This window comes from Thrips palmi, unplaced genomic scaffold, assembly GCF_012932325.1.
Source record: "Thrips palmi isolate BJ-2018 unplaced genomic scaffold, TpBJ-2018v1 HiC_scaffold_5, whole genome shotgun sequence".
Classification (NCBI taxonomy): domain Eukaryota; kingdom Metazoa; phylum Arthropoda; class Insecta; order Thysanoptera; family Thripidae; genus Thrips; species Thrips palmi.
The window spans coordinates 2491159-2562943 of NW_023144632.1; the positions used below are offsets into that span (position 1 = coordinate 2491159).

At 43.6% G+C, this 71785-nt stretch overlaps 2 protein-coding genes and 1 long non-coding RNA gene across 3 annotated transcripts; 2 read left to right on the forward strand and 1 right to left on the reverse strand.

Annotated features, from left to right (window-relative positions):
• Positions 1-605: 605 nt before the first annotated feature.
• Positions 606-3674, forward strand: LOC117650687. Its single transcript, XR_004588059.1, has 6 exons — positions 606-913; positions 1502-1627; positions 2308-2443; positions 2540-2651; positions 3316-3439; positions 3557-3674. It is a non-coding gene; the product is annotated as an uncharacterized LOC117650687 (long non-coding RNA).
• A 472-nt stretch (positions 3675-4146) lies between these two features.
• LOC117650953 lies at positions 4147-17750 on the reverse strand. Its single transcript, XM_034394616.1, has 26 exons — positions 16891-17750; positions 16177-16302; positions 15997-16082; positions 15372-15496; positions 15164-15275; positions 14376-14499; positions 12749-12905; positions 11819-11875; positions 11639-11719; positions 11455-11556; positions 11244-11342; positions 11026-11160; positions 10808-10939; positions 10332-10526; positions 10128-10244; positions 9919-10023; positions 9724-9828; positions 9464-9643; positions 9231-9395; positions 8832-9089; positions 8549-8755; positions 8270-8473; positions 7989-8195; positions 7786-7908; positions 6631-7696; positions 4147-5303 (listed from the first exon to the last, which is right to left on the reverse strand). Exons 7-26 carry the CDS (start codon positions 12774-12776, stop codon positions 4517-4519), a joined length of 4353 nt encoding a protein of 1450 aa, XP_034250507.1. The 5' UTR covers positions 12777-12905; positions 14376-14499; positions 15164-15275; positions 15372-15496; positions 15997-16082; positions 16177-16302; positions 16891-17750; the 3' UTR covers positions 4147-4516.
• Positions 13061-14075, forward strand: LOC117650954. Its single transcript, XM_034394617.1, has 5 exons — positions 13061-13263; positions 13426-13524; positions 13607-13694; positions 13774-13858; positions 13932-14075. Exons 1-5 carry the CDS (start codon positions 13187-13189, stop codon positions 14039-14041), a joined length of 459 nt encoding a protein of 152 aa, XP_034250508.1. The 5' UTR covers positions 13061-13186; the 3' UTR covers positions 14042-14075.
• Positions 17751-71785: the final 54035 nt, after the last annotated feature.

Consider the following 71785-nt stretch of genomic DNA (forward strand, 5'->3'; position numbering starts at 1 on the left):
AGTCCATTGAGCATTCTGACAAAGAGGCGTAAGTCCATTGAGCATTCTGACAAAGAGGCGTAAGTCCATAGGGCATTCTGACAAACAGGCGTAAGTCCATAGAGCATTCTGACAAACAGGCGTAAGTCCATAGAGCATTCTGACAAACAGGCGTAAGTCCATAGACCATCCCGATAAACCAGTGATAATTAACCGGAGACGAATGTCCACAGGTAATGTGGTGAAAATGGTGAACGTCCACTCATGAGATCACTGAGTGGTTTACTCAATACTGTTCCAATCAAATAATGACTTATGAATCCTACAAAAGTTTTTCTTAATCTCATCTCAATTGCATGAGGCGTACAATTCGTGTCTCAGAATGGACTCTTAAATCTTTATGAGGGGGATCAGACCTGAAAGATCAGCATTCTTCCTCACCAGAGTCCGATGAAGATGGTGAATGGTGCATTCATCTTCTTAGGCAGCACCTGGCCTAAAAGTCATGAGGTGCAGTGGAGAGGACTCATCCAAGCTGATAACCTCCTCTTGACACCTTGATGACACAGACATCACTGTTTTTGTGTTGGGCTGGACCCTCAAGCGCTGGGGGGTGACGAGACAGCCGGCATTTCGCACACGTTTGCTTTCCTGTTGTTTATTTGATTTCACTGACAGCAAGTGAATGGTGTGCGAAAGTTGAAAAGTTTACATTGTCTCTGGAAAACCGAAACGAACAACGAGACGAGCTTGCATCAACTAAACAGCAGACTACAAAACTACAAACAGTGCAGTTGCATTACATTTAAATTGCAATTGCAATCCTGCGGTCGGGGGCACTTCGTCGTCGTCGTCTCGTCGTCTGCTGCTATGAGAAAATAAAGTGTGGTGTAAACCCGTGAATAAATCTTCTGGAGAGAAAAAGCTCGGAAGGGTAAAAAAAATTCCACTATCTTGATTTTTGCATCGCATGCTTTCGTTTTCACATAGCTCCGGCTGGGGCATGCTTTTTAAGCGGTCTTGTTTTTCTTTCTGGCAGTTCTGCTGAATTTTTCGTTGTTATTTTTTTGCCCCCACCCCACCCCACCCCACCCCTCAAAGCAGAAGACGGCTTGTTGCTCAGCGTGCTGAATGTAACCAAGTGATCTATCCAGGCAGCCTTTGCACTCTTCTTTGATTAACTGGCACCTCCCTTCTTTGGCTATTATATTAATTTTCTTCTGTTCAAACAAGTCTTGTTATGCCTCGCCTCATCCTAATTTAAGCTGCGGCCGTTTATAGAAGATGTGGTCATGCTTTCATACCTTGTTACACATTGCTTCATAGTTTCTGATTTTCTGCGATTAAAGCTGATCATCTCACGATGAAGATGATGCACCTTTTTCTGTAGCCGAAATAAATACTCTCCCTCTTGCTTGAGATAGCTTTATTACATTGTTAATAACCTGAGCTTGAGCGGTTGGATGACACAGTCCTCTTTGTTGCCACTGTCGTGTAGTATATTTGATTGCTTTTGTTTCAGGTTCATCGGAATATGCCAGAGAGTAGAAAGCAAGTGTACCTGCGAAAGGAAATTCTTCGTACCACCATGCATCACCAGCCTTTCTGCCGTTCCAGCTGCAGTCATCGTACCCAGCATCCAAATTTTGTGAGTACATTTTTTAATCATCGCTTGGGGTTGGCTACTCGTTACTTCCTATGATGGAGGTTTCCTTTCTCTCCCCGTTCTTTGCTTGTTGCTGTTGCCGTTGGTGGCACACCAAATCTAGCTAAGTCGAAATCAATTGCTCTTGTCACCGAGAGATGGACACAACAGCCTAAGCTTGAAGTAAATATGTGATGAGGGATAAGTTTGATGAGTTCATAGCAAGAACATCATTACTATTGCGCCTCATACTCCAACATTCTGTCTACAGTTTTCTCTCCAGTCATATTTTCTTCCAGACTGATTTCATTTTTTTCCCCCTTGTGGTCTCCTTGCCAATGTTCTTGTGTCTTACCTGGGACTGGTAGGTGAGGTGATGAACCCACTGTACTGATCAATGCAAAACCATTTGCTTTTTGGTTCATTGATATATTTTTAAAACAATTTTACTTTCAACTGTTGTTGTTTTTAGTGGGAAATTTATGCAAACAAATAAGTTGACTGTCTTTTAATTATAATTGTTATCAAGGCACAGTAAAGAAAGGATAAAATGGTTTTGATTACCGAATACTAGCTCTAAAGAAAACATTTTCTCTCAGTCTTTCTCTCTGGTTTTGTTCTTTAATCTGCCTTGACCAGAATGGTTTTACACTGTTTCTAAATTTAAACAATTTCTTGTTTAGGTCAGCTTGACCACTGCAGTGTTGCTGTGCTGTGAGTGCGTGCTGTGTTCCCACCCAGTTCTGTTTTGACTTCGCCTGCCGTGTTCCAAGCCTGCTGTAAGCTGTTCAGTTCATTTCAACTTGACTCTTTTTAAAGGTGAGCTCAATGTGGTTCCCCTGCTTGCCCCTTTACCCTTTCCTTTCTGATCCCTGATCCATGGAGCTTTGATTGCTATGATTGCTTTTGTTTCAGTTCCATTAGAATGTGCCAGAGGTAATGAACCTTGTACCTGCGAAAGGAAATTCTTCGTACCACCATGCATCACCAGCCTTTCTGCAGTCATCGTACCCAGCATCCAAATTTTGTGAGTACATTTTTTAGTCATTGCGAGGAGTTGGCTTCTTATTCTTTCCTATGATGGAGGTTTCCTTTCTCATCCCCTTCTTTGCTTGTTTTACTGTTGCCTTGGTGGCAAACCAAATCTAGCAAAGTCAAAATCAAACGCTATTGAGCCAAAATAATTAACATCGTCATGTTTTGGTGGGAAGGTTTCATTAAAATTGGCACATTTTGCTTCTAATCAGAGTTGTGAGTGGCATGTTGAAAGATTGATTCCTTCATTTTCTGTTAAGTGAATGTTTTTAATTTCTGATGAAGGTCAACAATCCCTTTTTGTATCTCGGCTGTGGCTATCACTTTGATTGACAAACAACCTTATCCACAACTCAATGATCGTTGTCTCACTGAAGTCTCTCTGCACTGCTAGCAGTTTGCCTTCATTAGTAAATTGTTTGTTATATTCATGACAGTTTCATCTTGGAAGAAATTGTTGTATTCTGATGAGAGCTTGCACTGTTCTGTTCTGATATAAACTAATTCAGATCAATCGTTTTTGGTTTTTTAATGCTGTATATTGTCAGGTTCACTGTAGATTCTTTGCAAATTATGCACCCACAGACTCACACTGGACTACTTGTCTGGTTCTGTTTTAAATTCAATGTAGCTTATATAAGGTTTATCTGTTTCAGCCCATGCCATTTGTGCCCTGATGGAGTATAGAAGGAATGGAGAGGGAGAGCTCAAAACATTGTCAGTCGAGTCACTCACCTAGTGGCCCAGACTTATGGATCTACTGAAGACACCACTCATTCGGTAAGAAACAATAAATATGCGCATGCCCTTTTAAAACTGAGAAACTTTAATTGCCCAGTGCAGAGCAGTGTGGGCTGCATTTTCTTTTTTAAGAACTAATTTTCTTTGTATGCACAGGTGGTCACATGCGTGTCACAAGAACGAAGGGAAAAGGAGATGGTCTTAGAAGGCAGCAGCAGCATCAAAGGGAACAAATAAATTATGAATTGTTATTATTTTCTTTAAATTGTTATCCCTCTCCCAATGTCATCCTCCTATGTAAGGGGGTGTTTGCATCAAAAGAGATCCACCAACCAACTGGTGATAAGTGGTAGGCAAACAAATGAAAAACACTAAAGACAAAATAGTAAAATAACTTGTTATTTCATCAACAGCACTATGAAATGCTAAATACAGTCGAACATAGAATATAGAAATGCATTAGTTGCATTCATTTACATTTTGTTAAAATAATCTTTGCAAGATAATCAGGAGATCTAGTTTCAATAGTTAATAAAGAGCAGTAACAGCTTAAATACATCTTAAAAAGAAAATGCAAGGGAATGCAAAGAAATTAAACTATTCGACCAATTATAACAATCAATAAATAAAAAATTCATAACATATAGTCATCATTTTACTAGTTAAAACTACCAATTATAGAAATGTAGATAGTGAAATTTATTAACATAATATCATCTTTTGCAAGATAACTATACTAACCCGTATAAGTCAATTTAAATACATCTTAGAAAGTAAATGCAAGGGAATGCAAAAAATTTAACTATTTGGCCTATTAATAAATAACAAGTCAATAAATTATTTCAAAACATCTAGGTTCAATTTCATTACTTTACTGGTTAAAACAAACAGTTACAGAATGCATTGGAAATCCTTTAAGAACAGTAATGCAGGCTGTTATGACTAGTTACAAGTTACATAAAACTTACAGACTAAGTGCAAGGGAAGGTTGAATGTTAAAATATTCAACCAGCCAACGAGTACTATGTTCTGAGCTTTTACTTAATAGGAATTAAAAGCATTTGTAACAAAATTCATTGGAATAGCAGATTTGAACAGCTCCCCAAAATTTGAATCTCAATCTTCTAAGTCGGGATCAACATCCTGTGCTGTTGGAGAAGTAGGAAGGCTGTGGTAAAATTCATGGTACTTCTTGTCAATGAATGGGAGCATGGATATCAAGTCCTTCTTCTTCAACTCTGAAATAGGCTGCGGAGAGGTGTAGAACTTTTTCAGCAGTGGTGCAAGGTGTGCGACAGCTGATGACTTGATTCCACGCCGAAGAAAACTGAGCACATCAAAATGCGCAAGAGGGTTGTAAGATGCCTTCACCTCAACTAATCCCAGCTTTTCTTTGGTGTATCTGAACCAATTTGTATCCAGCCAGTTGAACTTGTTTTGATTCAGTGTGACCTCCCTTTTAATAAGGGGTCCACTTAAAAGATCAGCGAAGTTGTAGAACTTCTTATGCATACGAACAACAAAAAATTTTCCATCTGGAAAATTTTCCAAATCTGTGAGACCCGCTTCATGAATAAGGTCATAATATTCTTCGGGATGACTGACTTTATCCCTGTTGCTCTTGAAGCGTTCCATAACAGAGTGCTTGTTATCCACTTCAAGGTGAGTATGGCCTGGGATTAAAAAGATGTGCTCAATGGTTTGAAGAGTTGGGTGCTCTTGTAGTGCAACATGGTACATAGCGGCCACATGACTGTTTCGATTCTGGGATGTGCAAGCATCAGAGAAGATTACAATTCTTTTGACACCATGAGGAACTTCAGATATGATATGCTTCAGGACTGATGATGCTATTGAATTGGCAGAGCGCCCTCCTTCAACTTCATCCCACATGTAACAGTGGGTGCGCACAGTGGGCTAAAACACCCTTGTAGGCGCTCAAAACCTCTTTCTTAAAAATCGTTCAAACGGGCAACCTCCTTGTCCATCGGATGGGAAATTTTTCGCAGATTTCAAATTTGGTCGTATTTTTGTTGTCAGACCAAAACTATGACTACTACAGGCCGTCAAATTTAAAACCTGTGATAATGTGTTATTTTTAGTAAAAAATGCAACAAAACGCCACTGTGATTTTGACGGCTTTTCATCTAGATTCTGAACCTCTGGTTGTTCCATTTTAAAGAACAAGTATTCCCGTTCAAAATGATACCCGAGTTATTTTCCTGCGATAATTTGAAGGGTGTTGGTGTGCATATAATCGCTTTATTTGCATAATTTTTACTTTATAAACAAAAGTTTGAGATCTACTATAGAATCAAGCACTATCAAGCAGTTTTCAGCGCTGGAAATTATCAACCTATGTGTCAATTGAGAGGATCAACAGAGAAAACCTGCGCATATTTGCGCAAACAGTAATACGCGGCTGTGAAACATTATAAAATTGGCAATTTACCCGTTTTCGGTAGAACGAAGAAAGAATCCAAGCAACCGTCTCTCCATCCCAACCATCCCTTATCTTTTCATGTGCTTTTTGGTTCCTTTTCCCTAGCCCCCCCCCCCCCCGCCTCTTCTCTGCAACTAACCCTTCAGAAAAGACCACCCGGAAAGTGCAACAGAATTGATGGGAAGGCAGCTTCTGACTGCAATGTTGTTTCATCTGATCCTGTGATCAGCTCTTTCAGAAAAAAAAAACCTAAAGCTGAAGTCTTAAAAACTGTGTGCCACAGTTGTTCTTTCACTTTTAGTTGACCCCTTCGATAACCAGGCTATTGAGCCTGCCATGTTATTGTTCCATGAAGAGTTAAATGGTATATCATTGATCTTAGGATATTGAAGTTTGACAGTTGTTATAAAATCTGTAACCATGATTTCTTACAATATTGCTTTTAAGAACGCACATATAATTTAAGTGATGTTTTTGACTCCTTTAAGCGGTATTCAATTGTTTCGTCTGAAATTAACAATTAAAAAAGACCTACAATATGTTTTGCATTGATCTAGTGGAAAGAGAGAGTGCTCCCGCAGACTCAGAAATATACAACATAAAAACGATTATATTAAATCAATTTTCTGTGAACCACGGCTGAGATAAGGTCACACTTGCCGCCGCTTGGTCAAAATCTCATAAAGTAAGACCAAAAGAGGGTCTGTACCAATTTTGGGACATATACGATCAAAAATGGCTAAAATATAGGTTTTGAGCGCCGTAAAGGGTGTTTCAGCCTACTGTGGTGCGCTTAGTGGTGGTGTCTGTTACAGTTACATTAAAGACACTGAGTTGTCGCAGGTAAAATGCATCTTTGCACTTCAGATAGGGGCAGGGTAGTACTTTTTCCATGTCATAGACAAGCACGCGCATGGTAGGATCTGCTTCAGCCTCCTCTTTCATATCCCTTTTCAAAGCATATGCTTGTTCAGCCTTCCTGTGATGTCTCTCAAGCTGAATTCTTAATGACCTCCTCTCATCTTCTGATGTTGCTGCATCAATTTGTAACTTAAATCTGTCACATTTGGAGCAAGTAGCAAAGCTTGCCTTTTTAAATTTTCTTCCTGATGCCTTTACACGTAAATAATATACAGAGTATGATACTTTTGGATAATCTGCCTCGCAGTACAATTGGTACATCTTCTTATAGTTGAGATTTGATGCAAAGTATAGAGCATTTGTTTGTTCCCGTGCATAATGTGATACATAAGATGGAAAAGAATCAATGTGTTTCTTGATTGCTGCTTCTGTTGCAGCTGGTAATTTGTGCTTCGGAGCACAATGTCCTCTCCTATCATTTACTGGCAAGCTGGAGACTGCAGAGGCAACTTGGTCTGTAACAGTGCGAACCATTCTTTCTGAAAGACATAGAGTGCCCAAAAATGTACTTTTGCACACCTGATGCCGCTCTCCATTGATGTCAAGGTAATATTTGTACTGGAAATTCCTGCTACGTTCACTGTCGTCAAATCTTTGTCGTCTTCTCACAGGACGACAGCGGTTGATCCTGGAGGCAATGTACTGTCTCTCTCTGTCAATATCAGCTAAATTCCAAAACTCTTGACACAAAGTATCGGCAATTTCTTCAGTGATAATGTCTTGACATTTCAGTTTAGAACAGACATGAACTTCAGATGGCTTTCTTTCCATAACTGTTTTTCCATTTTGTCTAACATAAGACTTGCCACAGTTACGAAGCTTCTTTCTCTCCCTTTTAAGTTCAACTTTCCTTGGAGGTTTTTGTTTTGTTGTCTGAAGATGGTCATGTAATTCACCAGCTGACAGTGGTTCTGACAAATCATTATCACAACCTGGTAAAAGAACAGACAGAAGTTTAAAATGGAGGAAGGAGACAAATCAATACTATAAAACAGAAACTGCAATATGAATATTCTATTACCAGAAACTGAGACATTATCTATGTCAGTCAATGAATGATCAGAATCCTCTGAACTTGAACTAGAAGTTTGTGAAACAGCCTTGTTTGATGAAGTTGAGTTTGACTTCAGGGATGTTTTGGGACCTGAGAAAGAAAAACCAAAGTAAATGAAAAAGTCAAAGGAAAAAATAGTGAGCAATAATATTGAAAAAAAAAAAACAAACCAATTTTTTGCTGTCTGCTGAGATTATTGGAAGAGGAGCTGAGCCCAATTTTATCCAGATTCGTTGAACCTAGTGATTTTGCTTTCCTTTTATTTTCTGCATTAACATTAGGAGTAGTATTATGCTCAGCATCAATAGCGGACAACGGAGTTCCAGATTTCCTTTTCTGAGGTTGGGGCTTCGATGAGGAAGGAGGCTTTTGGGCACCTAAGAGAAAAGATAATTGTATCTTAATCAAGTAATAAAAAAAAGTTAGTTCAGTAACTAAAAAAATAACATACCAAGGTTTTGCTGTGAGATGAGATTATTGGGAGAGGAACTGACATCAGGTTTATCCAGAGATATGGAACCTAGTGACACTGCTTTTCTCTTTGGAGCATTGACATTAGGAGGAGTAATAAACTCATCATCATCAGTAAACAATAGCGTTCCAGATTTTCTTTTCTGAAGTTGGGGCTTCGATGAGGAAGGAGTCTTTTGGGCACCTAAGAGAAAAAATAATTGTATCTTAATCAAGTAATAAAAAAAAGTTAGTTCAGTAACTAAAAAAAATAACATACCAAGGTTTTGCTGTGAGATGAGATTATTGGAAGAGGAGGTGAGCTCAATTTTATCCAGATTCGTTGAACCTAGTGATTTTGCTCTCCTTTTATTTTCTGCATTAACATTAGGAGTAGTATTATGCTCAGCATCAATAGCGGACAATGGAGTTCCAGATTTCGTATTCTGAAGTTGGGGCTTCGATGAGGAAGGAGGCTCTTGGCCACCTAAGAGAAAAAAATAATTGTATCTTAATATAGAAATAAAAGAAAAGGGAGTTAAGTAACTAAAAAAATAACAAACCAAGGTTTTGCTGTGAGATGAGGTTATTTGGAGAGGAACTGACATCAGGTTTGTCCAGAGGTTTGGAACCTAGTGACACTGCTTTTCTCTTTGTTGCATTGACATTAGGAGGAGTAATAAACTCATCATCACCAGCAAACAATAGCGTTCCATTGACATTAGGAGGAGTAATAAACTCATCATCATCAGCAAACAATAGCGTTCCAGATTTCGTATTCTGAAGTTGGGGCTTCAATGAGGAAGGAGGCTTTTGGGCACCTAAGGAAACAAGGTATTGTATGTTGATCAACCAATGAAAGAGAACAGAAGAAGTTTCATTCATAATTTCTAAAATATCAAAATTTACAGTTATAGTCACATAGTTGACTACAACCAAGTTTTAGAATTTGGTGGTCATACCTCTGGGCTGCTGGTTCTTTGAAGCAGTATTATTGTTAGAATGTAGGGGACGAGTACTTTTGCGAAACTTTTCTGAGACAGCAGAACCCTGACTTGATGCTATAATCTGAGCTGATGTATGTTTAATTGATGTTTTATTTTTCCCAAAAAGAGATTTCTTTGCACCTGTAAAATAATTGTAAAGTAACAACGGTAACAACAGTTAAAGGCGATAAAATATTTTGCATGCATACCATTCACAGATTTCTTTGAGGAAGGACTAGATGAATCTGAATCTTCTTCTTCTGTTCCTGTTAATGGGACAATGCCTCCGTCTGATGAGTCCTCACCCAAATCATCAGATGAGCTGGATATTGTTTCTTTGAGTAGCTGTTTAGCTACCTCACTGCTATTTCTTGTAGGTACTTTCCTGCCTGCAATACACAAGAAAATTCTTCCAAAAACCATACGCTTAGTGTATACATAATGAGAGCAAAGGAGATGGATTTTGTACCTGATGATGTATTGAAGTCATTAGAACAGTTGTTGAAGCCGGTTCGTTTAAACTTTGAAGTCTTGGAAATTAGCGGCAAATTCATTGAAAGAGGAGCCAGCACACCTAACGAGCAAACAATTAATTACAGTTTCAAAATAGAGGTTTGTAAAGGAATTACTAACTTTGATTTGTGAGCAAAGATAATTCATGTACCAGGGTTTCTCTGCTTCACAAGTTCCCAATGATTCTGATTTTCAGCCAGATTATTCAGTCTTAATCTTTGATAGGGAGTTAGCTGCTCTTCAGAGGGAGAAACAACTAGAAGAGAAATACAACAGCTGTAAGCATCTGTCAGCCAGCAAAGACTCTGACCGTAAAATAAAAAGGATTTAAGTCAAAACAAAATGTGACCAAAAATGTACCTTTACGAGAAGCTTTTGTATTGCTCACAGGCTGTTCGTTTTCACTCAGTTCTGGAGATGACTTTAGAGGGGACGATAAACCATGGTCTGCACTTCCATTCAAAGAAAAGCTGCTTCCTGTCAAGCAAGTGTAAGAATAAGTTTAATATTTTCAAGAAATAATTATTTTTAAAGATTAGACTTTTTTGCACTCAAATATGTTACCTTTATGAGTATCTTCATTGCTCTCTTCTTGACCATCTTGCAAAGAAACTTCCTCATTGCCAACAGAATGTGATCCATGTTGCTCCGCACCAAGATCTTGATCATCTTGCTTAGATGATGATGGCAGATGTGTCTCTTGTAAAGCACTTGCAGCAGGAAGAATGGTTTCTCCATTTATTTCAGACACACAGTTTCCTAAAAAGCAAAAGCAAAGTATGTTATTCATGAAGATAGGGTCAGAGCGGGGAAGAACTGGACAGGGGAAAAACTAAACCCCCCATACTTTACTTCAAATACCGTATGCACAGGCATAACAACTATCAAAAGTTGTTCCGTGGCATCAGCGTGTTATTACATGATAGTTGTTGAGCCTGTGCATACAGCCTTTGAAATAAAATATGGGGTGTCCAGTTTTTCCCTGCACTGACCCCAGCAAAAGTTTCATTTAAAAAAAAAATTAATTAAATATATTTTACCTTTAGGAGAAACTTTCATGCTGCCAACAGCAAATGGTTTATGTTGCTTTCCCCTTAAGTTAGGTCCTGGTGATGATGGATGTGTGTCCGGTGCATCATCTGAAATTATGGGCTCTTCAGACACACAATTTCCTGTAAAGCAAAAGCAAATTTATGTTATTTATTTAGATAGCAAAATTTTCAGTTTGAAAAATTGATTGGCAATTAAGTTTAATCACCTTTGAGAGAACCTTCTCCATTGCCAACAACGTGCTGTTCAATTTTACCACATTCTGGTGATGACTGTTTGAGTGTGTCCAGTAAACTTTTGGCAGCAGATGGCGTATTCTTTGTTTGTTTGGACAAGCAGTTAGCTGCAAAGAATAAGAATGAATTAGAGTTGACAAAAAAAATCTCCTGATAGGTAACGAAATTTCGGCAATGAAGACAATATTACTCTGTATCACCAGTCTTCTTGGCACACCAAGATTTCTGCGTTGCACAATTGGTTTGGGTATTTTTGATTTCTTGACATGTTCTGACATTTGACTTGTCCCTGCAGCATAGACAATACAAATATTAATGAAAGAAGGCTTATGGCTATTATTTTAATCATACAGCAAACAATGTGTGTTTTAATTGGCAGTTGCACACAACAAGATTATTACCAGTTTCCTGCTCCTCACCAGCTATAATATTTTCTTTGTTTGGACTAGAGGAGTAAGACACTAAGTTCTGCCCTGTAGGTTGCAATGAAGCTGGAACATGTTCTAAAGAAAATCACAAGATAAGTGAAAGCCTTGGTTTTAAAGGTCTTGCGGAAAAATATCACTAATCAATCATTTCACTCACGTGCTAGCCAAAGTTCGTCTAACAAATTACGTTCAGAGCCGGTGAAGGAGCTTAGTGAGGCATCGGATTCACAACCGTCATCTAATAACAGCCAATGAAAGAGAGAATTTACTATGAATTGGGGAGCAAAGAACCAAAATCATATCTATTTTCGGATCGTTAAGATTATTGCCACTTTACCTTGAGGTACTTGATGTCGTTTCTCTCGAAGGGGTCCTGAATGTCTTGATGGATCAGCTGGAAAGACAAAAAGACACTCAATTTATTTATTATAAAATAAAAACAAGAATAATACGAAGAAGAAGAAGAAGAAACAGACAATGAAAGCAAGATGTAACCATTCCTTGAGAGTTTGGCTAAGTTACTGTTGTGGTTGTACAGGTTAGCTGGTTCATTCACACATGAGCAACAGTAGAGTACCAGTTCAAATTTAAGATGCTGTGGTGGTAAGAGTTCGACTATGAACTACTACTTCTAATCCATGAAAAAGGAACACCAGGAATAACTACAAAACACAATAGATTGTTGGCTGGGTTTCTATACTAACCTGGTGGTTCGACGCCGCAGAGCCCTACCAGGCAAGCAGATCGTTTACTTGATTTTTGAGGCTTCATTTTATCAGACCTTCAAAGCACAAGAATATCAATCATCGTTAAAAACGACATCACAAACGTCTCCACAACAATCAACCAGCATCTCAAATTCAAAGAACGATGCCTCCAGATGTTGCCAACTAGCACAATCAAATATCCTCGCGTCCCCAGATAAAGGCGGTTATAGTAATATATAACTCAAAAGTCCCCATATAAACGGTTGAAAACCGTACTTAAGATATTTTTTAAAAAACTATCTGCCTGTCGGCCTTTTAGGCTATAATATTATGATAGGGAATAAATTACTGGCTGTTGCTAACGCTGCACCAACGAGGTTGGTGACCCTTGCACCGTACTCTCTCTCTCTCTAACTCTCCCCTCCTCATCCAGTCCCCATTCCCGCCCATTTTTGACTTTTCGCTTCGCTCAGCAACAATCTAATTCTATCTTCTCTACTGCAGCCTAAACATGATACTAATTTATGTCGGAAATGTCGGTCATTCGACGCGCGACTTACATTCAATTCCTTTGCACACTGCAGCCATCTCGCAGCCAATGAAGAATGCAGCACCGCGGGGACCAATCCAGTGTCGCGCGCTCAAAGCTGCCAACTCCACAGACTTAAAGCTGCATCTGGTTCCCAGAATTTTTCAGGCTTTTTGATTATGCGTTACCTAAAAACAATAAATAAATTATTTGGAATGGAAAATATTTGAGCTTTGACTGATCACGGAGTCAACATTGCCATGAAATACTCATGAAACGTTTGGCAATGTTGGTAATGAAATTACAGGCCGGCAGTCCCTGCGCCAACCCCACCATCCTGGCTGCTCCTTGGGCTTGGCAACAACGGTCATTGACCTCCAAGCCTCCGCGTCTGATTGAACTTGTGAATTTAACGACAAGTCGAAAGTTTGTGTGTTGTCAGTCATAAGTCGCTCATCAATTTCAAAAAATGTCAACGAAAAATAGCCCCGACTACAAGAAAAGAATTGAAGCTTTGGAAAAAGAGCTGAAAGATCTAAAACAAAGGTAAGTTTGTTTAAAATAGCTATATGACTTTGTGAAGCAGCTCCCTCCCTAGGTTATCAAAGGGACAATAGAAAAATTCATAAGAGGACAATGATCCAGACAAATAATACTCATGTATTAAGAACTTGGCTGACAATGGTTTTTTTATTTTCTTCTTTTCAGTTTAAGTGCTCAGACAACAAAAGGCAATAGTGATTCGCCGCCCAAGACTCCACCAAGAGGTGATCAGCCAAAGCCCAAAACACCAAGCAGCTATGACAGGTACTGTAAACATTGATAGATTGCAAGAAAAAAAAACCAATATTCAGATGTCATATTAACACATGAATCCATTCATACGCAGAGTGCCTAAATCTGAAGAAACAACAAAGAAAGTGCGCGGAAAGCGCAGGAAGAACTTAGAGGGACACACCTGTGAAGAATGTGAGGGTGTAAGTAACTTTAATACTATGCCTTCACACGTCATATCATTGTTGCCCTAAGCTGATAATCTTTTCCTCCTCTTTTCAGTTTGTCAAAGCGGCTAAATTGAGCCCCAAGACTGTTCAAGCATGTACAAGGCACAGAGGACCAAAGAGACCTGTTACGCCGGAAGGTAATTTACCCTATCAAGTAGGCTCCCAGAGTCAATAATATAACCAGAGCTAAAACAACTGGTCTGTTCACAGGGTTCTGGAATCCAGCATGGTTGTCTCCCAAAAAGACTCCCAAAGAGTTCATCCCTGAAGAATTGCCAGTCAGGAAAACCTTTAAAGAGTCAGACTGCCATGTTATGTGAAACTTTCAATATGATTCTAAAAAGACTATTTTTACTGCCATGTTATGTGAAACTTTCTATTTGATTCTTAAAAGACTATTTTTACTGCTATGTTAAGTAAAACTTTCTATTTGATTCTTAAAAGACTATTTTTACTGCTATGTTATGTAAAACTTTAATTTGATTCTTAAAAGACTATTTTTGAAATAAACATCGAGTTCTTAGTTGCTTTCTCGTTAATGTTATAAAAATATTGAATAAGAATCCTAGTCATATCAGAATGGTACTGCAGCTGTCATTTTGCAGCATTCTTAATTCTCACTGCAAGGGCATGCGGATATTTATTGTTTCTTACCGAATGAGTGGTGTCTTCAGTAGATCCATAAGTCTGGGCCACTAGGTGAGTGACTCGACTGACAATGTTTTGAGCTCTCCCTCTCCATTCCTTCTATACTCCATCAGGGCACAAATGGCATGGGCTGAAACAGATAAACCTTATATAAGCTACATTGAATTTAAAACAGAACCAGACAAGTAGTCAAGTGTGAGTCTGTGGGTGCGTAATTTGCAAAGAATCTACAGTGAACCTGACAATATACAGCATTAAAAAACCAAAAACGATTGATCTGAATTAGTTTATATCAGAACAGAACAGTGCAAGCTCTCATCAGAATACAACAATTTCTTCCAAGATGAAACTGTCATGAATATAACAAACAATTTACTAATGAAGGCAAACTGCTAGCAGTGCAGAGAGACTTCAGTGAGACAACGATCATTGAGTTGTGGATAAGGTTGTTTGTCAATCAAAGTGATAGCCACAGCCGAGATACAAAAAGGGATTGTTGACCTTCATCAGAAATTAAAAACATTCACTTAACAGAAAATGAAGGAATCAATCTTTCAACATGCCACTCACAACTCTGATTAGAAGCAAAATGTGCCAATTTTAATGAAACCTTCCCACCAAAACATGACGATGTTAATTATTTTGGCTCAATAGCGTTTGATTTTGACTTTGCTAGATTTGGTTTGCCACCAAGGCAACAGTAAAACAAGCAAAGAAGGGGATGAGAAAGGAAACCTCCATCATAGGAAAGAATAAGAAGCCAACTCCTCGCAATGACTAAAAAATGTACTCACAAAATTTGGATGCTGGGTACGATGACTGCAGAAAGGCTGGTGATGCATGGTGGTACGAAGAATTTCCTTTCGCAGGTACAAGGTTCATTACCTCTGGCACATTCTAATGGAACTGAAACAAAAGCAATCATAGCAATCAAAGCTCCATGGATCAGGGATCAGAAAGGAAAGGGTAAAGGGGCAAGCAGGGGAACCACATTGAACTCACCTTTAAAAAGAGTCAAGTTGAAATGAACTGAACAGCTTACAGCAGGCTTGGAACACGGCAGGCGAAGTCAAAACAGAACTGGGTGGGAACACAGCACGCACTAACACTGCAGTGGTCAAGCTGACCTAAACAAGAAATTGTTTAAATTTAGAAACAGTGTAAAACCATTCTGGTCAAGGCAGATTAAAGAACAAAACCAGAGAGAAAGACTGAGAGAAAATGTTTTCTTTAGAGCTAGTATTCGGTAATCAAAACCATTTTATCCTTTCTTTACTGTGCCTTGATAACAATTATAATTAAAAGACAGTCAACTTATTTGTTTGCATAAATTTCCCACTAAAAACAACAACAGTTGAAAGTAAAATTGTTTTAAAAATATATCAATGAACCAAAAAGCAAATGGTTTTGCATTGATCAGTACAGTGGGTTCATCACCTCACCTACCAGTCCCAGGTAAGACACAAGAACATTGGCAAGGAGACCACAAGGGGAAAAAAAATGAAATCAGTCTGGAAGAAAATATGACTAGAGAGAAAACTGTAGACAGAATGTTGGAGTATGAGGCGCAATAGTAATGATGTTCTTGCTATGAACTCATCAAACTTATCCCTCATCACATATTTACTTCAAGCTTAGGCTGTTGTGTCCATCTCTCGGTGACAAGAGCAATTGATTTCGACTTAGCTAGATTTGGTGTGCCACCAACGGCAACTGCAACAAGCAAAGAACGGGGAGAGAAAGGAAACCTCCATCATAGGAAGTAACGAGTAGCCAACCCCAAGCGATGATTAAAAAATGTACTCACAAAATTTGGATGCTGGGTACGATGACTGCAGCTGGAACGGCAGAAAGGCTGGTGATGCATGGTGGTACGAAGAATTTCCTTTCGCAGGTACACTTGCTTTCTACTCTCTGGCATATTCCGATGAACCTGAAACAAAAGCAATCAAATATACTACACGACAGTGGCAACAAAGAGGACTGTGTCATCCAACCGCTCAAGCTCAGGTTATTAACAATGTAATAAAGCTATCTCAAGCAAGAGGGAGAGTATTTATTTCGGCTACAGAAAAAGGTGCATCATCTTCATCGTGAGATGATCAGCTTTAATCGCAGAAAATCAGAAACTATGAAGCAATGTGTAACAAGGTATGAAAGCATGACCACATCTTCTATAAACGGCCGCAGCTTAAATTAGGATGAGGCGAGGCATAACAAGACTTGTTTGAACAGAAGAAAATTAATATAATAGCCAAAGAAGGGAGGTGCCAGTTAATCAAAGAAGAGTGCAAAGGCTGCCTGGATAGATCACTTGGTTACATTCAGCACGCTGAGCAACAAGCCGTCTTCTGCTTTGAGGGGTGGGGTGGGGTGGGGTGGGGGCAAAAAAATAACAACGAAAAATTCAGCAGAACTGCCAGAAAGAAAAACAAGACCGCTTAAAAAGCATGCCCCAGCCGGAGCTATGTGAAAACGAAAGCATGCGATGCAAAAATCAAGATAGTGGAATATTTTTTACCCTTCCGAGCTTTTTCTCTCCAGAAGATTTATTCACGGGTTTACACCACACTTTATTTTCTCATAGCAGCAGACGACGAGACGACGACGACGAAGTGCCCCCGACCGCAGGATTGCAATTGCAATTTAAATGTAATGCAACTGCACTGTTTGTAGTTTTGTAGTCTGCTGTTTAGTTGATGCAAGCTCGTCTCGTTGTTCGTTTCGGTTTTCCAGAGACAATGTAAACTTTTCAACTTTCGCACACCATTCACTTGCTGTCAGTGAAATCAAATAAACAACAGGAAAGCAAACGTGTGCGAAATGCCGGCTGTCTCGTCACCTCCCAGCGGCTTGAGGGTCCAGCCCAACACAAAAACAGTGATGTCTGTGTCATCAAGGTGTCAAGAGGAGGTTATCAGCTTGGATGAGTCCTCTCCACTGCACCTCATGACTTTTAGGCCAGGTGCTGCCTAAGAAGATGAATGCACCATTCACCATCTTCATCGGACTCTGGTGAGGAAGAATGCTGATCTTTCAGGTCTGATCCCCCTCATAAAGATTTAAGAGTCCATTCTGAGACACGAATTGTACGCCTCATGCAATTGAGATGAGATTAAGAAAAACTTTTGTAGGATTCATAAGTCATTATTTGATTGGAACAGTATTGAGTAAACCACTCAGTGATCTCATGAGTGGACGTTCACCATTTTCACCACATTACCTGTGGACATTCGTCTCCGGTTAATTATCACTGGTTTATCGGGATGGTCTATGGACTTACGCCTGTTTGTCAGAATGCTCTATGGACTTACGCCTGTTTGTCAGAATGCTCTATGGACTTACGCCTGTTTGTCAGAATGCCCTATGGACTTACGCCTCTTTGTCAGAATGCTCAATGGACTTACGCCTCTTTGTCAGAATGCTCAATGGACTTACGCCTCTTTGTCAAAAACCCACCTGGACTTACGCCTCTTTGTCAAAAAATCACCTGGACTTACGCTTCTTTGTCAGAAAATGGATGGACTTACGCCTCTTTGTCAAAATTGGATGGGACTTACGCCCTTTGGACACCTTCTGTATCTTCTACATTTATTGAGATATTTTAATTTTTCAAAAACCAGTATACTTGTTATTCCATTGCAAATTGTTTTATGAAAAAAAGTGGATTTTGCCAATTTGTGGACTTACGCCTCTTTGTCAAAAAACCAGTGAATAGGGTAATTCTTTTTTAAATGAGACACTTTTCGGATTCAGTCTCACCGATTTCGCTCATTTTTGGTGGATCGTCACCAATTAGGGTCTAGTTGATGTGTGCAAAATTTGAGCCGATTCGGTCAAGCCGTTCCCGAGATCTGGGCATGGGTCATTTTGATGGTTTTCGTAGAAATTAGTGACAAGTTTCAGAAAAGTTAAAATATCTCGGCAAATTTTCAAGCTACAGAAAAAATGAGACTACCGCTGGAAAGAGCATAAAATATGGAATCGATCCCGCGCTCGAACACGTTTCTAGCGTTCATAGTTTTTGCAGTGTAGCAGCGCAAAGTTTTCAATTTTCATTTTAACACCACCAAAATACCTCATCTTGGATTTCCTTCAAAATTGGTGAAAATGCTCCTTATTCCTTCTTCTTAAAGGGGCAAAAGAGGTTTTACCGGAATTTGACCTCAGACGGTTTTTTACGGGGTCAAATGTGTGTTTAGGGGCCTAAAAACACCTCAAAAATGCCTCAAACGGGCCTTGTCGCAAGCCCGCCGCGTTCGTATCACGCGCCCGCAGTCCTGCCATGGTGAATTTTTCGTACTCCACACTGTTAAGAGAAGTCGTTATTTTACAACAGTAATCCCAACAATTAGTGTTGTAATTTTACAAATAATAATTCGTAAAATAACTACAAGATTCATGACATGAACAATTGTCATATTTTCGACAAACTTTACTCATAAATTTAGGAATAAATTCGTAATTTTACGATGAAATCTTTATGTTACTGACGAAAGATCGTAGTTTTACTGATAAAATCGTTATCTTACGACTATTCTCGTTTTAAAACGCGTAAACTTGTTTTCTTACAAATGAAGTTTTATTTTTAAGAATAGTTGCCTGTTAAATTTGTACCACGAACTGCACTGTTTTTTTACAAAGTAAATTGTAAATTGACAATCTGTTCATCATTTTACAAACTGCCTCTTAAATTTACAGGTGAAATCGTTAATTTACAAGTATGATTGTAAAAGCAAGTCTGAAAAAGTGCGTTTTCGGCCGTTGTTTCCTTACTATATAGGAAGAAAAAATGCCTGAAACGACCAAAATTTGAGGATGAAGTTTGTAAGTTTAAGAATATTTTTGTAAATTGACGAAAAAAAGATGGATGATCAGATCGTTTTTGAAATTTACGAGCAGTTCGTGGTACAGATTTAACAGACTATTAATCGTAATTTCACAAAATAATCCCGAACAGTGCAGCGTCCCAATGTTTGTTCACGTCGGTTCACGACGGCCTCCAGGTTGTCCGCCATCGGCCCATGTATGTCGTTTGCTCTCCCGGCAAGTACGCTGGGCAACGGAGATGAGCCTTCGACCGACAAGCCGATTGTCTGAACATAAATATTGAGATTTGAGTCCACCAGTTCCTCCAGTGTCTGAATGTCACGAGCAGTACATTTGAAAAACAGTTCTGACAGGAGCTTGCCAGTGTAGGCGGACGACAGGACGACGCAGACAAGCAGCCAGCTGCCCAGCAACGGGCGGCGCGCGTCCCTGCCGACCAGCGACCCAGCCTGCGCCACGAGAGGGGCCAGGGCGTCCAGGAAGGCCGTGGAGCGCCCGCCCAGCAGCAGCAACCCGGTGGCGACTACGAGGAAGGACAAGGCAGTGGCGATCCAGAGTGGGGTAGTGAATTCTTTGGTGACACCGTCACCGAGGCAGCTGCCTTTGCCCATGCCGGAGGGCACCAACACTACCGTCTTGTCCATGCCCTGTGGAAGCGCCTCATAGAAGTTTCCACTTCCTACAGAAAATGGGCGGGTAGTGCCCAACAAGTCAAAGTGGCACGATAAAAAAATCTTTCGCCATCTCTTGTTTTGATGTTTGACAGCAGTGATGTTTCTTAACTTATCGAAGGTGGTTTCTGAAAACATTTTGTACATGGCTTCAGACAAGTTTTTTTCTTGGGTAGAATAAATTGCGGTACCTTTCGTTGACGTGTTTCCTTGGAAGTAACAAGGCGTGAAGAACTTTGGCTCTGCGCGCAACCAAGCGTGACCCGCGACGGGGTAAGTATTCAAACCGTAGCAGTTGCCGCGAACAACGAGCATGACTCGCGTACGCTGTAACCTTGTCGCAGCCGTTGCAAGTTTGTCCAGGTCTTCATCCACCGAGACAGCATTCGCCCGCGTCCAAAGCAGTGTCCTGCATGGAATGACATTGTTCAAGGCTGCCAGCAAGGTGGTCAATTTTTGCACTTCGGGCTCCGCGACCACTAGGACTGAGCTTGGTGCTGAAAGTACATTCTCCAGGGTCGGAGACGGCCACGGCCCAGTCGGCGTGGGCACCAGCAGCACGGGCGCTGCGTCCTGCAGGCCCAGGAACGCGTCCAGCCACGGCGGCGTCCCCATGACGACCAGTTGCGGAGGGAACGGCCCGGTGCGCAGCAGGGCCGGCTGGAGCAGGCTGTGGATGAACTTCGCCGCGAAGGTCTCGATGTCGCTCTTGGGTGAAGCGGAGTCCCAGCGCAGCGAGAGCGCGGCAACTGGGACGAGCAGTGCCACGCCGAGCAGCGCCAAACACGACATTCCTCGCGGGCCGGCCATCGTGGAGTGGACTTCTACGCCACTGCGCGAGAACTTTCCCCCATGAGCGGTGACCACCTTTCTCGTCTGCCGAAGGACTTCATAGTTGATGGGCCATATTTCGGCTCAGACCACCTGACAAGAGTTGTGATGTCCCAATTTATATCTGCGCCACGACTTTCGACAAAAGGTCGCGTTCGTTGAAAAGGTATCGATCGTGGCTGCGCACAGTTATTCTTACGCTTTGCCATGGTGACAGTGAGTTTGGTTACAGAGCAAAGTAGGTTTCAGCTGTTTTTGTTCAAATCCCAATATTTTTACACATTCACCAATGGATTCCATAGGGGATGACGGAAATGCAACATGGTCCCCATTATCAGAGGTTTTAGGGGAAATGGCAATAACGCTTACACTGGTTGCCGCAAAAAATCCAGCTACAACTTAATTTTCACTTAAAACGTCGAAGGCGAACATCCTGGAAGGCCGTTGAAAAGTAAAAAACAGGTGAAATAGGAAAATGAAATGTCTATTTATGAAACCTTCATGGAAGCAGATGATCCACGTCTCCAAGGAAAGCCCCCACGCAGCCTTTTCCTGCTCCGAGCGCAAAAAGGCAACTCTCCAATCATTGATCATCTGACAGAACAACGTACCTTCACTGGAAATCCCACGGTAGATACGCTATTATGTACGAATGCAACACAAATGATCCGCACAAACACTACAGCCAGACTAACATCTCTCAAATGAAATGTGTTTCTCACGTTATCCGACTACATCAGGATGGCAGACGTGGCAAACACACTTTCAGCCGTTGCAATGACAATTTCAAGCAATAAGTTAAGGCTACCAGAAAATATGTCAGAACATCGGAAAGTTATCAGACTGTTAAAGAATTTATCACGCTTTCAAGACACCTATTAGCATTTGGAACATTTTGTCTGACATTCCTGACATTTACACAAGTCTATGGCAGAAACTAGAAAATATGGAATATCGGACCAGAATCGCTTTGAATCGATCTGTTGCGCCTTATATGTGTCATTATGACTTAACCGGAAACACTCGAAGCTAAAGGTAAAGTCAACTAAATTGCATATGCTGGCGAATTTTTTTTGTTAAAAATCAAACTGGCGGCAGTTAGTCCTCTAAACAGCAGATATTGCTTCTCCGATTCTGAAAAAAATTAAGTTTATTCAGGGCTTTGAAATGCACCTTGATCATTGATCTATCGTCAGTACAAACGTATATAGTTAAAGACTTTGTGATAATTTTTGTTAGCACCTGTAAAAATTGCATTTGGAAAATGTTCTTGGTTTATAGTTTACCATAATAATATTATTTCATTCCATAGCCCTTTCCATAGCCACACAATATTTCCTACGGAATATACATTCATTGAGTTGAATATGGAATTTCAAAGCTCATCCCTTTTTTCATTCACCTTTTTCGATTCAACTTTTTTCTTCCTCCTTTCTCCGGACGTCTTCTGTCAGTTGAAGTTTATGAAGTCTCTTCTCACTTGACGTAAATGGGACATTCCACGTGAATCCAACGACGGTTTGGAATCGAGGTCCTCGGATTTCGACCTAAGTGGTATCAATCGATTCGGTATCGGCCCCTGACTCACCATGTAAATTTTTTTGAAAAAATTTTGAACGGTTTAGTTTTTGCACCAGTTTTATGGTTTTAAAAGGTTTAAAATAGTAAAAACAAAAAAAAATTTTCAAAATTTTTTGTAGGTGTTCTTGAGGGTTTAGGAATGTGGGAAAAGCATTAAAAGTTGTTTGAGAACCATCTGGGAGGTTTTAAGGGTAGTGAAAATGGTGAATTTTGGTGAAAATTTGACAAATTTCACCATTCTGAAAATACGTCATCATGGATTTTGGCCAAACTTTTTTTTTCTTTTCCTCTACTATTGGTGCATACTCCCTTAAGAGGGTTTGGATGGCCCGCCACAATTTTTTCTTCTGGAGCCTATAACATGTCTAATTGCGGCATATTTTTCCCTTTAATTGACTGTTTTTTTGTCGTTTCTCTCGTACGCTTACTTGGTCGACCATGCAGTGGACTTTATGTAGTACAGCACATGTTTCAACTTGATTACTCTTTCCATTAAGAATTTCTGAATCTTGCCATCCTTAAATAGTGAGTTGTCACTAAACTTTTGTCCACTTCAAAACTCCATGTCTCAGGTTAGTCGAGATCTATGAGTGAAAATGTGCTCAAAATAAAATAAATTTGTTTAAAGTATCTATGATAATGATTGCATGGGTCCCTAAAAGTCTGCAATTAGAAGAGCTAGCTATCAGGAGTTGTGTTGGGCCCTGATATCCTTACTTTGAGTGATCTGCATGGTCGACCAAGTAAGCGCATGAGTGAGACGACAAAAAAAAAGTCAATTAAAGGGAAAAATATGCCGCAATTAGACATGTTATAGGCTCCAGAAGAAAAAATTGTGGCGGGCCATCCAAACCCTCTTAAGGGAGTATGCACCAATAGTAGAGGAAAAGAAAAAAAAAGTTTGGCCAAAATCCATGATGACGTATTTTCAGAACGGTGAAATTTGTCAAATTTTCACCAAAATTCACCATTTTCACTACCCTTAAAACCTCCCAGATGGTTCTCAAACAACTTTTAATGCTTTTTCCACATTCCTAAACCCTCAAGAACACCTAAAAAAATTTTGAAAATTTTTTTTTGTTTTTACTATTTTAAACCTTTTAAAACCTTAAAACTGGTGCAAAAATTAAACCGTTCAAAATTTTTTCAAAAAAATTTACATGGTGAGTCAGGGGCCGATACCGAATCGATTGATACCACTTAGGTCGAAATCCGAGGACCTCGATTCCAAACCGTCGTTGGATTCACGTGGAATGTCCCAAATCGACGCCTCCCGGCAATAAGGCTCTATCTTTTCCGTACGTCTCTAAAAGGCTCTATCTTTTTCGTACGTCTCTAAAAGGCTCTATCTTTTTCGCACGTCTCTAAAAGGCTCTATCTTTTTCGTACGCCTAAGAGGTTCTATCTTTTCAGGCAGTCTTTTGAGATATTGAGAGTTAAAGATTTGATTAGTTATCAACATGATGGTTTATTTCGGTTCATGACGGTATGTGCTTTCACTCTCAACCATCAAAAGGTAGTAAAAACCCAAAACAGAGTTATAATAACTAATCAAATCCTGAATAAGATAGAACCTTTTAGGCGTATGAAAAAGATAGAGCCTTTTAGAGACGTGCGGAAAAGATAGAGCCTTTTAGAGACGTACGAAAAAGATAGAGCCTTTTAGAGACGTACGGAAAAGATAGAGCCTTATTGCCGGGAGGCGTCGAAATGTCCTGGCTTGGTTTACTGGCTGGTTTTAATGTTTTGGGAGCTACCAAGAGCATTTGCGGTAGGACACGTTCGATGCAATTTTTCTTGTTGCATCTTGTTCCGTCGGTCATGACAATGGCCCACTCTCGAATCACGGGACCGCCGCACAGTGGGGCGAAACCGGAAAAAGTCGCACGTAAGTCCGATTTCGCCGTTTTTGTCCCAGAGGGATGGGACCGACGTTTTTGAACTCAGAAAGGACCATTCTATACAGTTACGAACATTTTTTGCACCTCAAATAACTACTACTTGCCGTTTAGCGACCTCAAAGTAGAGCAATTTCGCGAGAAAATGATACATTTGGCGGGGGTCGCGTAAGAAAGGCCACTCCTATCGCTGTTGCAGAGCAAAATAACATGTTTTATATGTTTTTGGAAAGGCAAAAAATCACGCAGTCTAGTCCATTTATTGAAATTGGTTTCAAACGAAAAGTGTGGAAACTGCGGGTCTTCAAATGTTTGCGAAAATCGTCGTCTGCGACTTTTTTGACGAGGGATAAGTCGAGTTGCGAACATTTGCGAACCGGTCGGGCACCGTGGTGAGATAGTACCGTCGAGTCCCCTAAAGTGGGACGATTTTTACGGAAAATCGTCTGTTATTCACATAATAACGATGACACCGAAAATCGCCGGGGATTTAAGAATCTTCATGTCAAAACACGTCTTTTACCGAAAACAAAAATTTTTTTCAGCCCATGGGGCTCCAGTAGGAGCAGCAAGAACCGTGTCCCAATTTAGGAGCCAAAGTCTCCTAAAGTGGGACAAAGTCCCCTAAAGTGGGACACGTTCATTCGTTTTCGCCCAAAAACTGCAGTAGCAAAAAATTTCTTAAAATGTATTATGTCCTAAATTAAATTTGAAGCAAGATTGGTTCTGAAGTCTTTTTCGATATCTCGACTGGTTAAGCTGATATGAGCCTCTTCAATCAATTAGATTTCCTTAGATATATTTAAATTAGAAACAGCCGTAGCGCCTAAACCAATTGAAATACGGCGAAAACCAATAAAACAAAATGGTCTTAAAATTTAATTTCTGACCAAAACCATTTTATAAAATTTTTTGCTCAGGTCATATTTTATAAGTTTCGAAATGCACGGCAAGAAACACATGTTGAAATTTTGAAAATTAAAAACCGTTCACCCGGCAACTTTTTTTCTAAGAAAATTTTTGTTCAAAATATGATTTTACGCAAGATTTGTCTTATGGTCGATAACGATATCTTTGTAGGTTAAGCCAAGAGGAAGCATTTGCTTTCAAACATTGATTAAATTTTGTGCTGACTTAAAGCGTACCGAATAACCGTATTTGCCCGACTGCCTGGGCCTCCAAACCGACCTGGCAACCTAATATATACAAGGCAGCGTTTGTAGGACGCTGGAGGTGAATGTAACGCCTCTGAATCGGTCAAAACCTAAAAGAAACGAAGGAAATGCATGTGTCCCACTTTACAGCCCCTCAGAAGATTGCTTCCCACCGTAAAACGAAGCGTCGGAAACAAATTTTCTAAAGTGCATCTTGTAGACAAAAGAACGCGCTACAACATGTCTGAAGTCTAGAATGATCCGAGCATCAACGGCTCGAAGCCCCGAATCCGCGCTAGACGTCTGAAAAAACTTCTCTTTTTTTCTGCATCAAATTCCAATTTTCAAGATTTTTTGAGGGAGGGGGTATGAGCGGGAACAAGACACTCTGTGCGGATATGGTCTTGGAGGGGTCCTACCGTCTCAAAAACATTTTTTACCTCGCAAAATATCCACGCGTTGGCCGTTTACGGCCTAAAATAGGGAAAATAGTCAAAATGTCCCACTTTAGGGTTCGTGTTCACATTTAGGGGACTTGACGGTATGGTGACCCCACTTTCATGTCCATTTCGTCCGGCGATGCCGTTCGATGCCGTTTTCCTTCAAATCGACGTCAAACATGCGACTTCGTCTCGCCGCGCCACACCGCCGCTACCGCACCGCGCCCTCGGGAGAGGACGGCAGAGGCGCTACGCGCGCTGGCTACTCCAGCCAGCTCGGCCAGACACTGTGCCACACCAGACATCGTTTTGGACTGCCACCGATAGTGATACTTACAACTTCCGTGGTCATGCTGTTACGCCAAGACGTGCATCGTTACGCAGGCCTCGGGTGCAGCCAGTATCAATAGGCGGCACAAGAGGCGCGTTTGGTCGTCTCCTGGGTATATCTTTTGTCTTCTTATCTCCTCAGAAATGATTTTCACTCCCAATGAAACCCTCAAATCTAAAGTTTTGCGAGAATTCAGCAATAAGGTTCGTTTTACCCCCCTTCACGCACCTGGCTCCGCCTCTTAGGGTGCCTTTCACGATCAAATCTCGTCAGAAATGAATTCAGCGACCCCTAAATACACTATACACAAAATTTGGTGAAGAAAATAATTTCGTGCGACTTTTTCCGTTTTCGCCCCACTGTGCGCCGCTCGAGGGAACTTGCCACCAATATGTCTGTCACGGTAGTCAGTCGCCACACACGTGAATACCGGTTGGGCGGAGTCGGTGAAGCAACAGCGCGCAACTGCTGACTTGGTTGTGCTGCTCCATCATTTGGGGAGATTGTTATCTATGAAAGTCTGGCAGCGTCGATGGGCTAGCAGTGCCGCGCCAGTCAGGGCTGAAGGCGGCGCTTTTGAATTGGTGCCTTTCAATACCGCAAGGTCGTTTTATTGAGCGATGACGGCCGGCACGGTCTCCAACATTCTTATCTTGACGCACCATCTTTAGCCCAGCGGCGACTAGATTCCAGGACCACAAACCACCCAGTCGTGCTTACAGAATTCTCTTCAGGGAATTTGAAGTACAGCCACCATGAGGACGCACCCACTCACAGTGCGAATTGTCAGCGTGTCGAGCAAAGCCTTGCCAGCCAATCAGGCCGATCGCCAGCCAATCACCTTTCAAACGATGGGCTGGAGGGCACGTGCCAGAGCGATGGGGCTTGCTCTTTGGGACAATGACGAGGAACGAGCAGACTCCCTTCGACAATGACTTGAATGTTTACCTCCCCAGCGGAAAGCGGTGTCTTTCCCAAAGTTTCACCGGTTCTCACTATGGTTACTTAAATAGTTGAAGTTATCGAAGGAAGATTGTCAAGGACTGGGCAACGAAGATTGGCGTGCAGAAAACGGAAACACTTGGACCTAAAGAACAAACTTAGTTGTGGATTTTGAAGAGTCCTCGAGGATTCGAGTGCGTGCATAGTTCGTTCCACCCGGCGTCTCTGAGAAGGTCGTTAATCTTAAGGGCTGGCCGGAAGGGTGTGCGGCAGCGTGTTTCTCGGTGGCAGCTAAGAAGCTTTCCGGTGACATACCTGGGCGCCCTTCGACTCGCACCAAACGTGAGCCTCCGACGGATTTCGCTGCTGGCTTCAGAAACCAGGAAGTGAGAAGCTCACCGACAAAGGTGGCAGTGGCCAGAAGGAGGCCGGAGGCAAGCAGCACGAAGCCCATCCGGAGCTTGGCAAGTTCCAGCGGCTCCCACTTGGAATCGCTTTGAAGTGCCATGGTTCGTTCCAGGACGTACTGGTGCGGGTCCCTCGAGTTCTGAAAACGGTTTGCAATAAAGGGAGTGATTCCAACCGCCCTGCATCGACCCACGGTCAAGGCAAAAGACCTTCCGACAGGTGACCCTCTTTTGACAATGAAATTACTAGAAATAAATCGAACCGGTACTGTAAAGTAGTGCAACTCTCTTATCATTTTCAAGAAAGGTACGAAAAAGTAGAAGGAGGATGTAGTTATCAACATTGCAGCACTTTTGTTGGTCACGGCATCAAAGGTTTCTTTTGCAGACCAACGAACTTCGGTCGCCCTCTCGGCAAGTGGGCGAGGCAGTAAAAAAGGGGGTGCTTGCAGCACTAGGCCGGGTTCAAAATAAATAGATAGATTGGTTCGCTCGAGCTCTTCCAATGTTTGGATGTTGCTGGAAGTGCATTTGATGAAAAGCTCGGACAGGAGTTTGCCGGTGTAGGCGGACGACAGGACGACGCAGACAAGCAGCCAGCTGCCCAGCAACGGGCGGCGCGCGTCCCTGCCGACCAGCGACCCAGCCTGCGCCACGAGAGGGGCCAGGGCGTCCAGGAAGGCCGTGGAGCGCCCGCCCAGCAGCAGCAACCCGGTGGCGACTGCGAGGAAAGCTATCCCCACGGCAATCCACAGTGGCGCAGTGAACTCTTTCGTGACGCTGTCGGCGAGGCAGCTGCCATTTCCCATGCCGGAGGGAACCACCACCACAATGCTGTTTATACCCCAAGGGATGGGGTCAAATATGGGTCCATCCACAAACCGTATCGGATGATTAGTGCTCAACACATCAAACTGGCATTCTCTTATGGACTCTCTCCACTTTTCAGAAGTATTTTTAAAGAATCCGACGTTTCTCTGCCTGTGAGCAACAGTTTTCACAAACGGTGTCAAGAAATTATGATATACGCTTGTCGCTGCTACAGTAAAATGAACTATACTGCTTACGTTGCCAAGGAAGTAGCATGGCTGGAAAAACAAGAGAGCTCCCGCTTGCCAAGGCGATGGAGTGTTTAAAACGTCGCTTAAAAAGGATTGGGAGTAAGTAGTCGCTCCATGTTCAGCGTCCCCGACAAGCAGCATGATTGACATTAATTCGAACCATTTCGTAGCTGCTGCTATTTTGTTCAGATCACTCTGTGTCCTGACCGACTTCAACGCTGTCCAAAGTAGTATTCGGCATCGTATTGGTTCACTCAAGGCCGCCAGAGATGCGGTCAGGTCGGAAGCTTTGTCCTCGGCAATCAAAATGATGATAGAGTTTGGCGTCGAGAGAATGTAATTCTTGGTCGAGCGTGGCCACTGCCTGCCTGGCCACGGCCCGCTAGGCCTGGGCAACACCAACACTGGTGCCGTTTGCTGCATGCGAAGGTACGAACCCAGCCATCGCGGCTTGCCTATGATGACCAAGCTGGGCAGCGACGGCCCGGTGGGCAGCAGGGCTGGTTCCAGCAGGCTGTGGACTTGGCGTGCCTCGATCTCCAGGGCCGTGGACTCGTTTGGAAGTGGTGGGATGCTCCGTGTGGCGGGTAGCGCACCGCCACACCCCAACAGCACCACAGCGAGCGCCGCGCAGCAAGTCATGTCGCGAGGGCCGCCCGTCTCGGAATGGTCGGACCGAGGTAAACGGAGGCGTCTGGCTTCGCATTGATGGCCGCTTCGTCCCCTTTCAGGCATGTATTGACTTTTTGATGACAGATGTTTCGACGCTTCAGTGAATTCATGGTGTTTTGAACAAATAGAAAGCGTCTATACAATTTTACTTAATATATAAACTTCACAATTTTATTTAGCTTTTAAACGAAATTCTATTGACACACCTGTGCGTCCAGTTACTATTCAAAACATTTCGACAGAGAATGAGATAGACTTTAAGTATTACTTCAGCAAAGTGACGGAATCAAGTGCATAACTTCACCAATTCCCAAAACAGTTACTTCGGACTGGCAACAAATCTAAATTTGTATTCCCACGGGCACAAATTTTTATGAAGTCCACTACAAACCTAACTGTCGACTAAGTACACACTTACAAATGCATGCTTGCAAGTACACACTTACAAACGCATGCTTGGCCAAGTACACACTTACAAATGCATGTTTGACGCATGGAGTTCTACGGCGTCAAGCATGCGTTTGTAAGTGTGTACTTGCAAGCATGCATTTGTAAGTGTGTACTTAGTAGACAGTAAGGTTTGCAGTGTAACTAATTATGCGGTCAAAAAATATTTTGGAATACTATGTTACGAAAAAATTGGCTCATTCAGTTGTGAACTAGACTAAACTGACTGTGCTGCCAACCTAACAGCTTAACAGCTGTGTTTTTAACTAAAAATTCAGCAAAAAATGTCATTGAGTCAAAAACTAAGTTATAGTTTAATGTTTGCATCCTTGACCACTAGAAATAGCAATTTTTAAAACGTGTGCATAGATATTACCGTAAACTGCGGATGAATTTCGTTTTTACACGTCACAATGTTGGTACCTCAGGCGCACCCGCCAGAAGTGCTTTGTTTTAGAGTACTTTTCCTCGTTGTTTATAAAAGATTCTGAACATCAAACAGTCACTCTTTGGCAACAAATGCAGGCACTTGCTTATTAGATGAAGAATATTTTAGCATTCCATGCAAGAAATAAGAGGTTACCGCAGCCCCGTGACATCAGTTTGAATTCCGCACCGACACGGGCCCCCCGCGACAAGCCCGAGCGACCGTGACTAGCAGCCGACTGGACCCATTTCGGACGACATTAATGTTGCTTATTCTCTTATTTCACAATGAACACGTGATTTCTTCGGTACCCACCGATTATGTGTAATCCGACGAGCGATTTGATACGTTTCTTTTTTCGGTCTTGTTACTTTCAACGGAATTTCAGACGTTTTAGTCCGTCTCGCTGGCAGCCTCCCATAGAGGGATTTAAAATAACCGGTAATTTTCAATCTGGACGGTAAATTACGTTACACTCTCAGACCTTCACTGATTTTTTTTTCTATATTGTAGAAAATTTTACTCTACGGCTTACTGATTTTAGAGCGTTACTATGATATAGTAAATATTTTCAATAACATATCGAATAAATTTTACATGAGATACAGATAAATTAGCGGTAACAAATTTGGTAATTATAGACAATCTTTTACTTACTAACAGAAAATTTACAATGTCAGTAGAAATATGATGACAAATTTGTTTATAATCAAAGAATTTATTTTCTGCAAATGTAGAAGATAAAGTTTGTGCTCATAAACAATTTGTCGATGACTACTTTGTGATCTTCAGTAAATATTTTCAGTGAAATTTTTCTCCGTTCAAACAAAGCTGATTGGAAGGTAATGCGCTTAGTCAAAATGATCCTACAAAACATTCTTAGCTTCGACAAGTCAAGAAAGGACTCAATGTAAGCGGCTTTTAAGAGATGGTTGAATTGTGACTTTTAGCGGAAACATCCAAAAAGTTAATCTGACTCTTTAAAATCTTTTCTGTTAATTCTTGTACATGTTGTGAATTGGCAGAATGCTAGAAGTGAAACAACTGGAGTTGGTTCCGGTCAGTCCCCGCTTTTGTTCTTCTTCCCGTCTCTGCTATGGAACTTCCCTGCCTTGGCCAAGGCTCCTCTATATTTCCGGTTTCTGAGCGCACCCCCGTTGCCACCCTCCTAACAAGTGTCTCTGTTGCCAAAGCTATATATTGAACCACCCTTGTAGCAACCAGTCAGTCTGCAGCCGAGCCTCAGACCATTGACTAGTGCCCTTGTGCTCCTTCCAATAAATCCCTCCAAACCCCTCCAGCGTTGTCACTCGCCCTCACACTGCCAAACTCAACATACATATTATCTGTATGTAGAGAACATTTTGCCTACATTTATAGATCATTTTTACTAGAATGGAACAGTAATTTTTTCTGCTTGATCATAACTGTAGTTGCAGAAAATATTATCAACAGACCACTTTTCTGTAAGGTTGCTGATTATTTTTTCTGTACTTACAATCAAAAGGACTACAATTGCAGAAAAAATAATTAAACTGTAGGTTTACTGAAAAAAATGTCCGTGGAGTGTCGGAGAGTGTAACATTGGTAATTTACTGTCATTTACGGAAAATTACGGGAAAAATTCGATCTTATGTTTATGTGCACTTTTGCATATGAACTGTTAAAAATTTGTTTTCAAAGAGAATTTAAGACTAGCGGAGTGTTTTAAGGGGAGACTATACTGAAAAAATGGCCGTTTTCGGTCAAAAATGTGAAATTGGATTTTCACGAAAATACGTTGTTCAGACCTGTGTCTAGCCGGTACAGCCATTGTTCCTTCTTACAAAATATATTAAGAATCTTTAAAAGCCAACGGAAGGAACGCAGCGTCGCGTAGACCCACGCAAAGTGTACGTTTTCTCGTGTTTTTTTCAAAATTTTAGTTTTAACGTTAAAAAAGTTCCTTGCGTCATAAATTTTTATCTACGTGGCTAAAATTTTTACCAGATGTTCCTTAAGCTGTTCCCCGCAGGGTCTCTAAGCCGGATTTTTGAATTTTGGTCAGAATTTTTGAATGTCACTAGAGAATGGTCAGTTTTTGGTCGATTTTAAGCAATTTTGACCATTTTTTTGTTTGTAAAAAAAGCGCGTATGAAAAAAAAGGTTTTGAGATCGAAAATGAAAAAAGCGGCTTAGAAAACCTGTAGAACAGGTCTTTAGGACAATAAAAACGATGAGTCGAATTTTCTGACATCAAAAATACGACGCAAGGAAACTTTTTAGTGAACATATATTTTTAACTTTACCTGGTAGGACTTAACTTTGCAGGTGTTAAATTTGACCCCCACCCCCTTAAACGCCCCCACCCCCCTACAAACTATGTTGACCATTTTTTTGCTTCTGTACGAGCCACATGAGGTGCTGTGCGAAAATCAATCGTTTCGGTGGGTGGGGGCAGCCTCCAAGAACGACCCCTCCAAATTTCAGCCCGATACTACTAATAGTTTTTGTCTGAGAGACTTAAATGTGATAGGACGTGGTGCCAGCATTTTGGCGTTTTGTCTGTCTGTCTGTCTGTAGCGTACACGCTCACGTTTCTCAGCAACTACAACACAAATAGTTACCAAATTTCGCATCGAACATCTCCTCAATCTCCTACAGGGGGAGTTTATCTCTGATTAACGATAAGTATCGTTTGAAATATTCAAAACATCGTTTTGACCTGTAGGTTATTCGCGTCGTTGAGTTGGTAGCAGTGAGTGGCTGACCAATTTCTCATACCTGCTGCCGCGCTTGCTAGCCGTCTGCAAGACGAGACGGCACTTCTGTAAATAAAACAAACTGAAGAGCAAAGGGGCTCAAATAGGTTCTGAGTTAGTTTTTATAACGTTCAAGAATGATTGAAACCCTTCCGGAGTGTCAACATAGGAAAATACGAAAATTGAAAGTGAGATTGGTTTGCGTGTTTCGTTCCCCTCTCCCCGTTCCCCCGTCGCAGGGGAATCTGCCTTCAGGTCAGTGCACTGTGAGTGTAGTTGTGGATTGTAAATAGAATGTTTTCTTTGCATTCCACTTTGTGCGCATCTACTGATTTTATTTGATCTGATACTATCCTTATTTTTTAAATTTCGTAGTAAATCAAATCAGGTAAATTCATGAATAACTTCTGTTGAAATTGGAAGACATGTTAAATGTCTTGGTTTGACTCGGGAAATGACATTCTATTGCAATGCTGCAAGCTAACATAAATATTCTAGTTCTAACATCTATTGACTAAAAGAATCCATATATAGATGTATTTAGTGCAATAAATAATCCATCTATTTAGAGCTAACAAATTTTGAATTGATATTGGGCGCAATGAGACGATTCAGGTTTAGAGCGTTAGGTGACTTGGTAATCTGATTTAATGAGACGATTCCTCCCACTTCACCAAAATTTGTGTCCGATAACTGGAACTAAGTATTGGTAATGGTTTAAAAGCTGGCTCTTTGAGCGTAAGCCCAATGCCCAATGTTAATACCATACTGTCATCTTTTACTCCAAAGATAAAATATCACGAGACATGAACAAGATAAATTATGTTGGCGTATTGAGCAACAAGTGGCCTCTGCATTACACTTCATGAGACGATTCACTGAATTTGACAAAACTTGGTCCCCGTCGAATGCTTCAGATCAGCCTGCCCTAAACTGAGTCACTTCATATAAACTATGATCACATATTCCAGTCTATATTATTTAATTCACTTGTTTGAAATGAAAGAATGACAAAAGGCTTCTCAAATATAACTAATAAACTTGTGAATTCATTAGTTTGAAGAAAAAGCTATATCGAATAGTGACTCAAGCAGACAAGAAGTCAATTAAGCGATTCAATGCTGGCAATGGAATGTTACTCGACTGAAGGAATCGCATTGGTGTGGCATTAGGGAATTGGTGACGACAAAGGGTGATCCATGAAGACCAACCCAGACCCGTACATTACCCATAATTAACCAATTTTATATCAATACGTTTCAATTGAATCTAATATTGATTCTTGCAGTTTTTAGGGGTGCTGATCATGAAAACCACTTCCATTTCTACTCCAGACTTGTATTTTCATCCCAAATTAGGTCATTTTGGACCAAACTTTTCAAATCGAGTTTTATATTGTTTCCTGCAGTTTTTGGTGTGCTAAACTCAAAAATGACCTCCAAATTTTTCCCAGACTCACGCTTTACCCAATTTTGACCAATTTTGGACCAAAATTTTTGAATTGAGTTTGATGTTGATTCCAACAGTTTTTTGTGTTCTGATAACGAAAATCACCCCCATTTCGAGTCCAGACTTATATTTTCATCCCAAATTAGGTCATTTTGGACCAAAATTTTCAAATCGAGTTTTATATTGTTTCCTGCAGCTCTTGGTGTGCTGAACTCAAAAATGACCTCCAAATTTTTCCCAGACTCACGCATTACCGAATTTTGATCAATTTTGGACCAAAATTTCGGAATTGAGTTTGACGTTGATCTCAACATTTTTTTGTGTGCTGATAACGAAAATCACTTTCAGTTATACCCCAGACCTACATTTCACTCAATATGAGCCCACAAACTGCGCATTTCGTCTACTTAAGCAAAGTCCGAAGTGCACAAACTCGCATCGCTCAGCCACACTACGCGCCCACTCTAAACGGCGCGTACCCCTAGTAAAATTGAGTTTCACATAGACCCTGTATTGGCCTTACTTTGCATATATTCCTCACCATCTTCTACAAGAATACAGACGAATCGCTCGCCTACTATGCGCCGAAACAAAACGGCGCGTACCCCTAGTATAGTGTACGGGACGGGCCAAAATTACCCACTGGTGTCGCCACTTTTCCGGTTTTCATTTCGTTCGGGGTCACTTGAAGAAAAGCCCGACATCGATTTTGACTCCGATGATGGATTCAACGGACGAATGGTACATTACAGTAGGCGTTGTGAATGTAACCACGGAGCGGTCGCCAGTTGCCGATTGTATCACCACGTCACACGTGGCGCGCGCGTTCTTTCAACCTCGTCTTTGATTGGCCGAACACTGCGGCAAGGCTCTAAGAACCGCCTACATCCGTATTGATCTTTCGCTGAACGCAACCTGCTTCAAAGGGGTGACCGTCGCTTTCAGTTCCGACTCGACTCGAGGTGCGCAACGTGAAGCGGACAGGGCCACACCTTCTCGGCCGCTGACGGTCATCGAGGGCCTCGCAGCGATGATGATAACATAGAAGCCGGCCTGTGGGCCAGTCAGTTTGCAATGGCCAGCCTGCGGGACCGGAGGGGCCTTGGCCCGTCCCTGGTCGTGGTAGTGCTTCTCGTGGCCCCAGCGTCTCTTCGCCCACTCCTCACCGATGTCATTCCATCCGCGACGGAGGTCGACACCGATGCGTCGTGCATGCGTGACCTCATTCAACCCGCCCTCGTGCGCACGGCGACGGAACCGCCGCAGCTTTGCGTCTTTGGTTCGCCACACTGGCTCAACCCCTTCCTGGCCATGATGGAGGGCGCGGCCTCGGTGCGCTTGATGACGCAGCTCGCTGGCCAGTGGCGGTTCAACGCCACCGATTTGCGGTTCCTCGCACAGAGTAGCGCTGTCGTTGTGATAGCCGACAAGGACGCAGGCAGTCTGGTAAATGCATTCAAGCGTTTCAACGGAGAAGTTAACGGCAGAATGGTCTTGTGGACCAACCATCCGAGGGGGCAGTCTCAAAAACTCTTCGATGACATTTCAAATGGCGCACACGAGATGCACCCGATGCAGCTGGGGGTCGTGTTGACTGAAGACGGTAAGCACTCGAGCTTGTTCCGCTTATCTTCAAAAACATCGACACGCTCTGGACTCATCGCGAATGAGCTGATTGAAATAGACCGCTGCTTGCCGCGTAGGGGCTGGGGCCTCCGTGCAGCTGAACGGTTCCCAGCCTGTCACTTCCTTGGAAACGCGTCTACCGTTGTGCACGTCGGCTCGCCTCTAATAGAAAAAGGTAACCTTTACGGGGAAAGGTGGTGGCAGTACACTACAATTATCCTCCATGCGCTCAAAATAAGCAGAGTCCAAGCTCAGAGCTTTGGCCGTGCCAAGCTGGCAGAAAGGTACAACAGTTGCAGCTTGGATGTGCTCTACTTAGGGCCTCCGCGTCAAAACGACCACCCGGGACTTTACTCTGACTCTCCCTGGGCCTTGGCGCCCATGATAGTGGTGGTGCCGCGTGGAATGGGTAGGATGGATTGCCTTGTGGACGGCGTCACCAACGAGTTTTCCACGGCGCTGTGGTTGGCGACTTTGGGCTCGCTGGTCTGTTTTGCAGTGGCTGCGGCGCTGGTGAGGGGGCGGCCCACGTTTCTAGACGCACTGGCGCCCCTCGTGGGGCAAGCCCCGTCCGATTCCCGTGGAACCGCCTGGCGTCCATTGATGGGCAGCTGGCTGCTGCTGTGCGTCGTGCTGTCTGCCGCCTACACCGGCACACTCCTGGCCCAAATTCAAGTGAAGTGTTCAGCGGGCGACATCCAGACGGTAGATGGGTTGATGGCAACCAATCTTACTGTCTATGTCACGCATCCGGTCTTCTTTTCCACGCATCATTTGGTGGCAAAATTTCGTGCCGAGGGAAGACTGAGGCTGTTAAGTCAGGATTCAGCAGCAATACAAAAGACATTTCAAGAAATAGCAAAACACAGAACCTCCGCCATCATGGTGACGCTTCATGAGCGCCCGTTTGTTGTCCACGAAATGTCGCCCATGCGAGGGAATGTCCACTCATTCGCAACCCCAAACGAATTCGCACTTTCTCTGTTCATAACCAAGAAAGGCTTTCCGCACGAAGAGGCGGTGCGCAAGACGACGTTTCGCTTCCAAGAAGCTGGCCTTCAAGTTCAGACTGTATGCCGTTTCGAAAACGTCAGTGACATCCGCCAGTACCGCGTCGAACGAGAGTCCCGGGAGCAGCCTGGACCCGCCCCACTGGACCTGCACGCGCTGCGGGTTGCCTTCTTGCTGCTGGCCGTCGGACTCCTACTGGCCGCCGCCGCTTTCATTGGAGAGATCGGCTTCTTCGCCTGGCAGCGACGACAGAGCTCAGGCAGACAGCGGCAACCACGACGCGTGGCGTGGACGCCACGTGAAAGATTGTTGCGCAGAAGAATGTAACACGGGAGTCCGAAAAAATGTACGGAACGTCACTAAGTGTTCCATACTCTCAAAAAAGTTGTAAATTTCCCTGGGTGAGGCGCCCATGGGCGACCAATGGTCCGTCCACACTGCAACCTTAGACACCCATGGTGAATCCATTGGTGCCTATGGTCGTGAAGGGGTGACCATGGTCGATCCGTGGACAGGCCATGGACAATCCATGGTTGGCCCATGGGTCATCCATTACAAATGGACAACCAATGGTCATCCACAGACGGTCCATGGACGGCCAATTGACAATGGCTTCCTCGTGCATCTAAGTCTCCAATTAATTTTCACAAAACCCTTTTAACTTTTGAACCGTTTGTCCGAAACAAAATCTGAATTTGGAATTGAGTGAAGCGCGAAAAGTTCATGTACAGCCCACCATATAATTCGGACTTGGAAAGACTGTTGAATAGTGAGAGGACTTTGCCAGAGCAATATGCAGCCAGTGTGGACCCTCCATGGGCCGTCCATGGACTGTCCATGGACTGTCCATAGATATCCGCTTTCAATTTCCCATGGACCGACCATGGATCGCCCATGGGCGCCTCACCCAGGGTTACAACTAATATTTATATTAGAAATAAAAGTGGACGAGGTCCTTGCATTTTTAGAATGTACACTCACCCTGAAAACGAAAAATGTTTGCCACTATTTTACCAGACAATGTCGTAGTTGCAGAAAAAATGTCCACAGCACCAATTGTAATTTGTTTTGGCAGCAATTATAATTTGTTTTCTTAATAAAGAACCGACATTTGGCTGTTAAATCATCTAAAACAAACCGTGGTTGTTACATTTCACACTCAAAATTTGAAGTCCCAAATTGTCTACAACATTCGCCGTATTTGATTTCTTCTTGATTATCACCCAAAATATCTGGTTATTAGGCGTGGATTAAGTTTTAAAAAATGCGATTTTTCTTTAGAAGAGTGGTTATTAGCTGAGCGATAGCGAAGCCCATTACTCCAGTGGGATTAAAAAACTTTTTCTGCCTGCGTACGTGCGTGTGCGTGTCCACTACTCCTGAACGGCTCAGCTGATCTGGCTGATATTATGCAGGGTCATTACGTATGTCCTTGGCTCGCCACACACCAAAATTCAGCTTTCTACCTCAATCCATTCGGTCATATAAGCCAAAAAGCACTTAAAAACGGCAGAAAAAGACAACTGTGTTGGTGCTTTCAACTTTTTGACAAGTTTCATATCGTTTCCAATGTTTTGGAGGGTGCTGATGACGAAAATAGAACCCATTCTGACCCCAGACCTAAAGTCCCAATAATGAAGAATTTGATTACCAAATTCTAGTTTTTGTGGGGATCACGCTCATTGCTACGGTTTGACTACATAAGCAGCCTGCTGAAGGCAGGCTAAGGTAGGTGTATACGCCAGGCGTGGATTGTCGAAACTGGCACAGCATCGCGAAGCCTGTTACGAGAAGACACGGTCTGGCGTACACCTACCTTGTACTAAAATGTAACACCCGAGAAAAGGTCGTACACGCACGTACCACCGAAAAAAAAGTCGTTCACAATTGTATCACCAAATAACAGGAAAAGTAGCGATATAAATCGGCAACTTTGGCCCGTCCCGTACATTAACAAATGTATGAATTTCGCCTTTGTTTAACCCTGAACCTGAGTCTGGGGATGTTATTTTCGACATCAACGCCCTCAAAAACATAAGAAACAATGCAAAAACTCGAATAAAAAGAATGTTCAAAATATACCCCCGTATACCCCACTGGGATTTGAACTCGGGTCCAAACTTCTCCGATTCGCTTAAAACTGGCACCGTTGCCAAAGGATGGGGTCTGGACCAGGTCCATTCATCTTGTCTCGTCGCTCCGATTCCAAAAATACCCCTATGTGCCCTGCTAGCACCAATAATGGCGGAAATCCCCCTCCCGCTCATGTAAACCATGATGCACCTGCAGCAGCCCTTGTGTGACCCGGACGGGATTTGCACCACCGGATTATTTGTTAGGACGGTACTCCTGAAGTACCCTCCAAATCTGATTACTCTAGCTCAACTCCTTCCTTGTACACAGACACCAACAACGACAACAACACACAGTCACAAAGGCAAATGCATATGCCCTCCCCCTATCAAGAACCTATAAAGCCCCAATCCGACTGACTCACTGACTCACTGACTCACTCACTCACTCATAGAAATGTTTGGGGTGAAGGAGTGGTCGTAGAGACTTGCGGTTTTTTCCATTCGATTCCAAATTTAATGGGATAATTGGGAAAAATCCCGAAAGTTGAAAATTCCTCACCGTTTCCGAGAAAACCTACTTTATCTACAAAAAAGGGGAACAAATTTCTCACCGTTTCCGAGCAAACCTACTCAATCTTCAAAAAAGGGGACCGACCGACTAAAAATTTTTATTCGCCCTATCGGTAGGTCTGGTCGAGACATTTCCGAAACTGTGCCGCAATCGCGTCCCCGTCACCGGCAACATCCTCAAAAACGATTAAATAGGCCTAAATTCAACAAAATCCACTCAATCTTCAAAAAAGGGGACCGACCGACTAAAATTTTTTATTCGCCCCATCGGTAGGTCTGGTCGAGACATTTCCGAAACTGTGCCGCAATCGGGTCCCCGTCACCGGCAACATCCTCAAAAACGATTAAATAGGCCTACATTCAACAAAATCCACTCAATCTTCAAAAAAGGGGATCGACCGACTAAAATTTTTTATTCGCCCCATCGGTAGGTCTGGTCGAGACATTTCCGAAACTGTGCCGCAATCGGGTCCCCGTCACCGGCAACATCCTCAAAAACGATTAAATAGGCCTAAATTCAACAAAATCCACTCAATCTTCAAAAAAAGGGACCGACCGACTAAAATTTTTTATTCGCCCCATCGGTAGGTCTGGTCGAGACATTTCCGAAACTGTGCCGCAATCGGGTCCCCGTCACCGGCAACATCCTCAAAAACGATTAAATAGGCCTAAATTCAACAAAATCCACTCAATCTTCAAAAAAGGGGATCGACCGACTAAAATTTTTTATTCGCCCCATCGGTAGGTCTGGTCGAGACATTTCCGAAACTGTGCCGCAATCGGGTCCCCGTCACCGGCAACATCCTCAAAAACGATTAAATAGGCCTAAATTCAACAAAATCCACTCAATCTTCAAAAAAGGGGACCGACCGACTAAAATTTTTATTCGCCCCATCGGTAGGTCTGGTCGAGACATTTCCGAAACTGTGCCGCAATCGGGTCCCCGTCACCGGCAACATCCTCAAAAACGATTAAATAGGCCTAAATTCAACAAAATCCACTCAATCTTCAAAAAAGGGGACCGACCGACTAAAAATTTTTATTCACCCCATCGGTAGGTCTGGTCCAGACATTTCCGAAACTGTGCCGCAATCGGGTTCCCGTCACCGGCAACATCCTCAAAAACGATTAAATAGGCCTAAATTTATCAAAGTCCACTCAATCTTCAAAAAAGGGGACCGACCGACTAAAAAATTTTATTCGCCCCATCGGTAGGTCTGGTCGAGCGGTTTCTGGAACTGTGCCGCAATCGGGTCCTGGTCACCGGCAACATCCTAAAAAACGATTAAATAGGCCTAAATTTAACAAAGTCCACTCAATCTTCAAAAAAGGGGACCGACCGACTAATAATTTTTATTCGCCCTATCGGTAGGTCTGGTCGAGACATTTCCGAAACTGTGCCGCAATCGGGTTTTCGTCACCGGCAACATCCTCAAAAACAATTAAATAGGCCTAAATTTAACAAAGTCCACTCAATCTTCAAAAAAGGGGACCGACCGACTGAAAATTTTTATTAGCCCAATCGGTAAATCAAGTCGAGACATTTCAGAAACTGTGCCACAATCGGGTCCCCGTCACCGGCAACATACTCAAAATCAATCATCAATTGTCATCAAGAACCTATAAGCCCCAAAATCCGACTGACTGACTTCGTCACTCATCAATCATCAAGAACCCATATAGCCCCAATCCGACTGACTGACTCACTCACTCATAGAAATGTTGGGGGTCAAGGAGTGGTCGTAGAGACCTGCGGGTTTTTCCATTCGATTCCAAATTTAATGGGAAAATTGGGAAAAATCTCAAAAGTTGAAAATTTCTCACTGTTTCCGAGCAAAGCTACTCAATCTTCCAAAAAGGGGACCGAATGACTAAAAAATTTTATTCGCCCCATTGGTAGGTCTGGTCGAGAATTTCCGAAACTGTGCCGTAATCGGGACCCCGCCACCGGCAATTGGGCAATCATCTTCAAGAATCTATATAGCCCCAATCCGACTGACTGACTCACTTACTCACTCAAAGAAATGTTTGGGGTCGAGGAGTGGTCGTAGAGACTTAAGGTTTTTTTCCTTTCACCTCTATCCTTGTCAAAGCAGTCTTCAATATTTTCCGGACCTTGTATGCACCCATTGACTGCCACAGTAGCCAATGCAATACAAGCTATGTATTTGGGCAGTAAAAGTAGCCTTATTATATGGTCAAAAGCGGTTAAATAGAGCTTTCAAAGAAGCAGGACATTTACTTCCGTAGAAAATTTGCCTTTGCTCACCACGGACTTACTGAAAATACTTCGGCACGCGCTCCACAGATGCGGGGGTCTGGGGGCGGAGCCCCCAGCGAGCAGCGCGAGTCAAGAACATATAAAGCCCCAAAATCCGACTGACTGACTCCCTCACTCATCAATCAAGAACCTATATAGCCCCAATCCGACTGACTCACTCACTGACTCACTCACTCACTCACTCATAGAAATGTTTGGGGTCAAGGAGTGGTCGCAGAGACCTGCGGGTGTTTTCATTCGATTCCAAATTTAATGGGAAAATTGGGAAAAATCTCAAAAGTTGAAAATTTCTCACTGTTTCCGAGCAAAGCTACTCAATCTTCCAAAAAGGGGACCGAATGACTAAAAAATTTTATTCGCCCCATTGGTAGGTCTGGTCGAGAATTTCCGAAACTGTGCCGTAATCGGGACCCCGCCACCGGCAATTGGGCAATCATCTTCAAGAATCTATATAGCCCCAATCCGACTGACTGACTCACTTACTCACTCAAAGAAATGTTTGGGGTCGAGGAGTGGTCGTAGAGACTTAAGGTTTTTTTCCTTTCACCTCTATCCTTGTCAAAGCAGTCTTCAATATTTTCCGGACCTTGTATGCACCCATTGACTGCCACAGTAGCCAATGCAATACAAGCTATGTATTTGGGCAGTAAAAGTAGCCTTATTATATGGTCAAAAGCGGTTAAATAGAGCTTTCAAAGAAGCAGGAGATTTACTTCCTTAGAAAATTTGCCTGTGGTCACCACGGACTTACTAAATACTCCGGCACGCGCTCCACACATGCGGGGGTCTGGGGGCGGAGCCCCCAGCGAGCAGCGCGAGTTTTTATAATAGAAGGGCGGGCCATAAAGAGGAGTGTACTGCCGTGTGACTGTCGGACTGTGTGACCCTTGTGACGGGCCGGTGGGTACTCTTTGGAGCACACTGTGGCAAAAATGCACGGGAAATTCTGTTAATTTCTTGCCAGGGCTCTTCGTAGCCGCCTTATCAATATTATACGAAGGGCCGTACAGTATTCTCCGTAGGACCGGCGGTATTCTCCGTAGGACCGGCGGTATTCTCCGTAGGACCTCGAAGACTGTATAGTCCTACGGAGAAAAGTGTCAGGCAGGGATGATACCCAAACCGAAACGATACCAGGGCCGTTACGACACCAGTTTTCACATATGACTTAAACTCAAAAAGTATAGCACCTGGAACCAAGGGAAGAGGTTTTTCTTGTTTTCAACAGTGCTGGTTCAGATCAGCCTACCCTAAACTGACTCTCTCAATATTAACTGTGATAACATATTCCAATCAATATTGTTTTATTCACTGGTTCACAATGAAAGAATGACAAAATGTTTCATAAATATTACTTATAAAATTGTGAGTTCATAAGTTAAGAAAAAATAGTTATCGAATAGTGACCCAAGCATACGAGTAGCCAATAAAGCGATTGAATGTTGGCAATTGAATTTTACTCGACTGATGGATTCGCTTTGGTGTGCCATCAGGGAATTGGTGGCGACAGATGGTGCTTCATGAAGACAAATAGAAACAATATACAGAAATTGAGTCTAAAGTATTGTGGGTAGTTTTCAGTGTACTGGTCACAAAAAATTACATTTATTTCAACGCCAATCCTACATTTTCATCCAGAGCTACGTAATTTGGGGCCAAACTTTCCAATATGAGATTTATGTGTTTCCCTGTATTTTTCAGTGCGCTGACCTCAATATTCACCTCTAAATTGCCCCCTGACCCAAAATTTAACCGATTTTTGGTTAAATTTTTTAAAATTAATTGTATAGTGATTCTTGCAGTTTTTTGAGTGCTGTAACGAAAATCACTCCCATTTTAACACCAGACCTATATTTTCATCCCATATTAGGTCATTTTGGAACAAAAATTTCAAGTTAAGTTTTGCAGTTTTGCAGTCCTGCAGTTTTTGGTGTGCTGAACTCAAAAATGACTTCCAAAATTTTCCTAGACTCACACTTACCCCGAATTTTGACCAATTTTGGACCAAAATTTTTAAATCGAGTTTGACATTGATCCCAGCAGTTTTTTGTGTGCTGATAACGAAAATCACTCCCATTTTAACACCAGACCTACACTTTCATCCCATATTAGGTCATTTTGGACCAAAAATTTCAAGTCCAGTTTTATATCGTTTCCTGCAGTTTTTGGTGTGCTGACTCAAAAATGACTTCCAAAATTTTCCCAGACTCACATTAAACCGAATTTTGACCAATTTTGGACCAAAATTTTTAAATCGAGTTTGACATTGATCCTAGCAGTTTTTTGTGTGCTGATAACGAAAATCACTTTCATTTCGACTCCAGACTTATATTTTCATCCTAAATTAGGTCATTTTGGACCAAAATTTTCATGTCGAGTTTTATATTGTTTCCTGCAGTTTTTGGTGTGCTGAACTCAAAAATGACCTTCAAACTTTTCCCAGACTCACATTTAACCGAATTTGAACCAATTTTGGACCAAAATTTTTAAATGGAGTTTGACACTGATCCCAGCAGTTTTTGGTGTTCTGATAACGAAAATCTAAGGTTCACTGAATATGAGCCCTTACGATGGACATTTCGTCTACTCAAGCAAAGTCCAAAGTGCACACTATGTCAATTCGCATCGCTCAGCCACACTACGCGCCCAGACTAAACGGCGCGTACCCAGATGACATTCCCCACCTGTTCTCCCACCTGCAAGGTTCAGGCCTTTCAAAAGTGCACGGATTCAACTCGACTTAACCCCTTCTTTCGCTTCGTGGATCAGTTGTCAACATGCTATTTACTGCATTGAATGCTAAAACTGGCGCCTTTTTAAGTCCAAACATTATGGCATAAAGCGCCCACTACGTAAACAAATGCATATGGTCAATGTGCCGTTGCTCTCAATCCAAACACGTAGCATAAATATAAAGGTAGAGGCATTCCATCTCTTTGTGGTAAAACGCTGCAAACTGATCGTTTCTAGTCACATTGTTGCTCACCCTTCCACTTCGACCAAATGTATGCCTGGAAGGGTTTCGGCGGCTTGCTTCTTGAACCGAAATGTGAGTATCTCACCGGAAAAAGCTGCAGTCGCCAGTAGGAGGCCGGAGGCGAGCAGCGTGAAGCTCATCCGGAGCTTGGCAAGATCCAGGGGCTCGAACTAGGAGTTATCGTAGAGTGCCTGGGCTCGTTCCATGACGTACTGGCGCGTGTCGCTTGGGTTCTCAAAACGGTGCACAATAAAAGGAGTGATTCCAACAGCAATGTATCGATTCAAGCTCTTGGCAAAAGCCTGTCCAACTGGCGATCCTCTCTTGAAAAGGGCATGGCTTGTAATTAATTGCACTGGTAAGTCAAACGTGTGCAAGTTTGTCAGTAATTTCAAACGGGGTCCAAAAAAGGGAAAAGAATTTTTGATCAGCAAAAGGGCGGTGCTTCGGTTGGCCACGGCACTGAAGCTTGCACTCACTGGACCCCTGATTTCGGAGGCCCTCTCAGCAAGTGCAGCAGGAAGAAACGACGTGTGGAATTTCAACTGCAAGGTAGGCTGGTAACGAATAGAAAGATTGGTGTCCACCAGTTCGTCCAAGGTTTGGATGTTGTTAGAAGCGCATTTGACGAAGAGCTCGGACAGGAGTTTGCCGGTGTAGGCGGAGGACGGGACGACGCAGACAAGCAGCCAGCTGCCCAGCAACGGACGGCGCGCGTCCTTGCCGACCAGCGACCCAGCCTGCGCCACGAGAGGGGCCAGGGCGTCCAGGAAGGCCGTGGAGCGCCCGCCCAGCAGCAGCAACAGGGTGGTGACTGTGAGGAAAGCTATTCCCACGGCAATCCACAGTGCCCAGGTGAATTCCTGCGTCACGCTGTCGGCGAAGCAGTTTCCCTTGCCCATCCCGGCAGGCACCACCACCAACACGCTATCGAAGCGTCTTGTGAAAAAGTCAAATTTGGTCTCATCCAGAATCCGAAAGGGTGATTCAGTGCTGACCACATCGTATTGACACTGTCTCAAGCAATCTCTCCATTGTCCGGAAGTATCTTCAATAAATGGGACGATTTCCTGCTTTTGAATGACGGTCTTCAGAAAATTTGTCAACATCGTATGATAAACGCTTGTCCCATGGTTAGCAAAATGCACTATGCCGCTTATGTTTCCAAGAAAGTAGCATGGTGGGGGAAACGTCACAGATCTAGCCTCCCAAAATGATGGACAATCTAAGTTGTTGTTTAGAAAGAAGGCTGAGTACGTTGTAGCTCCGTGTTCAGAATCTCCGATAACCAGTGTCACAGTTAACGTCCGAAACCATTTTGAAGCGGCTCCGAGTATTCGCTGACTTGAACGTTGTCCAAAGTAGCATTCGGCTTTTAAGGGGTCGACTCAAGGCCGCTAGTGTGCCGGTCAGGTCAGACGCTTTATTCTCAGCGATCAAAATGATGACAGAGTTCGGATTCAACAGAACGTAATTCGTGGTCCAGCTTGGCCACTGCGTGTCTGGCCACGGCCCACTCTGCCTGGGCAAACCCAGGACTGTTGCTGTTTGCTGCGTGCGAAGGAACGAACCCAGCCAGCGCGGCTTTCCTATGATGAGCAAATTTGGTGGCGACGGCCCGGCGGGCAGTAGAGCTGGTTCTAGCAGGCCGTGAATTTGCTTTGCCTCAATCTCCATCGCGATGACGAGCGAAGACGCGTTCCAGGTGGTGGCTAGCGCGTCCGCGGACCCCAATAGCACCAAGGTGAGCGCCACACAACACGTCACTGGTACATCGGCGTTTTGTCCAAGCACCGCGGGGCCATGTCCCTAAAGGACGTCCTTGGGACGACCCAGGGACGTCGGCCGGAACTAGCCCTTCGCGACTATTGACGGGTCCCGATGGGATGTCCGCCGGACCTCTGGCGGACGTCTGCTGTCGGCTGGACCCGCCGATTGCACCGGCCGGGTGGTCCGAGCGGACGTCCCTGGGAGGTCCACGAGGGACATCCCCAGGGGACCATGCAGGGACCACTATAGGGATAGTCCGAACATGGTCCGTCCCGGACCGGGACTATGTTTTGTTGACTGGGGCGAGGGCCGCCCATCTCTGAATGGACTGTCCTTCCGCTGTGGCTGGCGTAAGAATAAGCTTTTCGATTTGGTGTTAGTGCGACATGCTGCTAGCACCGCGTTTGCGTATCTCACTTGCCAATCGATTTCTCAACACAGTATCTCAACGGAACGTATTGAATCATGCTTGTGGTCTGTCAGTATGCGCCTTTCTGCATTGCAGCTTGCGAGAAGAGAATAGTGGATCAGACGTTCTACCAAGCAAGGCATTTTTATATCGATCCCGTCTTATCGGCTGCGAGATTGCCAAATCACATCCACGCGTCGTGGCATAAAAGACATTCACGCTTGTGTGGCCGCCTGTTAGGGGCCGTCCATGAAAAAAACGTAACGCTTTTTAAGGCCACTTTGCCGCTACGTATTTCTTGGACGGTCCCTTAACACTACGGCTGCGAGACCTATGGAGCCTATGGAGCTTATTTGTAGGGCCATCAAGCTTGTCCAAATGGTACCACACAAAAGAAAAAACAAAGAGAGGGAAATACACTTACCGTAAGACGAATGAAGATTCTTGCGATGCTTTTCGTACAGTTAATGCACGTTGTTTAGATACTCTATACCTCTCGGACGTAACAAATGAAGTTTCTTAAGAATAGAATGGCGTCAATCGGATGCACAAAGCAGCTGCAGAAGAAAGTTTTTCAAGAAATAAAATAAACGGCAGTCGTCCAGTATTGAAAGTGGATTTCCCAACCTCGTTTTCTCTAAAATGTTGGTTCACCGCTAAAACTATGACATAGTGTTCCATTTATTTCAAGCGGAATCAGTAAATGCTTGAAATCAAGCATAACACGCTTATCCGACAGCATTCCCGCTCTCAAAATGCATAAGGCAACACTTGTTGGCAACGTCCTCAAGCGTAACGCTATGCTTGAGTAAAGCATTTATAAGCTTAAGAAAGGTGCAGTTATAAAAGCTTTTTGACATTGACTACGAAATAAACTACAACCATGACCATCCATCTTTGCAAGAAACAATTTCTAAAAAAGATTGTTGTGATCATTTGATTATCTGTTTCTGTATGAAACTTACACATAATACGAAGATGACCATTATTCAATTGTACACTCTCAGCATCTCTATGGACTTTTTCCCCAATATGTCTTTAGTAAAACGAAATTTACTGTAGTCACAGTGAAATTTACGATGAGCCGTAATAAAAATATACAGCAAACTAACTGAAAACCTTTAATTGACTTTATCTTCTGTAAAACACAGTAAAAACCTGCAGAGAAAAATAACTGTGTGAATGCAGTAAACATTTTTCATGAATATAGTATTTTTTTACTGTAGATTATGGGGAAAGTAATGTGGTACTTGTATTGAAATTATACTGCGTGTACCACGGTAAAAGATGAATGAGTGAATTTTAGTGGCCCAAATGGGCATTTATTTGCAGTAATTGATTTGTATTGACAAGGCGAACAAAAAAATGTCAAGACATGACATAGGTTTGGATGGGAAATAAAGAAGTTATGGAACCCATTTTAGCCCTATCGAAGTTCCCAAACAATTCCAAAATATTTTTCTGTAGACTTACAGACCGATACCCCCTATCTACAACCGCTTCCTCGATGCACGGCTGGGGACAACCGCTCAGCTGCACCATGCTTCCGGATAACCGCGCACCATCAGCCACCCTGCCGACAACCGCTTATCTGGCAGGCGGCTCCCGACAACCGCTCACGCCCCTTAAATACGGGCAATAAATCGACGCTTCGCAAATGCTGCATGAAATTGTTTGAGCAAAACTAACTAACCATACTACTAAAGACATTGCTACACTACATTCAGAGTCAATGGATTGGTTTGTACGGGCACTGTGACGGCCACTATGAACGGATAACTGGCGGCCACATAACCTAACCAGCGCCCGGCCGGCCGGGAGATGAGCGGTTGTCGGGAGCCGCCTGCCAGATAAGCGGTTGTCGGCAGGGTGGCTGATGGTGCGCGGTTATCCGCAAGCATGGTGCAGCTGAGCGGTTGTCCCCAGCCGTGCATCGAGGAAGCGGTTGTAGATAGGGGGTATCGAGACTAACTTTTCTGTGCATCACAAAGAATTTTCACTGTTGTTGAGAATAGTTTTACTGTATGCACAGACAATATATTCTCTTGTCATTGACATTTTTTCTCGTATCTGTCCACTGATGATATTAAACTACTATTGCTGTAGTAAATATTTGTCTGTAATACTGTATTTTCCTTCATGAAATTATCTGCAGGTCACAGAGATTTTTTTCAGCATAATACCGTGATTTTTTACTATATTATAGTTAAGGGAGGGTGGGGCACCTCGTGACAGGGGCACCTAGTGACACAGGGGTGCCCTGGCCACCCTATGGCACTTTTAGACATCTTGAGGTGGCTAATCTAAAGGTCTTGTGCTGCGGAATCATGTTCAATTGAGAGTGAGACTTTGAACAAAATATTTTAGCACCTAGAATAAAACAAAGAAAATAATTACCCAAAATCACAGATTTTACGACTTTTTCACAAAATGTTTTCTTGCCATTCTTTCAGTAAACGGCACTGCTGATCGTTCTGGCACTTTTAATCAATAATAAGGGCCCTTAGGATGTTGTTTTCGCTGAACCAGCTCAAACATGTGTTTTCATTTCCTTGATATCAAATTGTAAACGAAAAAGAGCCCCCGGGGCAGGTAGTGACAGACACACTCTATTTACCGTATTTCAACGATTTAAACGTTTCAAAACATCGATTTGGTAACCGTGAAGTAAATTGTCACCGATTGTCACACAACGAAACATAAATGAGACTAATTTGTACGACAATTTCGTAGAACATTGAACTTGATTGGCAATGTAGTAAAATGCAGTTTCTTGGGAAAAAATGGCGCCGTTCAGAATGGTTTGATATTAGAAAAGCTTAAAGAGCCTAAAACGGATAATTTTCAATTAGCTGGAGCGTCGCTCTATGCTGGTAATGTGAGTTATATGACCTGTCACTAGGTGCCCCGGGCTGGGGCACCTAGGTGTTGTCGAAACGCCACAACATGTTTTTGCGATCAAGGAAGGATCAAAGCAACCTTCTGAAGTGTAAGCAGATTCATTTCTCGCACAGTATCGGGGTGAGTGCCAAAATCCAAAAAGTGACACTAGGTGCCCCACCCTCCCTTACGCTCTAAAATCACTAAGCCACAGAAAATTTTTTTCATAATATAGAATAGAAAGTCAATAGAAGATTGAGAGTATACTGGCATTGAAGCATTTCTTCCAGCGAATCTCTACGCAGGCTAAATTAAATGAATTTTTCCAAATCTTATCAGTTACAGGAAACTACTTTCCCGTGTTCGACCTTTCGTAACACGAGTTGGTTGTAACCAAGAAAATCAAAGAGTGAAATGCAGTTTTCGTACCAGAGGTGTGTGCAAAAAACGGCGGAGATCTTCAGACCGCGGAAGTTCATCAGGGATTGCAATGCGCAGTCAAAGGCTTTTGTAATTCACAGTCTCCGACCAGACCTTCAATTTCACGAGGCGAGGCATTCCATTCCAAGTTGATTGCACACTGCAAGCTTAACAATTCTTATCACGTTCTTGGGCGCTCTTCCACCTAAATCAAACGTGTGCCAGGAACGGTTTTCGCCGTTGGGCTCTTGAACCGAAAGATGAGTAGCTCGCCGACGAAGGTTGCAGTCGCCAGCAAGAGGCCGGAGGCGAGCAGTACGAAACTCATCCGCAGCTTGGCAAGGCTCAGCGGCACTGCTTGGGGTTCATCCATAAGTGCCCTGGCTCGTTCAATGCCGTACTGGCGGGTGTCCGGGTGATTCCGTGCGTAGGGGGTCATTTCAGGTCACTGGGGCCTTGCGCCTGAACTGAGGTTGATTTGGTAGCTTGGGCAATTCAAATTTGATTTACTAAACGAGGACCATGTCCTCATGTGGATAAGTCAATCTAACTTTTGTTTTTCTAGGTTTCGTAAGCTGGTAAAGTGACGTTTTGTAAGTTCCGTCATGGTCACCAACACCTATAAGACAACATTGCCATGCTGTAGTATATGACTTAGCCACATTAAAAGAAAACTGGCTATTTCACTATCTTCCCTGGCTTATTCTTCGCAAAATTACGGAAGGTGACCTTTGTATCATCACTTGTTGAACCCGAAACAGCCTATGGGAAAATGTCCACCGTGTGACCATGTGACCTATGCTGCTTTCACAACTGACGGCCTACTAGGGTCCCTTTTCGTTTAAGAACCTTGCGACCACTTGGGATCGAAAGAACATAAAAAACGCTTCCAGAAACCCGTGCCCGCTGGACGTGGGGTGGTGAAACGACGCTTCCAGGCCGTCAGAATTGTTCAAAACGGTAAGGGTGTAAAAATAGATGTAAATTCCGTTTTGGGCCGTAGCTCCTCCATCTGAGGGAGAAAGTTCCCACAACCTTCGCTGAAAAACGCTATTTTGGATGCTCAAAATGACACCGTCAACAGTTTTTACCTATCTTGTAACCCAGCGGGTCAGGAGACTAAACACTTCGCTTTGTAAATTCCGTAATCTGTAAATTCCGTCATTATTTCTGTAAATCCTGCCGTATTTCATAGGGGGTGAAATTAAAAGTCAACTTGTAGCGCTGCCACGCTCAGAGGGGTACTGTGGGGTACTATGTATGCCGAGGGGGTATGCGCTCTCTGAACCTGTGTACCGACTATTACGCTATTACGCTCTATTACGCCACAAATTAACCGGAATTTAGCTAAAAACGGCCTAAAACACACCAAAATTGATAAAATTTTGACAATTTTGGCTATTACGCGACTATTACGCGTATTATTACGCGTGCTATTACAGATAGAGTGAACCGACTATTACGCGAGTGCATACCCCCTCGATGTATGCCATCTACACCAAATTTAGCCCCTAAAGTTGAACTTTAAAAAAGAACATTTGGAACATCCAAAATGACCCTCTACGCACGGAATCATCCGTCCGCAGAGTTCAGGAACCGGTGCACGATGAAGAGATTTATTCCGGCAGCCCTGCATCGACTCACAGTCTTCGCGAAAGCCCTTCCCAGGGGTGACCCTCTCTTTATAAGGAATGGGGCTGTACTGAAATGATCGGGTGAAGCAAAAGAGTGCACTTGTTGAAACAATTTTACGTGCGGTCCAAGGAATACACTGCGAGAAAAGATCACGGTAAATCCTGTACTGATTACTCCAGACTTCACCGTACTTTTTTTTACAGGCAATACCGTACTTTTTTACAGGCAACACCGTACTTGTTTTACAAGGAATCCCGTACTTTTTTACCCGGCAATCCCGTACTTTTAATATGTATCAAAAACTGCTATAATTTATTTCAGTCGGTTGACACTCGTTTTTCAAGATTCTGATGTACATAACTGCTGAAGTCGGACTCCTGGACCCCCCTTCCGACCACTCGTTGGAAAGGTCTTGACGAGACCTATCGAAAGGTGCAATAAAATTTTTCAGTCGGTCGACCCCCTTTTTTCAAGATCCTGATGTAGACAATTCTTGGGAGCGGCCTTTGTTGGGACCAGATCTGGTCCTTCCTACGGCATGCACTGTACGAAAGAACGGTAACTACTGTTAAAAAGCTACGGAATATTTTGTAAAACAAGTACGGAAAATACTGTAGACTGTACGGTGGATACTGGTTTTTGAAGTACGGTAAAGTTTGGCAAAAAAATTATCCAGGATTTACCGTCATTTTTTCTCAGAGTGTAGAATGGAAGACGTGGTCAGTAATAGCGCGGCACTTCGGTTGGCCACTGCAGCCAAGGTCGCTGGCACTGAGCCCGTGATTTCAGTCGCCCTCTCGGCCACTGCACTAGGCAGTAACGTAGGGCTGGGTTTCAGCACCATTCCGGGTTGGTAAAGCACAGGAAGATTGGTGTGCGCCAATTCGTCCAGTGATTGGATGTTGCTGGACACACATTTGACGAAGAGCTCGGACAGAAGTTTTCCGGTGTAGGCCGACGTCAGGACAACACAGACAAGCAGCCAGCTGCCCAGCAACGGGCGGTGCGCTGCTCCGACCAGCGACCCAGCCTGCGCTAAGAGAGGGGCCAGGGCGTCCAGGAAGGCCGTGGAGCGCCCGCCCAGCAGCAGCAACCCGGTGGCGACTACGAGGAAGGCCGTACCCAATGCAACACAGTGGGGCAGTGAATTCTTTCGTCACGCTGTCGGCGAGGCAGCTGCCATTCCCCATGCCGGAGGGAACCACTACCAAAATTCTGTCCATGTCCCACGTGAAGATGTCATATTTCGTTCCATCCATAATCCAAGTCCGATGCTCAGTGCTTAATACATCAAAGTGACATTCCCTGTAGCTATCCTGCCATTTGTTATAGAAACTTTCAACAAAGCTGGCGTTTTGCAGCTTGTGAACGACGACGGTTCTTACAAACGTTGTCAACAAACTGTGATATACGTTTGTGTATGCGCTAGTAAAATGCACTATGCCGCTGCTGTGTCCGTGGAAGTAGCAAGACGGGAAAAATTGCAGAGACCCAGGCTGCCAATGCGATGGTGCGCTGACATTTTTGTTGGGAAAGGATGCAGAGTAAGCCGTCAATCCGTGCTCGGCGTCCCCGACCACCAGCAGAACTGACATTAAGTAGGACCATTCCGAAGCTGCTATTTCGTTTATCGAATGCGGTGTCTTGACTGAATTGTACGCCGTCCAAAGGAGCACGCCGATACCCCCTATCTACAACCGCTTCCTCGATGCACGGCTGGGGACAACCGCTCAGCTGCACCATGCTTCCGGATAACCGCGCACCATCAGCCACCCTGCCGACAACCGCTTATCTGGCAGGCGGCTCCCGACAACCGCTCACGCCCCTTAAATACGGGCAATAAATCGACGCTTCGCAAATGCTGCATGAAATTGTTTGAGCAAAACTAACTAACCATACTACTAAAGACATTGCTACACTACATTCAGAGTCAATGGATTGGTTTGTACGGGCACTGTGACGGCCACTATGAACGGATAACTGGCGGCCACATAACCTAACCAGCGCCCGGCCGGCCGGGAGATGAGCGGTTGTCGGGAGCCGCCTGCCAGATAAGCGGTTGTCGGCAGGGTGGCTGATGGTGCGCGGTTATCCGGAAGCATGGTGCAGCTGAGCGGTTGTCCCCAGCCGTGCATCGAGGAAGCGGTTGTAGATAGGGGGTATCGACGCGGTATTGCAGGGGCTGCCTCAAGGCCGCCAGAGTGCTGGTCAGGTCAGATGCTTTGTCCTCTGCGATCAGAATGACAGAGGAGCTTGGCATGAACAGAATGTGGCGCATCGCGGAGCCTGGCCACCGCCCGCTCGGCCTGCGCAGCACCAACACGGACGCCGCTCGCTGCAAGCGCAGGCACGAGCCCAGCCATCGCGGCTCGCCCATGATGAGCAGTGTGGGCGGCGACGGCCCGGTGGGCAGCAGAGCTGGTCCCCAGCGACAAGGAGCACCCTGCCTCTTCTGGACGTGTTTTCAAGGGAGTAGCATGGCGGGAAGAAATGTTTTGCTCCGGGGAGCCAAGGAGGTCGCGAGTCTGGGTTCGAGTTTGCCGAGGAGACATAAAAGTTGGTTGCAACAAATCTGCCATCTCCAAGGGCAAGCATCCCTTGCCTTACATTATGCCTTTCGCCAGGCAGGTTGATGTTGTTGACATCTTTCTGAGTCCAAGCGGACTCAAATGCTGTCCAAAGTAGTATTCGGTTCGGCATGGGGTATCTGACCGTTCCTAGTGTTGCGATCAGATGAGACACTTCGTCCTCAGCGATCAACAGTACCGTACTCGGCGTTGTAAGAGTGAAAGGTAAATCAATGGAGGGCCTTCGTTCACTTGCCCGTGGAAGCAGCAACACGGACGCCGAGGCCTGCCGTTGGAGAAACAAACCCAGCCAGCGCGGCCTTCCCATGATGAGCAGTTGAGGCGGGAACGGACCGGTGCGCACCAGAGTGGGTTGGGTTGGAGAAGGCTGAGGACGAACCACGCCTCATTGTCGACGGTGCTGTTTGCCAATACTCCAGTGCTCCATGCTGCAGGCCACGCGCCAACGGGAACCAGGAGTGCGACGAGCAGCCAAAAGCACGCCATTCCGCTCTCCGGCCGGGAATGGTCTGTGGCGTGGCGCGCGAAACATAAAGAAGTCGCCTGTTTGCAAGTCTGGCAGACACACTTTCGATCCCTTATCGCTATGGTCAATACTTGTCCGCGTTTTCCGCTCTTGTCTGCGATTAATGAATGTAGTGGAGACGTCACACACATGTCAAAGCTTCTTTAGAGCGCGGTGCCAAGGGCCGTGGTAAAGTTGAAAGCGTGCTGAGGCCTGACAGCGATGGTGATGATGGCGATGATGTGGGACGCTTGCAATATGGGGGGCAAGGGTAATGCATTCTAGGTGGCAATTTTACTCCCCGCCTTGCACTGGACAAGGAAAAGCCGATGCGAATGTCCTCTTTACTGAAGCCGTCGAGTACCATTAATGACCGATTATACAATAACACCTCCATTGAATTAAATAGAAAAGCAAAGCAATTATTACTAGGGGTACGCGCCGTTCAGTCTGGGCGCGTAGTGTGGCTGAGCGATGCGAATTGACATGGTTTGTACACTTTGGACTTTGCTTGAGAAGACGACATGTGCATCTTAAGGACTCATATTGATTGAACTTTAGACCAGGGGTACAAATGGAAGTGATTTTCGTTATCAGAACACCAAAAACTGCTGGGATCAATGCCAAACTCGATTTAAAAATTTTGGTCCAAAATTGGTTAAAATTCGGTTAAATGTGAGTCTGGGAAAAGTTTGAAGGTCATTTTTGAGTTCAGCACACCATAAACTGCAGGAAACAATATAAAACTCGACTTGAAAATTTTGGTCCAAAATGACCTAATTTGGGATGAAAATATAAGTCTGGAGTCGAAAAGAGAGTGATTTTCGTTATCAGCACACCAAAAACTGCTGGGATCAATGTCAAACTCGATTTAAAAATTTTGGTCCAAAATTGGTCAAAATTCGGGTAAGTGTGAGTCTGGGAAAATTTTGGAAGTCATTTTTGAGTTCAGCACACCAAAAACTGCAGGAAACAATTAAGACTCGACTTGAAAATTTTGGTCCAAAATGACCTCGTTTCGGATGAAGTCTGATGTCAAAATGGAAGTGATTTTTGCTATCAGCACTCAAAAAACTGCAAGAATCAATGTGCAATTCAATTTAAAAAATTTGACCCTAAATCGGTTAAATTTTGGGTCTGGGGACTATTTAGAAGTCAATATTGAAGTCAGCGCACTGAAAACTGCAGGGAAACGCATGACTCTCAAATTAGAAAGTTTCGCCCCAAATTGCGTAGCTCTAGGTGAAAGTGTAGGTTTGGCATTGAAATAAATGTAGCTTTTGTGACTAGTACACTGAAATCTACAAACAACTATCTAGACTCAATTTCTGTACATTCCTGCACTGTCTTCATGAAGCACCCTCTGTCATCACCAATTCCCTGATGCCACACCAATGTGAATCCCTCAGTCGAGTAACATTCAATTGCCAGCATTGAATCGCTTAATTGGTTACTCGTATGATTGGGTCACTATTCGATAACTCTTTTTTCTTAACTAATAAATTCCCAATTTTATAAGTAATATCTATGAAACATTTTGTCATTCTTTCATTGTGAACCAGTGAATAAAACAATATTGATTGGCATACGTTATCACAGTTAATATTAAGAGAGTCAGTTTAGGGTAGGCTGATCTGAACCAGTAAACGGGGACCAATTATTGTCAAATCCAGTGATTCGTCATATAGAGTCCAATGCCAAGGCTACCCAAGGCTTAATGAACCGGGACAATTCTTACTCAGGTATGCAATACTGAGTAGTACCAGTTATATTAACTTCAGTGAAGTGAAAGGAATCGTCTCATTAAATCCATTCACTAATTCACTCACCGCTCAAAACCTGAGTCGTCTCTTTGAACCCAATATCAATTCAAACTCTATTAGGATTAAATATACACAACCATACATTGATTCTATTAATAAACACATGTTAGTACTTTTGCACTCTTGTCAGCTTGCAGCATTGCAATAGAATGTATTTCTCAAGCAGCGACCGCGGAAGTGGGGTGCAGGGGGGGCGGTTGCCCCCCCCCCCTGAAATGAAACGGGGGGGGCGCCGCCCCCCTCCCCTGTTTTGACCATTGTGGCGTCGCAAATTTCTGTATAGTGTCCAAATTTTAACCAAAACACGCTAGTATTTTCGTAAATTCGCTGGCTTTCAGCTCGCTTCGCTCGCCTTTCTTGGTACTTTCCACTATTTGATGACTTTTAACTGAATGCTTGTACTTTTCATATTTCGACGGCGTTTAGCTCGCTACGCTCGCATTTCACTGACTTTGAGGGTCAAAAGCGGCCCCCTAACTATTGTAAATTCCACATTACACGCATCTTATTAGCCCCCCTTTTTCTCCTGACCCCCCCCCCCTTTTTATAGAAAAGTCTTGCCCCCCCGTCATGAACTACTTCCGCGGTCCCTGTTCTCAAGTCCAAACTAAGTATGCCTGCTAATTTCAACACAAGTTATTTATGCATTTCCCTGATTTCCTCTACTATGAAAATTTAAAAAAGAGGATGACACTATAGAAAATGAAACAAGTAGATGCCCACAATACAAAAGGTCAAAATAAGAACATTCTTTTTACACTGCTCTGTCAAAGTGCACTGACCTGAAGGAGATTCCCCTCGAAAGGGGGAGGGGGGAGAGGGGAACGAAACACGTAAATCATTTTCACTGCCATTCTCCATATTTCGCTGTGTTGATACTCTAAAATGGTTTTAATCATTCTAGAATGTGGAAAAACTATGGCCGATCTCATTTCCAAACCCTTCTGCTCGTTATTTTGTTTTATTTGCTTATTTGCTTCTGTCCCGTATTTGAGAGCCGCGGCCGCAGGTATGAGAAATGAGGTATTTTGCGAAAGTGAAGAAGAGAAAGAAGAAGATGCGGCGGTGGGGGTAGAACATTACAAACCCTCATTTGTTTGGCGGCCATGATGCCCCCCACCCGCCCCCGCCTCGCCCCGCAAGCAGACGAACTGCCTAAACAAATGAGGGTTTGTTATGTTCTACCCCCACCGCACCGCCGCATCTTCTTCCTTCTCTTCTTCACTATCGCAAAATACCTCATTCGTGAGTGCTGAGTGCTGCCAACCTAACCATGCTAATAACCTGATTCAAAAGTATGTTTTGAATATTTCAAACGATACTAAACAACGATTTGAAACAAACTCGTGTTGGGGGGTACTAAGGCGACGTTAAATACGAAATCTTGAAACTATAGCCACTGTAGTTGCTGAGAATCGTTGGTGAGTACAAACACACAGACAGACTCACGACCAGTCACTTTTCAGCGCGCCCAAACACGGCAAGGGCTTCGCTATCGCTCAGCCAATAAAAATACCAGGAACCGGAACAGATTTCAAACCAATTAGGCCTGCAAAGGAGTGGCCAAAGTAGCTGATTTTTGTCGTCACTTTCTTGGGTTTGAAATCTTGACGTTTTTGTTGGGATTTTCTCCAATTTCTTTGCTTGTTCAATGAAATGTTTTGTGCGGCGCCCAATGCGCAGGGGGACGGGGTCGATGAAATTGTTACTGTATCTCGCCTCGTTGGCAACGTTAATGGTCCACCCTCGAAGCGCAGTCGTCGATCCACAGTCGCCATCGCCATGTCAGGGTAGAGTCCTTAAGTGTCTAGAGAGGCGCGGGGCTGGAAAACGGTATGCGCAGTTCGTCATACATCGGGAAAGAACGACCGATTTATTTCTCATACTTCGTTTCAAAATGGCGTCCCGACGTTGCCCGAGGCGCACTCGGCTCGCGCTCGGCTCGGGGTTCGGTTCGGCCGGTTCGGGAGCGTCGGTGCTCGGCTCGGCTCTGGGCTGGACTCCGCTCGGCTCTAGGCTGGACTCGGCTCTAGGCTCGGCTCTGTTCGCGCTCGCGCCCGAATCCGACTCGGACCAGCGTGACTTGAGGAGGGAGGGGGGTTCGTTACAAGATGGCGGGTCAGGGCGACATGCCCCGCGCCTCTCTAGACACTTAAGGACTCTATGTCAGGGTGGTCAGTCGTTATACCTGTCGAGCGGAGCTGGCGTGGCGACAGCCTTCAGCTGACTTGCCTCTGGCGCTTCATCATCAAGGGAGATAGTGATCTACGCCGATGGCTCGCAGCGTGGGCACTGTGGGCAGACGGGCAGTGCCACAGCGAGTCAAAAGTAGGGCTGGGCGGTTACTGGATTCTATAACCGGTTATCGGTTAATGAAATTAACCGTTTTCCTACCGGTTATCGGTTATTATTTTTTAACCGGTTATTTCAAAATAACCGGTTATTTTCGAATAACCGGTTATTTTGGAATAACCGGTTATTTGAAAGTAACCTGCTGTTTTCGATTAACCGGTAATTTGTTTTTGATAGAGTTAGAAGTAAACGAATGCATGTTGTCAAAACACAGCAGGGCTCATAAGTCAGGTTAGAAAATCTACGGTTCTGAGATGAACTCTCTTCGTTTGCAGACACGAAAACGATCTGTTTTGCATGCTCCCCCGTAAGAAACGTTCGCAAAAGTTTTATAACCAGTCTATCCTGGCTGAATAGCCGCTCAGATTCAATTGGGGACACCCGTTCTGCCGGGTACTTTCTGCGAGGGAGGGCGACGTCTGCCCTCCAGTTAACCGGACTAACCGGTTAACCTGACAACCGGTTATGCTGGAAACGGTTAATTGATATTAACCGGTTCCACCTATAACCGGTTAACTCGCGCTGCTCGCTGGGGGCTCCGCCCCCAGACCCCCGCATGTGTGGAGCGCGTGCCGAAGTATTTTCAGTAAGTCCGTGGTGAGCAAAGGCAAATTTTCTAAGGAAGTAAATGTCCTGCTTCTTTGAAAGCTCTATTTAACCGCTTTTGACCATATAATAAGGCTACTTTTACTGCCCAAATAGATAGCTTGTATTGCATTGGCTACTGTGGCAGTCAATGGGTGCATACAAGGTCCGGAAAATATTGAAGACTGCTTTGACAAGGATAGAGGTGAAAGGAAAAAAAACCTTAAGTCTCTACGACCACTCCTCGACCCCAAACATTTTTTTGAGTGAGTAAGTGAGTCAGTCAGTCAGTCGGATTGGGGCTATATAGATTCTTGAAGATGATTGCCCAATTGCCGGTGGCGGGGTCCCGATTACGGCACAGTTTCGGAAATTCTCGACAAGACCTACCGATGGGGCGAATAAAATTTTTTAGTCATTCGGTCCCCTTTTTGGAAGATTGAGTAGCTTTGCTCGGAAACAGTGAGAAATTTTCAACTTTTGAGATTTTTCTCAATTTTCCCATTAAATTTGGAATCGAATGGAAAAACCCGCAGGTCTCTACGACCACTCCTTGACCCCCAACATTTCTATGAGTGAGTGAGTCAGTCAGTCGGATTGGGGCTATATGGGTTTTTGATGATTGATGAGTGAGGAAGTCAGTCAGTCGGATTTTGGGGCTTATAGGTTCTTGATGACAATTGATGATTGATTTTGAGTATGTTGCCGGTGACGGGGACCCGATTGTGGCACAGTTTCTGAAATGCTCGACTTGATTTACCGATTGGGCTAATAAAAATTTTTAGTCGGTCGGTCCCCTTTTTTGAAGATTGAGTGGACTTTGTTAAATTTAGGCCTATTTAATTGTTTTTGAGGATGTTGCCGGTGACAAAAACCCGATTGCGGCACAGTTTCGGAAATGTCTCGACCAGACCTACCGATAGGGCGAATAAAAATTATTAGTCGGTCGGTCCCCTTTTTTGAAGATTGAGTGGACTTTGTTAAATTTAGGCCTATTTAATCGTTTTTAAGGATGTTGCCGGTGACCAGGACCCGATTGCGGCACAGTTCCAGAAACCGCTCGACCAGACCTACCGATGGGGCGAATAAAATTTTTTAGTCGGTCGGTCCCCTTTTTTGAAGATTGAGTGGACTTTGATAAATTTAGGCCTATTTAATCGTTTTTGAGGATGTTGCCGGTGACGGGAACCCGATTGCGGCACAGTTTCGGAAATGTCTGGACCAGACCTACCGATGGGGTGAATAAAAAATTTTAGTCGGTCGGTCCCCTTTTTTGAAGATTGAGTGGATTTTGTTGAATATAGGCCTATTTAATCGTTTTTGAGGATGTTGCCGGTGACGGGGACCCGATTGCGGCACAGTTTCGGAAATGTCTCGACCAGACCTACCGATGGGGCGAATAAAAAATTTTAGTCGGTCGGTCCCCTTTTTTGAAGATTGAGTGGATTTTGTTGAATTTAGGCCTATTTAATCGTTTTTGAGGATGTTGCCGGTGACGGGGACCCGATTGCGGCACAGTTTCGGAAATGTCTCGACCAGACCTACCGATGGGGCGAATAAAAAATTTTAGTCGGTCGGTCCCCTTTTTTGAAGATTGAGTGGATTTTGTTGAATTTAGGCCTATTTAATCGTTTTTGAGGATGTTGCCGGTGACGGGGACCCGATTACGGCACAGTTTCGGAAATGTCTCGACCAGACCTACCGATGGGGCGAATAAAAAATTTTAGTCGGTCGGTCCCCTTTTTTGAAGATTGAGTGGATTTTGTTGAATTGAGGCCAATAGGGTATTCCGATGGATCTGAACCGGAACCCCGAGCAGTAGAAATATCTGGATCCGGTATGAGAAATCAGGTGTGCGGAGGTCATTCGCACACCCGATTTTGCATACTTTCAGTCCTCCGCACACCTGATTTGTCATACCGGATCCAGATATTTCTACTGCTCGGGGTTCCGTTTCAGTTCCATCGGAATACCCTATTTAATCGTTTTTGAGGATGTTGCCGGTGACGGGGACCCGATTGCGGCACAGTTTCGGAAAGGTCTCGACCAGACCTACCGATGGGGCGAATAAAAATTTTTAGTCGGTCGGTCCCCTTTTTTGAAGATAGAGTGGATTTTGTTAAATTTAGGCCTATTTTATCGTTTTTGAGGATGTTGCCGGTGACGAGGACCCGATTGCGGCACAGTTTTGGAGATGTCTCGACCAGACCTACCGATGGGGCGAATAAAAATTTTCAGTCGGTCGGTCCCCTTTTTTGAAGATTGAGTTGATTTTGTTGAATTTAGGCCTATTAAATCGTTTTTTGGGGATGTTGCCGGTGACGGGGACCCGATTGCGGCACAGTTTCGGAAATGTCTCGACCAGACCTACCGAAGGGGCGAATAAAAATTTCTAGTCGGTCGGTCCCCTTTTTTGAAGATTGAGTGGATTTTGTTGAATTTAGGCCTATTTAATCGTTTTTTGAGGATGTTGCCAGTGACGGAGACCGGATTGCGGCACAGATTCGGAAATGTCTCGACCAGACCTACCGATAGGGCGAATAAAAATTTTTAGTCGGTCGGTCCCCTTTTTTGAAGATTGAGTAGGTTTGCTCGGAAACGGTGAGAAATTTGTTCCCCTTTTTTGTAGATAAAGTAGGTTTTCTCGGAAACGGTGAGGAATTTTCAACTTTCGGGATTTTTCCAAATTTTCCCATAAAATTTGGAATCGAATGGAAAAAACCGCAAGTCTCTACGACCACTCCTTCACCCCAAACATTTCTATGAGTGAGTGAGTGAGTGAGTCAGTGAGTCAGTCGGATTGGGGCTTTATAGGTTCTTGATTCAAAAATTTTTAACCGAAAAACCGGTTAGTGAAAATAACCGGAAAATTAACCGGTTAACCGGTTAACCGCACAGCCCTAGTCAAAAGCCCCTCCCCGGCCGTGCACCGCGTGGTCATTCAATGGAGCGGTGAGCGGCCGACAACCTTTCTTTTCTTTTTCTTCTTTAAAATCGGCACACCGCGTTTGACGGCAGAGCCAACACAATAACAACCAGTGTCACGGACTATACTAGGAGGAGCAGATTCTCACAAATCTTGGGCGGAGTAAGGCGGGGTTCTTCTTCTGCGTTGATTCCCCCTCTTGAAGCCGGTTGACAAAATAAAAACAAAGGGGTACAGTGAGTGGAATAAAAAGAATGAAATGTGCAGTATGGGGTTATAATTCACAAATAAAGAAACTGTTATAGACACAGGTGCAGAACTGGTGCGTTGAACAATATAAGACAAACAGTAAATAAACTATTTATAGAATTTTTGAAGATAAACAGACACTAAGTATAAATCTCAGAATTGTTAAACTTTATAGAACTTTTGCAATTAAATTAATTACCAGAGATTATTTAGAAATAGTTTAGAACTATGCAAGTGTCAAGGAAACATTGTACCAAACATACAATCCAAAAAACTATTTTGAAATAAAATGATTTGAATCACAAAAGGTCAATAGTGTTATTTATGAAACCAAAGAATTTTATAAACCAAAATATAGTAATGACTAGAGTAGTTTAAGAACTAAGTATTCACGAGGAATTTAATTTAATACTATTATTAGATTTAGTTGCAAGAATAGACCAAGCAAATAATAACGGTACACTAGCAAAACTTTACTCGAGTAAACAAGATTAGCGGAAACAGAGAAAATCAGCAAGTAAATAAAGTCAACACATTTCCTATAAACTACATGCATAAATCAAACACTTTATAGAAAGATGAACAACAAGCACACTGACAGTAGAACACAAGAACTGCGCCAAACAAAATCATAATATGAAAACCAGTTAAACTATTTAAATGAAAACAATACCCAACACTAAGAATTAATTTAATAATATTTACTTTGTAAAGGGGCGTCCCCCAGAATACAGCAAGAAACTATGCAACAAGATTTAAGTACTCAAGTGTTCAAGGAAATAATAATTTAAGTTAGCAGACAAACGCGCAACTAGATAAACAAAACCCTAGCATCATAAACCGATGCAAAATAAACAAGGAGGAATTTATCGACTCCAACAGCAATTAGTAACCCATAAACAAGGGCTTGCAATAACACAACACTATAATTAAATAGATAATGACTGGAACACTTTTACAGAGTACTAATAAATTTAGAAATAAAGATGTGATACACTATCAAATTTACTGAGCGCAGACAAACACTTTCAAAGTCCTACAACAAGTAGATACTACAGAAACAAGAGACAGTGTACCACCACCTGGGCCCAGGAAAGATAGAGAATAGAACTCGCGCAGCTCGCTGGGGGCTCCGCCCCCAGACCCCCGCATGTGTGGGGCGCGTGCCGAAGTATTTTCAGTACGTCCAAGGTGACCAAAGGCAAATTTTCCAAGGAAGTAAATATACTGCTTCTTTGAAAGGTCTATTTAACAACTTTTGATCATATAATTAAGCTACTTTTACTGCCCAAATAGATAGCTTTTATTGCATTGGCTACTGTGGCAGTCAATGGGTGCACACAAGGTCCGGAAAATATTGAAGACTGCTTTGACAAGGATAGAGGTGAATGGAAAAAACCGAAAGTCTCTACGACCACCCCTTGACCCCAAACATTTCTATGAGTGAGTCAGTCAGTCAGTGTCAGTCGGATTGCCGGTGACGGGACCCGATTGCGGCACAGTTTCGGAAATGTCTCGACCAGACCTGCCGATAGAGCGAATAAAAATTTTCAGTCGGTCGGTCCCCTTTTTTAAGGGGGCTCATACAAGTTAAAAGCACTTTTTTTTAAAAAAAATTTTGATGTAGACGGATTAAGATTTTACAATTTCTGTCTTAAAATCCTTTTAGATAATTGAGTAAGCTTCATTTTGGCTTAAGGGAAAGTGACTTTGGACATTTTTTGGAGATTTAGTCGAAACGTTTAAAATTTTGCTTCTCGTAAGATTTTGTTCGCATACTTGCTCAGATCTGTGGGGAAAAAATCAGGGAGACTCATCCCCAGTAGTGTCATAGAATTGACTACAATGGGCTTTATATCTGCAATAGTTTTCAAGAAAAAAAATAAAAACAATTTTTTGTTGAAAAATTTGTTTAAAAAATTGTTAAAAAAATTGTTTTTATTTTTTTTCTTGAAAACTATTGTAGATATAAAGCCCATTGTAGTCAATTCTATGACACTACTGGGGATGAGTCTCCCTGATTTTTTCCCCACAGATCTGAGCAAGTATGCGAACAAAATCTTACGAGAAGCAAAATTTTAAACGTTTCGACTAAATCTCCAAAAAATGTCCAAAGTCACTTTCCCTTAAGCCAAAATGAAGCTTACTCAATTATCTAAAAGGATTTTAAGACAGAAATTGTAAAATCTTAATCCGTCTACATCAAAATATTTTTTTAAAAAAGTGCTTTTAACTTGTATGAGCCCCCTTAAAGATTGAGTGGATTTTGTTAATTTAAGGCCTTTTTAATCGTTTTGAGAATGTTGCCGGTGATGGGGACCCGATTGTGACATAGTGTCGGAAATGTCTCGACCAGGCCTACCGATGGGGCGAATAAAAATTTTTAGTCGGTCGGTCCCCTTTTTTTGAAGATTGAGTGGATTTTGTTGAATTTAGGCCTATTTTATCGTTTTGAGGATGTTGCCGGTAACGGAGACCCGATTGTGGCATAGTTTCGGAAATGTCTCGACCCCATGGGAACACCCACGTGATATCCACGTTGCATCCACGTGCAATAGGTGGATTAGGTGGATGGATTTTTTCCACCCAAAATCGACGTAGAGCGTTCGTCGATTTCGCAGCGAAATAATTTCTGCAAGAATTCAACGTCGAATCCACGTCGATGTTGCAGCGAATGAGAGACGCTGTAGATCGACATCGATTCCACGTCGATTTTACAGCAATATAAACGTTGCTATAATTCGACATCGCTTCCACGTCGATTTTGAGTCGAAGAAAGAGTTGCTGCGGATCGACGGTTAATCCACGTCGATCGTTTGTGGATTGTATAAGCGTTGCGTATGTTCAGCCGCAAACACTAATTGGATAGGAAAACACTGTTAAAATGCCGTGCACCGCTTCCAAGTCAAGACTGTTCCCCAGCTTGAGGAGAAAATCCGCTACAACGTTGTAGAAAGCCCGGGTCTACCAAGGTGCGCGAGCAGCGCGAGGCACATCGTCCACCTTCGTATTGTCCCTCAGCTGGCTTCGTGGCGCAGTTGGTAGCGTTGCGGTGCCGTAAGGCACTGGTCCTGGGTTCGAATCCCGGGTAACACAGTACACCCCATCAACAATTCATCGGGAGCGAAGGTAACAAGAATGTAACACAGTCTAAACAACAAATGCAAAAAAATAGTTTTGTTTTGAAGAAGGTGAACATTTTACAAGAATATTGATCGGTGAACAAATCCACGTCCCATCCACGCCGCCTCGCGCGTCACTTAAGGCTCGATGTCGACTCGACGATACACGTCGATTCGACGTGGGCAGTCAACATCCCCTCAACGTCGCATCCACGCTCATGTTCCCATGGGGGACCAGACCTACCGATGGGGCGAATAAAAATTTTTAGTCGGTCGGTCCCCTTTTTTGAAGATTGAGTGGATTTTGTTGAATTTAGGCCTATTTTATCGTTTTCAGGATGTTGCCGGTGACGGGGACCCGATTGCGGCACACTTTCGGAAATGTTTCGACCAGACCTACCAATAGGGCGAATAAAAATTTTCAGTCGGTCGGTCCCCTTTCTTGAAGATTGAGTGGATTTTGTTGAATTTAGGCCTATTTTATCGTTTTTGAGGATGTTGCCGGTGACGGGGACCCGATTGCGGCACAGTTTCAGAAATGTCTCGACCAGACCTACCGATGGGGCGAATAAAAATTTTCAGTCGGTCGGTCCCCTTTTTTGAAGATTGAGTGGATTTTGTTGAATTAAGGCCTATTTTATCGTTTTCAGGATGTTGCCGGTGACGGGGACCCGATTGCGGCACAGTTTCGGAAATGTCTCGACCAGACCTACCGATAGGGCGAATAAAAATTTTTAGTCGGTCGGTCCCCTTTTTTGAAGATTGAGTGGATTTTGTTGAATTTAGGCCTATTTAATCGTTTTTTGAGAATGTTGCCAGTGACGGGGACCCGATTGCGGCACAGTTTCGGAAATGTCTCGACCAGACCTACCGATGGGGCGAATAAAAATTTTTAGTCGGTCGGTCCCCTTTTTTGAAGATTGAGTGGATTTTGTTGAATTTAGGCCTATTTAATCGTTTTTTGAGGATGTTGCCAGTGACGGAGACCCGATTGCGGCACAGTTTCGGAAATGTCTCGACCAGACCTACCGATGAGGCGAATAAAAATTTTTAGTCGGTCGGTCCCCTTTTTTGAAGATTGAGTGGATTTTGTTGAATTTAGGCCTATTTAATCGTTTTTGAGGATGTTGCCTAGAGATGCAAATTTTCCGGAAACTTTCAAAGGGTCGGAAAAAAACCGGAAAAGTTGGAAAAAAACCCAGAAATTTTGGAAAAAAAGGAAAAATAAGAAAAAAATAGTTTTTAAGCACTATGAACATGAAACCTACCACTTTTGTGCTTTTTTACAACTTTACCTATACTGACAACCCGAGATTAACAACAGCAAGCTCAAAAAACGCACGAGAAGGAGTCATAATAGGGTATAAGTAGTTTGAGTGCACTGAGAATCGTGTTCACAGTAGGGTTAAAGGTATGCTCTTAGCCTACTTTCAGGCGAAATGCCCGACTTTTTGCCTACCTTTCAGGCTGAATCTTTCCAATTTTTCCGAGGCCAGGGAAAAAAACGGAAAAAAACACTGTTTTTTTCCAATGTTTCCGGAAACTTTCCGGGCATTTTCATCCCTAATGTTGCCGGTGACGGGGACCCGATTGCGGCACAGTTTCGGAAATGTCTCGACCAGACCTACCGATAGGGCGAATAAAAATTTTTAGTCGGTCGGTCCCCTTTTTTGAAGATTGAGTAGGTTTGCTCGGAAACGGTGAGAAATTTGTTCCCCTTTTTTGTAGATAAAGTAGGTTTTCTCGGAAACGGTGAGGAATTTTCAACTTTCGGGATTTTTTCCAATTTTCCCATAAAATTTGGAATCGAATGGAAAAAACCGCAAGTCTCTACGACCACTCCTTCACCCCAAACATTTCTATGAGTGAGTGAGTGAGTCAGTGAGTCAGTGAGTCAGTCGGATTGGGGCTTTATAGGTTCTTGATGGAGTGCACTCACCAAAAATAAATATTACTCACACAGCGACTGAGCAATACTGTAGTAACATAGGCTTGAGGGGCGCCTCCTCAAACCACACACACACTTATTTACAATAAAATTTCACTACACATGGCGTCAATACGTCCATGGCAAAGGAAAAATGATCACATTTCACTTCACAAAGCGGCGAACCGCATCACTTCACTATGTCACTTCACAGCTGATGGGAGTGACGTCACGCCAAGCCGGGTGGCGTAGCGGAGGTGGGGGACAGATGGCAGGCCCACACGTGAAGTACATCTTGGAGAACGTGACGGTCATGGCGAGGATGGTGATGATGGGTGGCAGCAACATGGACTCGGAGGCAAGGCGCGGGCGTGAACTTAGCCCATCATGTCGGCAGGCAGACGCCGCGGACTAGAAGCCCTGTGAGAAGATGACGTCACGGTCAAATCGACTGCCAAACAACACCAAACCATTCCGAGGCTTCTGGGTGGAAACAAACCTTGCGGGCGACGAGAGCGGGTTTGCACGCATGATGGCACGACGATAGTCAGCAGGTAGATGAGGCGAAGCACGACACCAACTTCATTAGCTTGAGCAAACGCGGAAACCCGGAGCGAACGCGTGGACTCTGCGTTGCGGGAGCGTCAGACACGGGCTGTGCCTCGCGTGGTGCCGGCTGGCTGACTGACTTTCGCTCAGCTCCTCAGCTGCGGACTGACGGCTTCCGGTAGTCAGGCGGAGATGGATCGCTGGTGGCGCTGCGGTAGCGTCGTCTGCTGGACCTACACTGCACAGTGGGCTGAGGGAGCGAAATGTGACATTTAATTCGACTGTGGCCGGACGGATTGTGCTACAGCAGTCAAACTAGTACCAATCGATTCGTCTTGAGCCGCTCTATCGGACTATGTGTCTAAATTTTCAGAGGACGGGTTTCATCAAATAAGACCAAAAAGTGTTCATAAATTTATTTTAACACCACATTATCAACTTGGTAGCCAAGGACAAGTCAAATAAAGTTTATCGCAAGGAAAAGAATAAAAACAAAATGAAATCAACAAAAAAGTCAATAATAACAACAAAAGTAATTTGGTACAGCTCCATGCGAGAAACTTGGGTCATGTCCTAGCTACCCTACAAAACAGTAACATCCTATGTAAAATTTGTCGAACAGGAAGTGCAAGGCTAATAGAATCCCCACAAGTCTCCACCCTCACCCTCAAACTCCTGCGTAACATGCGTTATATCCGTAACAACCGTAACAGCCTGAAATTTTTTTAAAAGTCCGTGTTTCTAACTTCGTGTTTTCTAACCTTTTTGCCGTTTTCAGACAAACTTTTAGGTGTTTACAGTGGGTTACACATGCCATCGCTAGACACACTAAGATAAACTCAACCACAGCACTGCACAGAAAGTTTAATCTTGTCTAATGAAACTTGTCTGATGCGATGGCAGAGCGAGTACGCACGGATATGTCTCACGTAAACACTCAAACATACCTGTCCAGTGTCCAGTCCAGTCACTGCATGCAAATCTTATACCCTAGAAACTTGCAGAGATATGCGCGCGTTACTTCCTGATTTTTGCGGCGACGCGGTGGCAGTGGCGCGCGCAAGCAGCAGCGTCAACAGCGCCACCTGTCGTTGCGGCGGCGCGGCGAAATGACGAACAGAGCTAGCTTTCGACGCGTCGCAATCCGAGAGGAGCCTCGATGAGCCTTTGATAGAATTTGGATCTTGTAGAGGAAGGTCCAAGGAACATTTTGGCGTATAGATCTCTTTCGGGACACGAAGGAGTCGCTTGGAAACTCAAATTGAATATTGGGAATAAATGAAAATTTGCATATTTACCTAAAGTTATAAATATGTGTCTTCTCACGCCACCAAGGCCAAAATGAGTCCACATTCTGTCTTCATCTCGAGTTGCATACCCAAACAATAGATTCTGCCGAAAACCGGGATAAAAAATTTGCCCTGGCTGGTCGGAAAGGGGTTTGGGGAATGTGCAATTTTTGTGCTCCGCGGCACTAGCTCGGTAACCGTAAAAAACCAAGTTTTCGCGGGTAGTTTTCACTGTGATACGGCTAGGTTTTTGGGCTGGCATGTCCATTTTCTTCAAGAGTGGACCTTGCTGAACTAACTCACACACAGCCAATCCAAAAAACGATTTTGAAAAAATGGTATTAAATGTCGTTTTTACGGATCTCAGCCCACTGTGCACTGCAGAATCGCCGAGATGGCCCGGCGGCGGCGATGCGGCGCGCACGGGAGGTTTGATGGGTTGCCTAACGCCACGGGGTTGGCGCGTTGCGACGCGACACCAGTCATGATGACAGCATGTCACCGGCCTAATGCGCACTCAGTGGACGTGCACACTCCCAAATTCCTACTCAGGGTTTTCTTCGAGATGCGATCAAAATTCAGTTTAACGCGGTGTAACGACTGCACAGCCAAGGTTCTCAGTAACATATGACCACTTTCTTCACGAAAAAAGCTCACTGTAGAATAACAATGCACACTCTGCACACAGTAGAAAATGAGTTAGGTAGTACTAGCTGAGAGTGTCGCCCTGAACAGCGCCACTACCACTTCGTGTTCGCTAAAAATTGCCTCTCTCTCTCTCTCTCTCTCTCTCTCTCTCTCTCTCTCTCTCTCTCTCTCTCTCTCTTAGAGATGCAAATTTTCCGGAAACTTTCAAAGGGTCGGAAAAAAACCGGAAAAGTTGGAAAAAAACCCAGAAATTTTGGAAAAAAAGGAAAAATAAGAAAAAAATAGTTTTTAAGCACTATGAACATGAAACCTACCACTTTTGTGCTTTTTTACAACTTTACCTATACTGACAACCCGAGATTAACAACAGCAAGCTCAAAAAACGCACGAGAAGGAGTCATAATAGGGTATAAGTAGTTTGAGTGCACTGAGAATCGTGTTCACAGTAGGGTTAAAGGTATGCTCTTAGCCTACTTTCAGGCGAAATGCCCGACTTTTTGCCTACCTTTCAGGCTGAATCTTTCCAATTTTTCCGAGGCCAGGGAAAAAAACGGAAAAAAACACTGTTTTTTTCCAATGTTTCCGGAAACTTTCCGGGCATTTTCATCCCTACTCTCTCTCTCTCTCTCTCTCTCTCTCTCTCTCTCTCTCTCTCTCTCTCTCTCTCTCTCTCTCACACACACACACACACACACAACCACATACACGCACACTCACAACAAAGCCGCCCTCTCAGAAAGCGGTCACTGCAGAATATTGTACCGGTAGATGAGCAGCTCGGCGAAGAAGACTGCGGTGGCCACGAGGAGGCCGACAGCCAGGATGACGAAGCATACCCAGAGGCTGGGCAGGTCCAGCGGCACTACTCTTGAGGCCTGGCGTGCTGCGATGCGGTCAAGGGCAAACTGACTAGTGTCCCTGGGATTCTTGAATCGGTAAGTGACCCACGGTTTAACGCCGGCGGCTCTGAACCGACTCAAGGTCTTCGTGAAGCCTTTTGCTGTCGGCGAACCCTTTTTGGTCAAAACGTGAGTGGTGAGGAACTGTCCCGGTGCAGTAAAACGGTGTGTGCCCTCCAATGACTGCACCGAGTGGTTACCCACTCCGGGAATCGTGTGTACACTCAGTCCGGGAATCGTTCGTAATTTGTTCTAAATTTTATCGAAAATCTTAAAAGTTTCAATGGAGAGAGATATGTAATAGACACAAAACACTCAAAAGCTAAGAAAAATCTTCAAAAACCTCTCCTTTTATGCAAGATTTGTTCAGGAATCGCGGGAATCCGGAATCGTGTGTACGCCCAAGTACCGAGTGGGT

Bases quoted from the DNA above. Each gene is read 5' to 3' on its own strand.
- LOC117650954 (XM_034394617.1), top strand. From the start codon at position 13,187: ATGTCAACGAAAAATAGCCCCGACTACAAGAAAAGAATTGAAGCTTTG. The intron at 13,695-13,773 runs GTAAGTAACTTT...TCCTCTTTTCAG, and splicing joins CCTGTGAAGAATGTGAGGGT to TTTGTCAAAGCGGCTAAATT. The intron at 13,859-13,931 runs GTAATTTACCCT...GTCTGTTCACAG, and splicing joins GAGACCTGTTACGCCGGAAG to GGTTCTGGAATCCAGCATGG.
- LOC117650953 (XM_034394616.1), bottom strand. From the start codon at position 12,776: ATGGCTGCAGTGTGCAAAGGAATTGAAT. The intron at 11,343-11,454 runs GTAATAATCTTG...TCTATGCTGCAG, and splicing joins TGGTGAGGAGCAGGAAACTG to GGACAAGTCAAATGTCAGAA. The intron at 8,756-8,831 runs GTTTGTTATTTT...TTTTTCTCTTAG, and splicing joins CATCTCACAGCAAAACCTTG to GTGGCCAAGAGCCTCCTTCC.